Source organism: Peromyscus leucopus, chromosome 7 (genome assembly GCF_004664715.2).
Source record: "Peromyscus leucopus breed LL Stock chromosome 7, UCI_PerLeu_2.1, whole genome shotgun sequence".
In the NCBI taxonomy this organism is placed as follows: Eukaryota; Metazoa; Chordata; class Mammalia; order Rodentia; family Cricetidae; genus Peromyscus; species Peromyscus leucopus.
The window spans coordinates 66,313,555-66,381,504 of record NC_051069.1 but is presented as its reverse complement, the minus strand read 5'-3'; the positions used below and the strand labels follow the sequence as shown (position 1 = coordinate 66,381,504).

Below are 67,950 nucleotides of genomic sequence, written 5' to 3'. Positions count from 1 at the left end.
GGAGAAGATGGAGGAGCAAGGAACAGAAGAAAACTTCAGGGGCCAGCCACCCAACTACACAGCAATCCAGGGAGTAAGAAGTAAAGAAAGGTATATAGAATAGAGAAAGATAAAAACCCAAAGACAAAAGGTAGAGGGATAATTTAAGAAAACATGGCAAAAACAAGCCAACCTAAGGCAAGGCATTCATAAGAAATAATTAAGTCTCCATGTATGGTTATTTAGGAGCTGAGTGGCAGACCCCCCAAAGAGCAAAAAGGAAAAGAGTAGAAAAAAGCTGCACCCTTTCTCACATTTTTATTAACATTTCGTTTTTTAAAATTTATTTATTTATTTTTTTTTATAATAGCCATTCTGACTGGAGTGAAGCGGAATCTCTAAGTTGGCTGAATTTGCATTTCTGTGATAGGTAATGATGTTGAATACCTTTAAAATGTTAATTAGCCATTTGTATTTTTTCTTTCACAAACTTCTGTTCAGTTTCATAGCTTATTTGTTGATGGGATTGTTTATTTTCCTTATGCTTACCTGTTTAACTTCTTTGTATATTTTCTACATTGGCCCACTATTGACTATATAACAAACAGAGATTTTCTTCCATGATGTATGCTGCCTCTTCACTAAATTGGCACATATTTTGTTATATAGAATTATTTATTTGAATTTTACAAAGTGACATTTGTCAGTTACAAACCTAGTTTCTTAGTGACTGGAGTTTAATTTAGAAAATTCTTACTGATGCCAAATCTTGAATTGCACTTCTTATTTTTTCCTCTATAGTTTCAGGTTTTATGTTTAAGTCTTTGAGTTTTGTATCAGGATCCAGTAGCTATGGCTGTGTGAGCTTGTGCCCATTGATCTATGTTTGTGTGTTTGTGCTATCACCATGCTGATTTTGTTAATATGATCTGTAGAATAACACAAAATCAGGGTGATACATCCTAAAGCGTTCCCTTTGCTCAGCTTTGCTTTAGAAGTTTTTAATCTGTTGTGTGCTTCCATGTAAATTTTAAGATTTTTTTCTTGTTCTGTTTGTGGCAAATTGAGTTAGTATTATTATTGGGGTTGGATTGAATTTGCAGATTGCTTTTTGATAGGATGCTGTCTTCAATATACCTACATTATTCTTTGTATATAGTAATTAAATTGTATTATGACAAAGGAAGGTTTTTTGGTCTTTTTGTTTGCTGTCCTATATGCCTCCTCTATTTGGATTACCACCATCCCCTTCTCCTCCTCCTCCTCCTTCTCCCTCTCCTCTCCCTCCTCCTTCTCCTCCTCCTCCTCCTTCTTTTTTCTTCTTGTAGCTGAAGGTTTTCCTGTGTTCCACCTGGCTCTGCAGCCACTCAGACCCAAGTAAACACACAGAGGCTTATATTAATTATTACTGCTCGGCCATTAGCTCAGGCTTATTACTGACTAGTTTTTTACACTTAAATTAACCCATAATTCATATCTATGTTTAGCCATGTGGTTTGGTACCTTTTCTCAGTTCTGCCTTGTCATCTTGCTTCCTTTGTATCTGGCTGGTGACTCCTGACTCTGCCCTTCTTCTTCCCAGCATTCTCATCTGCTCACCCCACCTATACTATACTTCCTGCCTGGCTACTGGCCAATAAGCATTTTATTAAAACCAGTGTACAAGAGCATTATCCCACATCACCTTCTCCTCCTTATCCTCTCCTCCCTCCTCCTCCTCCTTTTCCCTCTTTTCTGCTTTCTACCTTTGAAAAAAAATTGCTGCCATTTTAATCATAATTTCTATGCATTTAGAACAAGATTATTCCCCCATTTATCTGTATATAACTCATTTGGGTACTGCATATATACATATATATATATATACATATATATATGATACACACACACACACACACACCACATATATATATATATATATATATATATATATATATATATATATATATATCTTGCTATTTCTACTAGTATCTTCTTAAAATTTTACCCTTGTATCAATTTCTCCACCTTGGCTTCAAGCTCAGCAATCTTGTCTTCTTCTTGCTGAAATATCGTGCTGTGTTTTCTTTACTCTGTTTTTCATTTCAAACACATCAGTTTATTTTCTCCAAAAGGTCTAGCATGAGTCAGCTTCTCTATCTAAGTCAGTTGTTTGATAATAGCTATAGTGGTTGTTTTGAATTATCAAAGATATCTTCTGATTCTCACTAAATACCATTAATAGAGGGGTGAATAACTTTAGGAAAACTTATGCTGTCTTGGTCTTTCATGTCTCTTATGTTACTGCATTGAGATTTATGCATCTGGTGTTATTTAGTTTCTTGGTTTATTTTTTTATCAACTAAATTGTTTTAGTTTAAATATTGACAGTGTTCAAGGGAAAATTGATTGTGGTAGAGTTGAGTGTGTAATTCAGAAAGTACTCTCTCAGTCTAGGAGCTCAGGGTGCCTTGTGTAAACTCCACATTATACCCTGAGTAGGATATGAACTGCAAGAGCATCCATAGCTGCTTTATATTTCCACTGAGCAAATGTCATTCTAGCCCATTAACAACAGTGGTCTCTTTAGCTTCAATAACCATTGGAGGATAAACAACCAAAGATAGTACAGCATATACTCTAATTTTGGTAATTAAGATTTTGAGTGAGAAAGAAGTAGAATGGATAAAGACAGCCTGCATATAGTGGAGTATGGAAGGAAATTAGTCTTTCTTGATAACACATTAGGAATCTAAAAATGGACCAATTAAATAAGAGGATAATCAATGTTTATGGGATGTATGTAACATCAATTATGAATATTGTTTGTTTAATTATCCTTATTTTAGTATTAAATAGATTGGTCAATTTAAGTGCCAAGATAAAAGCTTTAGAAAAAACTGTTAAAATAACTTATAGAGAAATTCAGACCCAGTCAGAAGAATTTAAATGTAAAGTTATTTCAAGATTTAATTATGTGGTTACAGAGAGACAGCCTGTTTTCAAACAACCAAACTTAATCTATCTGGTAACCTTATAGGAACTACCTGTTCAAAGGCATTTACAAGCTAATTGCACTCCAGTGGAAATATTATGTTTAAGGACATTTAAGGAAGCTATAGTGTCACATGGCAGTTGGTTCATGAAAAAATAAAGAAAGAAATTAAAGACTTCCTAAAATTCAGTGGAAGTGAATGTACTACATACCCAAACATTTGGGACACTATGAAGGCAGTGCTAAGAGGAAAATTCATAGCACTAAATGCCCACATAAAGAAGTTGGAGAAATCTCACACTAGTGACTTAACAGCACATTTGAAATCTCTAGAACAAGAAGAAGCAAAGTCACCCAGGAGGAATAGATGCCAGGAAATAATCAAATTGAGAGCTGAAATCAATAAAATAGAAGCGAAGAGAACAATACAAAGAATCAACGAAACAAAGAGTTGGTTCTTTGAGAAAACAAAAAGATAGACAAGCCCTTATCCAAACTAACCAAAAGGCAGAGAGAGAGCATCCAAATTAGCAAAAAAAAAAATGAAAAGGGAGACATAACAACTGACAATGAGGAAATCCAGAGAATCATCAGATCATACTTCAAAAACCTGTATTCCACAAAACTGGAAAATCTCAAAGAATGGACAATTTCTGGATATGTACCCCATACCAAAGTTAAATCAAGACCAGATAAACTATTTAAATAGACAAACAACACCTAAGGAAATAGAAACAGTCATTAAAATTCTCCCAACTTAAAAAAAAAAAAAAAAAACAAAGCCCAGGACCAGATGGTTTTCAAACGCAAAATTCTACCAGATCTTCAAAGAAGAGATAATACAATACTCTTTAAATTGAACACAATAGAAACAGAAGGAACGTTACCAAACTCCTTCTATGAGGCTACAATTACCCTGATTCCTAAACCAAACAAAGATGCAACAAAGAAAGAGAACTAAGACAAATCTCCCACATGAACATTGATGCAAAAATACCCAATAAAATATTGGCAAACAGACTCAAGAACACATCAAAACAATTATCCACCATGATCAAGTAGGCTTCATACCAGAGATGCAAGGGTGATTCAACATATGAAAGACTGTCAATGTAATACATCTTATAAACAAAGTGAAAGAAAAAAACCAAATGATCATCTCACTAGATGCTGAAAAGGCCTTTGAACAAATCCAACACCCCTTCATGATAAAGGTCTTGGAGAGATCAGGAATACAGGGAACATACCTAAATATAATAAAGGCAATTTACAGCAAGCCAACAGCCAATAATAAAGTAAATGGAGAGAAACTCAGAGCGATTCCACAAAAATCAGGAACAAGACAAGGGTATCAACTCTCGCCCATACTTATCCAAAATAGTACTTGAAGTTCTAGCCATAGCAATAAGACAACATGAGGAAATCAAGGGGGATACAAATTGGAAAGCAAGAAGTCAAGCTTTCGTTATTTGCAGATGACATGATAGTATATATAAGTGACCCCAAAAATTCAACCAAGGAACTCATACAGCTTATAAACACCTTCAGTAATGTGGCAGGATACAAAATTAACTCAAAAAATCAGTATCCTCCTATATATAAATGACAAATGGGCTGAGAAAGAAGTCTCAGAATCATCAACCCTTTACAATAGCCAGAAATGATATAAAATACCATGGGGTAACTCTGACCAAGCAAGAAGAAAGAAATTGAAGAAGATATCAGAAAATGGAAAGATCTCCCATGCTCATGGATAGGTAGGCATAACATAGTAAAAATGGCAATCTTACCAAAAGCAATCTACAGATTCAATGCACTCCCCATCAAAATCCCAACACAATTCTTCACAGACCTAGAAAGAACAATACTCAACTCCATATGTGAAAACAAAAAACCCAGGATAGCCAAAAGAATACTGTACAATAAAACAACCTCTAGAGGCATCATGATTCCTGACTTCAAGCTCTACTATAGAGCTATAGTAATAAAAACAGCTGGGAGGCTAGGTAATAGTGGTGCACACCTTTGAGCTCAGCACTCAGGAAGCAGAGGCAGGAGGAATTCTGTGAGTTGGAGGCCAGCCTGGTCTAAACAAAGAAACCCTATCTCAGAAAAAAAAAAAAAAAAAAAAAAAACAGCTTCGTACTGGCATAATATCCAACATGTGGACCAATGGAACTGAATTGAAGACCCTGATATTAATCTACACATCATGAACATATGATTTTTGACAAAGAGACCAAAACTGTACAATGTAAAAGAAAGCATCTTCAACACATAATACTGACATAACTGGATGTCAACATGTAGAAGACTGCAAATATAACCATATCTGTCACCTTGCACAAAAAAAGTCCAAGCAGATCAAAGACCTCAACATAAATCCAGTTACTCTGAACCTGATAGAAGAGAAAGTGGGAAGTAGTCTTGAATGCATTGGCCATAGAGATAACTTCCTAAATATAACATCAGTAGTTCAGACACTGAGAGCAACAATTAATAAATGGGACCTCTTGAAACTGAGAAGTTTTGTAGGGCAAAGGACATGGTCAATAAGACAAAAATGATAGCCTACAGAATGGGAAAAGATCTTCACCAACCCCACATCTGACAGAGGGTTGATATCCAGAATATATAAAGAACTCAAGAAATTAGACATCAAATACCCAACAGTCCAATTAAAAAATTGGCTATAGAGCTAAACAGAGAATTCTCAACAAAAGAAGCTTAAATGGCTGAAAGACATTTAAGGGATTTTTCAACATCCATAATCATCATGGAAATGCAAATCAAAATGACTCTGAGATACCATCTTACACCTGTCAGAATGGCTAAGATCAAAAACACTGAAGCAGCTTATGCTGGAGAGGATGTGGAGCTAGGGGAACTCTCCTCCACTGCTGATGGGAATGCAAACTTGTGCAGCCACTTTGGAAATCAATATGGTGCTTTCTTAGAAAATTGGGAATCAATCTCCCTCAAGACCAGCTATACCACTCTTGGGCATATACCCAAGGAATGCTCAGTCAAACCACAAGAACACATGCTCAAGTATGTTATCAGCATTATTCATAAGAGCAAGAACCTGGAAACAACCTAGATGCCCCTTACATGAAGAATGGATAAATAAAATGTGGTACATACACATAATGGAGTACTTACTCAGCAGAGAAAAACAATGACATCATGAGGTTTGCAGGCAAATGGATGGAACTAGAAAATATCATCCTGAGTGAGGTAACCTAGGCTCAGAAAGACAAACATAAGTAGATACTAGATGTAAAGCAAAGGAAAACCAGACTGCAACTGAAAACTCCAGGGAGGCTACCTAGTAAAGAGGTCCCTAAGAAAGACACAGGAATTGCCCAGTGACAGAGAAATGGATGAGATCTACATGACCAAATTGGGGGTAGGGGGTAATGGAGGGCAAGGGTTGGGGGAAAGAGAGCTTAGGGGAATGGGAGATCCCAGCTGGATCAGGAACAGAGTGGGAGAACAAATAAAGAGATTCCATGATAAATGAAGACTCCATGGGAATAGGAAGAAGCAGAGTGCTAGAGAGGTCCTCAGAAACACACAAAGGTGACTCCACTATAGACTACTGGCAATGGTTGAGAGAAAGCCCCAGCTGACCTACTCTAGTGATCAGATGGCTGAACACTCTAACTGTCATGATAGAACTCTCATCCAGTGACTGATGGAAGCAGATGCAGAGATCCACAACCAGGCTCCAGGTGAAGCTCCAGGAGCCCAATTGATGAGAGGAGGGATTATATGAGCAACAGATGTGAAGACCATTGTTGGAAAAAGCACAGGGACAAATTGTCAAACTATCAGAAACATAAACTGTGAACCAATAGCTGAGGAGCCCCATGGATCTGGACTAGGCTCTCTGGATAAGTGAGACAGTTGATTAGCTTGAACTGTTTAGGGCACCCCCAGGCAGTGGGACTGGGACCTGTCCTTAGTGCATGAGCTGGCTTTTTGGAACCTAGGGCCCATGCTGAGATACTTTGCCCAGCCTTGGTGCAGGGAGGAGGGGATTGGACCTGCCTCAACTGAATGTACCAGGCTCTGCTGACTCTCCAGGGAAGACTTTGACTTGGAGGAGGTGGGAATGGGGGATGGATTGGGGGGGGGAAGGCTGGAGGGAGGAGAGAGGAAGGGGGAATCCGTGGCTGATATGTAAAATGACTAGAAAATCTCATATAAAAAAGTAAAAAAAAAAAAAAAACCACATCAATAGTAAAGTTTTTTAAAAAAGGATTTTCCATTACCTGACAAGGTGCCAAGGAAATTGTAAGGAAATGTTCTACTTGTTCTTTTTTACAATCAGACTCTGCTACCAGCAGGATGTAACCAAAAGGGTACTCAGAGGAATGAAATCTGGCATATGGATGTGTTTCACTTTGCAGAATTTGGAAAACTGAAATATGCACACCACACCGTTGATACTTACTCATGATTTCAATGGGCAAGTGCTCTGAGCTCTGAACAGGCTGATTCTGTAATCATGCATTTGCTTTAACTTATAGCCATCATGGGTATGCCTGCACAAATTAAAACTGACAATGCTCCAGCATATGTCTCTGGTAAAATGAAACTTTTATTTGCTTATTACAATATAAAGCATATTACAGGTATAACACATAATCCTACAGGCCAAGAAGTCATAGAAAGATCAAATAGAACTTTAAAGGATATGCCAAATAATCAGAAAGCTGTAACAAAACCCACAGAAATAGATTACATAATGCTCTACTACATTTAAATTTTCTTAATGCTAATGAGAAAGGAACAACAGCTGTAGAGAGACTTTGGATAATAGAAAAAAACTGCAGAATTAAATCAGCCTATATACTTTAACGATGTGCTGACCTCAGAATAGAGACCAGGACATGTGTTACATTGGGGATGAGGTTTTGCTTTTGTTTCTACAGGAGAAGATAAACTGTGGATATAATAAAAATTGATAAAGGTTCAATTTGAACAAGAGAGACCACTTAATTAGCAGCATGACCATCTAATTTAAACTAATTTATACCATTAACAAATGCTTTTCATTTAATCAGATATAACTTGCCAAAAGGGAACCTCCACAAAGTTAAGTTTGGGGAAGGGTTTTTGTTTTTGTCTTTCAGGAGAATAAAGACTAAGGAATCCGAAGAACACCGGACAAATGCGACATCTGAAGAAAAAAAGGACAAATCATCTAGAAAAAAAATGTCCCCCCCAAAAAGAGTAAATTGGCGTATTGGTTTATCACATACAAAATTTCATAAGTCTTCCCAAATGTTTCTGCTCTTCTCTACAGTTAACACTATTGGTCTTCTTGTAGTCCCAGTTCAATTAAAAATTAAAGCTGGCTTTGGGGTTGGAGAATGGCTCTCCCCTTTTCTAAACCCAAGCATGCTTGTTAAAAGGAAAATGCAAAATCTCTGTATCATGTGAGAAGAAAGAGCCATCTTCTGATATGGGACAGAAGAAAACAAAAAATTTTTGCCACTAATTTCAATTCTTTGGTTCTATTTTGATTCTTTAAACCTTTCTTAAGGTATGAATTTTATATCAAAATTTTTGTAAGATTAATATATACATATATATTTTAAACTTTTGTTATGATATTAGTGGTAATGTAAAGTACTAATTAATTCTAGAAAAAAGGCATCATTTAGCCCCCTATACATGTTTTTATGTTCAAGTCTCTATCAGTTTTCTGCAGAGAATCATGTCTAGGCCTGACAGCGAATTTGAAGTCTCCAGAAAGATGATGGGGCTCCACAATAATTCTATGTGGAAAATAATAATTCCACTAAGCTGATGAACATCACCCAAAGATCAGCTTTGGACTACAAAACTGCTCAGAACAGTTTTGAGATGGCTAGCTGAGATGATCCAGCCTCACAGACTATTCAAACAAGGACTTGAGATAAGCCCTGCACTTTGGCATTCTGCAGAGACTGGACAACAGATGATATAGCTAACTCTCCTGGAATTTGACAATTAACCCCAAAAATTTTCTTTTCAGGACCCCTAAGATGCCTTCACCCACAAACAGCAGGAAGCAATTTTATGAACACAACATTCACATTCCCAAGAGGTGGAGTGAGTTGGTTGGTGTTTGGTCTTTCAATGGGTTTCAGATTGGGGATAGTTGTCATATCTAGGAGGGTTCATTACAAGTTGTTGTTAATGGTCAGGAAAAGGGCTGAACAAAGGAGATTAGATTTATGGTTCTTGTTTGAAAAAAAAGAAAAGAAAAAAGTGGATATAAATAAGAGGTAGATTATTAAATCTACTCTGAAAAAAGATATAAAAATGATAGAATAAAGGGTAGATTATTAAATATAATCTGAAAATCTACTTTTAAAAGAAAACTACTAGTTTTAAATATTTTACATTGGATCGGATTTTCATATATTGCATTCAAATTATATATATTGATATTGATATTGTTAGAAAATGCTGCATGTATATTTGTAATCTTGTTCAGGATATTGTACTTATACAGTTCATTTAACAATGTAATGCAATTTGCTAATCCTTGAATGTTATTATTATCAACAATTAGGATATAAAGAAATGAAAGTTAGTAGTTACACATTACAATACAACTTGTAGTCATATTAGATATGTTTTCAAGGTCAAACACAGATATATTTTAGATAGACATGTCATCTTCAAACCCTTCAGAGATCTATAGAATATTGCTGTGGGATGGTCTGTATGTCAAATTGCTCTGATTGGTCAATAAATAAAACACTGATTGGCCAGTGGCCAGCCAGGAAGTAGGTGGGACAAGGAGAGAGGAGAATTCTGGGAAGCAGAAGGCTGAGGCAGAGAGACACTGCCAGCCGCTGCCATGATAAGCAGCATGTGAAGATGCCAGTAAGCCATGAGCCACATGGCAAGGTATAGATTTATAGAAATGGATTAATTTAAGATATAAGAATAGTTAGCAAGAAGCCTGCCACGACCATACAGTTTGTAAGCAATATAAGTCTCTGTGTTTACTTGGTTGGGTGTGAGCAGCTGTGGGACTGGTGGGTAACAGAGATTTGTCCTGACTGTGGGCTAAGCAGAATAACTCTAGCTACAGAATATGACTTTTAAAATGTTTAAATAACTTTGATTTTTTTTCTGTTTTTATGAATATGAGACATGTTGGCTCCTGGCAGCACCAATCTAATTCAGAGAAGATATGGACATTGAAGTTAACTTTCACTGGGGCAAAAGTTAGCCACTGGGCAACAAAGTGCCCTCACATTGACTGCTATACAAAATGGATAAACAGGACACAAAACAAAGGACTACTGATCCTTGCCAAGAAAAGTGTGGTTGCAGCTTTGGCAACAAGTGTCCTCTGAGTCCAGGACAATATGGCATCATTACCAAAGTGGCTTTGCAATCTGGAAAAGGTACAGTGCTGCTTTCTTTGAAGGCAGCTGAACAGGCAATGGACTGATGGCTTCTGGTGTGTAGTGGAACAGTAGATGGAACAGTTATTCTTAAAAGAATAACTAGACTGACAGAGTCTAACCTCTCAATGGTAGACTGGTATTTAATAAAGGAGATGAAGCCACCCACAAGCCAAGAAGAATGGGATGTGGAGAATGGGATGCTGAGATGAAGCCATCCACGAGCCAAGAAGAATGGGAAGCTGAATTCCAAAAAACACCAGCAATTTCCAGAATTGAAAACCCTGAATCATGACAGAACACTGGTGGAATTCAGGTTTATCTGGTACATGGAATACTCTCACCAAATATGAGGTCAAGCTGTAGTCCTTGTGTACATGCTACTTCACAAATGTATCTGTCAGATATGCTAAGCCTGTAGGCCGAAGATGTTGCCCTAACATGCAGAGGAAACTTGGGTGACTGTCCAAGCAGCTGGCTGTTTCTGTCAACTCACATTTTTTGGAAGTCACTTGTTTGCACTTCCTGTTTTACTAGGTAAGATTATTTCATTCTTGGGTCTCTGAGGGAGCTGAATCTTAGATAGTGGTAGTATCAATTTTCCTTGTTAAGAAATTTCAGAAAAGAAATTCACTAAGAGGTGTAAAGTGTATAAATTTGAAAATCATTATAAGATAGTTTTCTGTTAGCAATATAAGTAAGGATAGAAACTGAATCAGGTACATTTGGACTTACCAAAATAGGATAGATAATGGAATATTTTCTCTGAATTTGTCAAATTCAAATGGACTAGACATTGTTGATGTATTTGTTGCTTACATATATTATATATAGTTATTGTACTTATTGTATATAGTTTTTTATATTAGTTATAACTGTTTTTATTTTTTATTTTTATTAGACAAAAAGAAGAAATGTGGTGATATTTTATTTGTGCTGAAATGTGGTGATATTTTATTTGTATGTTAATGAATAAAGTTTGCCTGGAGACCAGAGGAAATGGCAAGCCATTTTAAGTAAACACAAAAGTCAGGCAGTGGTAGCACATGCTCTTAATCCAATCATTTGGCAGGCAGGGTCTCTGTGTGTACTAGGGAACAGAGCCAAGCGTGGTGACACATGCCTTTAATCTCAGTACCAACCTTAGAGACCTGGAGGTCTGTACAGACAGGTAGTGACAAGGAAGTGAGGTAGCTGGGCTAACAGCCAGTGAGAGGGCAGAACAGCAAGGCAATAAATGCCTGGGTAAACAGGAATGCTGTGAGATGGTCTGTATGTCAAATCTGTTGCTCTGATTGATCAATAAATAAAACACTGATGGCCAGGCAGGAAGTATAGGCAGGACTAACAGAGAGGAGAATTAAGGGAACAGGAAGGGAAAGGAGTCAGTGCCAGCCGCCACCATGACAAACAGTATGTGAAGATCCGAGTAAGCCACAAGCCATGTGGCAAGGTATAGATTTATAGAAATGGATTAAATTAAGATATAAAAACAGTTAGCAAGAAGCCTGCCACGGCCATACAGTTTGTAAGCAATATAAGTCTCTTTGTTTACTTGGTTGGGTGTGAGCGGCTGTGGGACTGGCAGGTGACAAAGATTTGTCCTGACTGTGAGCAAGGCAGGAAAACTCTAGCAACACAGGAAGTCATGGCATTTTGGAAAATGCAGAGCTGGTGAGGTAAGGTTTGTTGGTGGCTCTCACTATTTTCCTGATCTCTAAGGCTTTCACCCCTATATTTGGCTCAATGCTTTATATTTAATAAGACCGCTTAGAAGTTTGACTACATCTGAGTCTTCATCCAAAAGTGTCCCCACTGAACTGCTGCTAAGAAGCTTCTAGTTCCTGTGTGTCATGCCTTATATACCTCTCTGCTTCTTGCCATCACTTCCTGGGATTAAAGGCGTGTGTCCTTCCCAAGCAGACATGAATTCTCAAGTGCTGGGATTAAAGGTATGTGCTACTATGCCTGGCTCTGTTCCCAGTGTGGCCTTGAACTCACAGAGATCCAGATGAATCTCTGCCTCCCAAGTGATAGGATTAAAGGCATGTGTGCCACCACTGTCCGGCCTCTGTGGCTAATCTAGTGGCTGTTCTGTTTTCTGATCCCCAGGGAAGCTTTATTAGGTTGCACAATATATAAACCACACAAATTTACCCATGCTGCCTAGTTGCCTCTGCTTATGCTCTAGTTTCTTCACTGTTACACAGTTCAGGCTCCAGCCAATGAAATGATTCTGCTCATTTTAGGATGAGTCTCTGTATCTTAATTGACAGTCTATAAAATTCTGCTCAGACATACTCAAGGTCAATCTGATCTAAATAATTCCTCATTGATGGTTCATCTTCCCAGGAGAATCAGTTTGTGTCAATCTGATAATGAAACCAACAAGAACATTTTCCCAGCATCATTGTCAGATTTTGAACATATTTGTGCCTTTCGTCTACAGACTTGGTACTCAAACTGTGGTTCATCACACTTTTGGGGGGGCACACATCAGATAGTCTTCATTATACTGACTTCAAGAGAAGGTAAGAGACATTCTTATAGTTTCCTTGGCTTGTTGCCAAAAATCTTTTTTCAAACCCTTGCTATTAACATTGTGTTTCTTATGAAATTCTGAGGCTTCTAGCACATTTCCCACCAATAGCTGACTAATTTCATCATTAAGTTGTGCTAGAGGGCCTTGTAGATGCATATGGAATCTAATAGGTGTTATATACAAGGGATGATTTCTATTTCTGATTATTTCTTGTAATTGAATAATTAACAACGTAAATTCTGAATTATTGAATAATTCTTGACTAAGGTTCAACAGTTTCAATATGTAAAACAATTCTTTCTGCATATTCAGAGTCAGTAACTGTGTTAAGAAGTTCTGAAAAACCTAATAATACCATGAGAATAGCATATAATTCTGACTTTTGAATGGATTCATAAGGACATTGAGCCACTTTACTTAAATTTCCTGACTTATATCCTGCCTTTCCTGATTTGTTTACATCAGTATAGAATATAGGGCCTCTAGAAATTGGTGTTTCCCATAGAATGTGAGGAAGGGTACAATTAGTTCTCTTTATAAACTGAAGTCTCTTGCTTATGGGATATTTGTTGCTAATCTCTCCAAAAAAATTACTGAAAGAACTGCCAATGTTCTTTTTCTATCCATACTTAGGAAATTTCAGCAATTAGTAAAAAGTACCACAATTTCTACTGGGTCTATTCCTGCTAATTGGTGAAGTCTTAATTTTGTTTTCAGAACCAATTCAGAAACCTTTTCTACTTAGGTCTTTAATTTTTTTAGTCTATTTGTGTGGTAAAAATATCCATTATAAAATATTATCTTCTCTCTGCATTAGAATTCCTGTAGGAGAATGTGTACAAGGTAAAATAACAAGAAAAAAAATCAAGCTCTGGATCCAAATGGTCCACATGTGCCTTCTGTAATCTCTTTTCTTATCAAATACAATTCTCTCTGATCCTCAGCTGATAATTTTCTTGGACTATTTAAGTCCTTATGAACTTGCAAGGTTGTAAATAAATTATTTGGTTCTTGAGCTGTCATTCCCAATTGTGAGCCATAGCTAGTTAATATCTCTCAGGCATTTTTGAAAGTCATTAAGGGTTAGTATTTGATCCCTCCTGATTTGTACTTTCTGTAGTTGAATTTTTTGTAAACCTATCATATATCCTAGGCAATTAATAGAATCTCCTCTTTGTATTTTTTCTGGAGTAATTTGTAGTCCCCAACAAGGCAAATTTTCTTCATTTCTTCAAACATTTTCTTTATGGTATCTACATCTCAATCAGCTAGTAAGATATAATCCATATAATGGTAAATTATAGATTGAGGAAGCTGATTATGAATTATTTCCAATGGTTGTTGTACAAAATATTAACATTCCTTGTGGGAGAATTTTCCACTGATATCTTTATCAGGCTGGGAAATATTATAAGTAGGCACTGTGAAGGCATTTTTTTTTCTCTATCATGTTCTTGCAAAGGTAAAGTAAAAAAGCTGTCTTTTAAGTCATTCACTGTAGTAGACCATCCTTTAGGTAGTAGAAAAGGCAAGGAAATTCCTGACTGTAAAGAGTCCATTGCCTGAATCACTTTACTAATAGTTCGTAGATCTGTTACTGTTCTCCATTTTCCAGACTTCTTTTCAATGACAAATATAGGAGAATTTCGAAGACTGGTCAATTCTTCAATATGCTCCTGTACTAACTGTTCTAATTCCTGTAGTTTTTCTGAGTTCAAGGGCCATTGTTCCACACAGACAGGTTTGTCAGTTAATCATTTTGAAGACAGGGCTGTCAGTTAATCATTTTAAAGATAGGGCCTTCTGGTACCTTTGAAAGATTCGCAGTTGTTGTGCCGTGTTTATATACAACCTGAATGGCGGTTGACCATTCTTTATAACACCTTTTAATATTTTTTTAGAAACATATATCAGTTTATGATTTGTTTCTGAGAACAGAGGAATGTTAACCTGGGTATTCCATTGCTGTAACCAATCATGTACCCATAAATTCATTGCTATGTTAGCCACATATGGCTTTAATTTTCCCCTCTGTCCTTCCAACCCTATACATTTGACCCGTTTTGCACTTTGTTTTACCTGAGACAAATTTCCAATCCTTAAAAGCTTAACATTTACCTCCTGGAGAGGCCAATTTGGATGTCAAGAGTTTTGTACAATTATGTGTCTCCCAAACCCTCATAGAGAGAACTAACTCTCTCCATCATAATATTGTTTCCATTTTTAACATGGGGAAAAAAACTTCTTTTTTAAAAACTATTTTCTCTCAAGAATTCTCAGTTGTATCACCTGATCTGCTGATGATGACAGGGAACTGTGAGGCTGACTGTTGCTAGGTAACATGGCTGGGCAGAGAACACAGGTGGTGTACAGCCTGGCTTAGGGCAGCTCCAGATGCTCACCCAAAGTTGTGAGCTGAGAATGTGTGGTGGTCACAGCAAGAATAGAAGCCTAAATGGGTGTTGATGTGGCTGACTAGTGTGGCAGCAGCCTGAAGAGGGGGCCCTGGGGAAGCCCTTAACCCATAGGGAGAAGAGCCAGCCATCTAAAAAACTGAATACAGGGGAATGTGTAGAAGAAGCACATGTGGAAGTGAGAGCATGGATCTGCCTGCAGGCAGAGCTAACCAGTTGTGAATGGCTAACTCCATTGTTTGGAGTCGAGGCACCTGTGGAATTTGGGGATCTTCAGAGTTTGGGCAGCAGCTGAAGGCTATTGTAGAGAGGCTGCAAAAGGAAAATCCCAGACTTGCTCAGAGGCTTTGGGGCAAGGAAGGAAAATCTAGCTGTTGACTGTGGCTCCTGTGGCTCCAGTGGCAAGTGGCTGCAAAGCCAGAGGTGAGTAGCTATCTTGTGATTTCATGCCCTGAGTTGGATGCCAGATGATGCGTATATCTAATTATTTTTTATCAATAAAAAAATCAGGAGTCAGATATTGGGATAAGAAGTTGTGGAGAAGCCACCAGTAACGTCCTATCTCTTCCGTTCCTCCATTCAAATGGTCTGAGATCCTCTCTAAGCCCTGCCTTACTACTCCCTGTCTATCTATCTGTCCTCAGTCCTCCAAATCCTCTATGGTTAACTTTGGTCAGCTAGTGGCTAACTGCACCCTCTGATTCAAAGCACCTTTTTTTTTTTTGTCAGAATGTGATCAAAACATCACACAACAGTGCCCATCTTCTGTCATGGAGATGTACTAAGGCCAAGCCATTTGCAGCAAGACAGTGAGGCTTTAATTAAATCCGAGTCTGGGAAGGAAAAGAGAAAAGGTCATGAAACAGAACTCCAAGGTGTATGTGGTAGGATGGATTTCTATAAGCTTCAAAGGGGAACAGAAATATAATGCAGTAGCCCAGACTGGCTTAGAGAAGCTGCAAGATTGCAGGCAGCTCCTAGGGGGCAATGAGAGGAAGCTCTAGGAAAGAGCTGAGAGCAAAGGGAAATATTTTGGTGACACGAATTTCAATCCTGTATACTCAAGTGGACTAAAAGACGTGCCCCAAATTACAGGGGAAAGGTGTCCCTTTCCACATGACTGTGGGCCCAGTAGGGATAGGGGAGCTTGCTGAAACAGCAGTGTGGGTTTTGTAGTAATAGTAGACAAAGCAGGTAGCTCCAGCAGGTTACTTAGCCAGTAGAGGAGGAGAGGAGAAAGAGAGAGATGCCCACATAGGCATAGATGCACAGAAGGATGTCATAACTCCAGGAGTCAGGGAGATACTTACCAAGTAGTCAAGGAGAGTCAGATAGTTAGAGCAGGTGGAGGAAAGCAGCTGAAGAATTGGACTCTAGAATCTGGAGCCAAATATGGTGGGAGGTAGAAGCCAGCAGGAACAAATGATCCAAACATACTTTAGGAGAGTCAAATCAGCTGCTAGGTTTGGTGAGGCCAGGTCCCTCAGAATGTAACTTGTTTATGCTGCCCCTATGGTTTCCGCACCATATGAATGAAAATAAAATGGAGATATGACTGCTTCAAGATATGGTTTGCAGAGGATGCTTATTGTATATCTGAGGAAGAGAACAGCCAGAGGCATCTGGGACAGTTTAGACTGAACATGGCCAGCAGACTGCCAGACCATTTTTGGAAGTGTAGGGCAGGGGATGAGAAAGTAGAGAGGGGAGCAAGTGGACCAAGAGAGATCCAAGAGCAGAGCCAGCTTGGAGCCAAGAGGCTAAGAGATGGGGTGTCCAAAATGGTTGTGCTATATAGGGATTAGAAGCTGAGGGAATGGGAAGCAGAAGCCCAGTACTTGGGAAGAAGAGGTTTAGGGTAGTGGGTGAGAGTGAGCAGTGCTAGTGAGGAGCAATAGGTACTGAGTGATGTTGGAAGAGCTGGCCAATGTCTGCTTTGATATGTTAGTAGGCACCTCACCATTTGTCTTGGGCTTCTTTGAGACCTACCAGTGTAGAGTTGAGAAAAAAGAAAGAAAGAAAGAAAAAACAAATTAGAACATTACTGTTGCTTTTTTTTTTTTGCTATGAGTCAACCTCATAATAGGGATGTAACTTTTTCCCATTTGATTAATTTTTCTGCCATTTAAACTTTACCTTGAAATATCTTTCCTAAGTAGATCCAATTTCTTCTTTTCTAGAGTTCTACTATTTTTGTTTTTTTAGATTATAATTATGTACTTTACCCACTCTATTTCCTCCCTCCAAACTTCCTCTTATACCCCTCCTCCTTGCTCTCTTTCAAACTCATGACGTTTTTTATTAATTGTACACACACACACACACACACACACACACACACATAACATACATAAACACAAATTACTCAGTTTGTATAACGTTACTTATATTTAAGTGTTTTCAGGGCTGACTATTCATTATTGGATAACAATGTGTGCCCTTTCCTGGAGAAGACTTTCTCTTGCTTTCAGAATTCCTTATTTGCTTGGGGTTTTTTGTTTGTTTGTTTGTTTGGTTGGTTGGTTGGTTTTTTCTTTTTGTTTTGTTTTGTTTTGTTTTTGTAGAGTTGAGGCCTCCTGAATTTTCTGCATGACCACAGAAGCATGTCTGTTTTGTTTTTGTTCAGCTAATATTTATTTATTAATTTTTTGGAGGCAGGGTTTCTATGTGTATTTTTGGTGCCTGTCCTGGCTCTTGCTCTGTAGACCAGGCTGGCCTCGAATTTACATACAGCCTCCCGAGTGCTGGGATTAAAGGCGTATGCCACCACCATCCAGCTCAGCTCAAATTTAGACCGTCATTCTAGTGAGACTTTATGGGTGTGGCTTCTGACACTTAGATACAATCCCTAGTAAGCTCCCCATTGCTCTGCCTCCATTTTCTTTGCAGAGTTCTGAGCCTTAGTTGCAGGAACTGTGTTGTAGATGGCAGTTGACACAGGACTTCACAGCTCTGCATTTTGATTGGTTGTGGTTTTCTGTAATGGTCTCCATCTTTTCCAAGTTAAGTTTATCTGTGGGTATAAGGTCAAATCCTTAGCATGTAGTTACGTAGAGTGCTGGTTTAGTAACGTGGCAGTTGTAATGCTCCTCCAATCATTACTTTTCACCACATAAAGCAGCCGAATTTTCTGTTCCACATAGCAGTTTACAGGCACTTCGCTGCCGGGAAAGTGTAAACAAAGATTTTGGGCGGGAGAGGGGATTGTGGGAGCGCTGTGGTAGCCCCGTGGACTCATGGGAAATGTAGTGCGATTGTCTGCAACATGGCGGCTCCCAGGTACGGCGGTTTTAGAATGCTTGCATAACTCTAGGCTGCAGCGGGGCTGGCTGACAATAGAGAAAGCATCTGGGAGGTGAAAACCTCTGATGAGGAGAGACAGACGTGTATGGCGCCTGTTTTTAGCGGTGACGGAGGGTCGCAAACCATAGCTTACTCCTTGCAGCTCCTTGTCTGCTGTCCTGGCCAGCGTGGTCCGACCCAGGCCGCGCAGGGTGCAATCTATGGGCCGAGGGATGTCGAGGTGTTGGGAACCCTGATAGGGTCTAGTGTTCATTTGTGTGGTGTGGTATGGGTTTCCGGGGGGCGGGGGAGGGTTCTGTGTCAGCTCCTATTGTGGTTGGAGATCTGCACTTGATTCTAGTTTCTTTCCAGCCAGCATCAATTCTGTGAAACAAAAGCATGCTAGCGGCTGTTTGTCCACGCGTCTGCGTCTTATACTCTTCCTTGATCAGTCCTTCCTCTGGGGTGGAGGTGGTGTCAGCCTGTGGTTTTGGTCGATTTCATTGAACATTTGTTGCAAGTTGTATGCCAGGTATCCAAGACTGTGTAGGTAATAGTCTTGGTCCAACACATTCAGGTAATTTGGGATACACATCCGGTGTTGTGGAAATCGTTGAAGATGGCTGCCAAAATCAGAATTCTGGAGTAGTTTAGGAACTAAAATGGAAAATTCTACTTAGGCTTGCTTATTTATTTATTTATTTATTTATTTATTTATTTATTTATTTAAATTTAATCAGTTGCTACTGGGTATCACATCCTGTTTAAGTGCTAAGTGCTGAGTGCTACCCAGTGAATAATACTAAATCTCTGCTTTAGCGGTTTTCAATGCACTTTTTGGAAAAGAGAATAAATGTCTAGTGGAAGGAAAAACAACAGAAGAATGTGTAATTCAGAAAGTTAGAAAGGGTGTGATAAATAACGGGGTGATTTTTTTTTCCTAATCAAATGTTTCTGTGTTCTTTTTAATTAGATAATGCAATTTGAATAGCTTATAAATTCACAAGCCAGAGAAAACTATCCTTCTTTACTTATCTACCTATTTCGCTTTCCTGGATCCAACTCATATTACTGATTTCTCATATTTAAAAAACATGTATGTGAAACCTTGTTTGATAGGAATTTATATTTGTTCTTTCTAGTGTTTGCTAATAAGTATGTTATGCACAATCAGAAGATTCACTTTATCTGTGTTGCTTGATAACCTTTTTTTAAAGATTATTTTTATTTTATGTATATGTGTATTGCCTACATGTATATCTGTGCACCACTTGCATGCCTGGTGCCCCAAGGAGGCCGCAAGAGAGTCAGATCTCCTGGAACTTGAATTATGAATGGTTGTGAGCCACCATGTGGGTGCTAGGACTTGAATCCAGGTTCCCTGGAAGAGCTGTCAATGTTTATAACCACTCAGCCATCTCTCTAGCCATGGCTCTCTGTTTTTTAACTCAGGCATGGACATAGTAAAGTTGCTACTTAGGGTAGTATCCAACAAGATATACTGAGAGTTAGCTAGTAACAGAGCCTTTATGTCTCCATACTCTCCTTACTAACAGAGAACATGCTCAGGCTGGAGGTAACTGAACTAGTGTCATAGCTAATATGCTAGTGACCTTACTCCTGTCACATGTAAGGTGCATCCAAGCAACTGTGCAGTGATCTTGATTCCTCTCTTCTTCACATCTGAGTAATCACCAACACCTGTTGATCATGTGGAATGATTCTTTCCTCCCTACCTTCTCCCTGTTTCCTTTCCTTCTATGCCTCCAATGTAAGCAGGTCAGCATTTCTGCTTGGCACAGGTGAAATATTGCAGGTCTTCTCATTACTATCCTACTGTGCTGTCCAACCGACCTGCCTTATTCACTTTACCTCCTAACATGTGCCCTGTGTGCTAGGAAAATGAACTAATGCCATTTTTCTTCTGTCCTTAAATTAAGTCTAGTAATTGGAGTTTTGAATGTACCCGTTATTTTGAAATGTAATTTTATTTCATTTGTTAACTTTGAAGTTTGTAGCATTGAATTAGAGGTTCAGTAAACATTTGCTGCTCTAAAAACATTATGCCAGCTGGTCATGATGCTACACATTTATAATCTGTGAGTCTGAAGTCAGCTAGGGCTGCATAGTGAGGAACTGTCTTAATAAGCATAAACTGAGCTTGTGGGGTGCACACCTGCTATGCCAGGTGTGTCAGAAGTTCAAGATCATCCTCAGCCTTGTAGCAAGTTGGAGGCCAAACTGGGATATGTGAGATCCTGTTTCAAAACAACAACAACAAAAAAAAAAAAAAAAAAAAAAAAAAGAAAAAAAAACCCTCTCAAATTATACTTATATTTCACTATTGTTGGTGGACATTTCTGTTTACCCTTTGCCTTTTATTACCTCACTGAATACCTTTTAAACAATATCTTTGCTGTTCTGATCCTTCTAGTTTGAAATCTTCCAAATTCCTTTCAATTAACATTGATTTTTTTGTTTGTTTGTTTTGGTCTGTAGTTATGCCACAAGCAACAGCAATTCTATTAGCAGTTAATTATATGAAGATATGTCATATATTTTTTTTTTCATTTTTTTGTTATGTTTTTGTTTTGCTGAACTAACTTAGAAGTTCATATAAAGCCATGCAGTTGTATGGTCAGGGGACTAAGGCCATAATAGGCATACATGCTTACTCACTTAATATTCATTTATTCTTTCCACATATTTCCTGGGGATGTACTGTATGCTGGCATTTTTGTTCTCCTAGAGTTTATATTTGCGGTGGAGTACATAAGCTAACAGATGAATTGTCATGAATTTGTGTTATGTTCTGAAATATTTCTATTCTTTTTATTTGTTTCACTTTTCTAGGTTGTTGAAACTAAAGTTTTTTACAAAACACAAATTTTTATAAACTATTGAATATATGAATAACATAATTGATCCTTCAGGACTTTTAAGGTTATACTTTTTATACTTTTTTTCTTTATAGTATTACTATGAACATCAATCATAAAGGTGGCTTAAAACTCAATAAAATCGAGAAGAAGTTCTTAAGGAAACAGAGTAAAGCCAGGCATGTGTTGCTGAAACATGAAGGCATCCAGGCAGTGTCTTATCCCACCCAGGTGACCTTAAAGTGTTATTGTCACTTTCATGTAGCTGTGTCAATATTGTAATGTATTATGTTACTATTGTAAAATATAGCTCAAAGCTGTAATTATTCAATGATATGTTGTGCCCATATTAAATACACATGGAATAGGATGTGCTAGTTTTCCATTTGTATGGTAGCCTAGTCTGTAGTTTGAATTCATGTCGTTAGTGTGGGTTGAAATATAGTGGTTCTCAAACTATAGGTCACAACCATAGGAAAAAAGATGTTTCCAATGGTCTTAGGAACCCCCAACCATAAATTTATTTTCATTGCCACTTTTTAACTGTGATTTTGCCACTAAGTGATGTCTGAGTTCCTAAGACCATCAAAGTATGGGTTTTTCAATAGTCATGACCGACTGATTGAGAACCACTGAACTAGAGCATGTTGCAATTATATATTAATAACATTGTATAAATCTTTTTATTTGATATAGAAAATTTAACATTCATTATTGTGTTTAATTCTCTAAAAGTCTATATGAGCTGCATAAGAAAACTGTCATCTTGAGAGGTTAATTTCCCTTAATATAAACTAGTAAATGGTTGAATAGAAATTTGAAGGCAGATCTTCTATAGCCTAATATAATCTTTTTTCTTTTCTTACCTTTCCTGTGTTACAAAGTATTTTGGTTATATAATATAAACTCTTTTTATTAGTCCTAATTTACAAAACCTTTTCATGTCTGTTGGAAATAAGTAAGATGATAATGAACTACTGGGAGGTTTCCCTGGCTTTAAATTATAACTCATTGTAACTCACTTCTCTCCTTATTTAGATATGAGCATTACTTTTGACCTTGACTTTAATTTCTAAGCTGGGCGTAGTATAGCATACCTAAACTCATGCTAAAAACTCTCAGGAATAAATCTAGTTGTCTTTTATTTGCTAGTGAAGTGACTAATGGCTTCTGAATGACCTCTGACTACTGGAAACACCAAGGTATGATTAGAGAGTTGGACCTTAGCCATGCTTTCCCTGGGGAAGGGAAGTGTAGTTGATTACTATGTTAGTTCCTTTTATTATCACTGCAACAGAATATCTGACAAAATAAGGAGGAAAGAAAAAAATTTATCACAATTTAGAAACTATAGTCCATTATTAGCAGAAAAGGCATTATTGCAGTACTGGCTCGTATGGCCTTAGGCATGTGACGTGGCTGGTCATCTTGGAATGACAGACACGTGGCTAGAGAAGAAACTAGGTGGGTCTACAACCTACAAGCCCTACCAGTACAGTATCAGCCAGCTAGGCTACATGTAATCATAACCTCCCCAAACAGTGCATTGAATGAGGATCAGGTATCCAAACACTTGATTACTGTAGGGGACGTCTCACATACAAACCATAACAACCAGTGGCCCATAATGTATTCATTCAGTCATGCCTGTGTGGAAGGTGCCATAAAACCCTAAAAAGACAGAATTGAGAGCTTCTGATTATTGGAGCGTGTGGAATCTGCTGGAGGGTGGTGTCCTCAGGGTGGGCAGTGAATTTTGGACTGATAACCTGTATAATAAATGAGTGGTTTGGATATTGGAGCATGTGGAATCTGCTGGAGGGTGGTGTCCTCAGGGGGGGCAGTGAATTTCTGACTTTTGATTACCTGTATAATAAATGAGTGGTCTGGATATTGGAGCATGTGGAATCTGCTGAAGGTTCGTGTCCTCAGGGCGGGCAGTGAATTTCTGGCTTTTGATTACCTGTATAATGAATGAGTGGCTGTAAGCAGTGTTTCCCTGAGTTCTGTGAGCTGCTCAAGTAATTTAATAGCACCTGAGGCGGGAGTCTCAGGAACTGAGTTATGGCTATGTCAGAAGTGTGTTTCCTGCTGATGGGGGCAGACTTGCAGAACTGAGCCTGTGCGATCTGATGTTCTCACTAGGTAACTAGTGTTAGACTGAATTAATTTGACTAGAGGACACTTAGCTGAGCCTGCTGCAGAATCTTCCAAGAATTAATTGGTTGCTGGTATTCTTAATCATGTTGTCTTAAGTGCATGAGAATAGGAAAAGGTACTTTGTCTTCTTTGTGTCTCTGACTAAGATTTAGGGAAATGGGAGTATTTTTGTAATGGTGGCCACATATAACTAAATTGTTATGATATTTTAATGAAAAAACCTTATTGAATGAAGTCCATGATAAAGCATATGAGAGTAAGTTTTATGTGCTGCTTAATGTATTACTTAGTATTGTAGTAATGAGTTTATTATGTGTATCCTTATACTTGTGTTTAGCTACCCTCTGGGGAAGAGATTTTTATCTTTCTTGTTATCCAGTTTAATGATAAATGTATTACACCATTTTCAAGGATTGTTATAGATATCCTAATAATGTGTAATAAAACAAACATTAATATACTGATCTTGAGTTTAGTACAACTCATGGAGTCAGTAAACTATTGTATTCAGAACAAATGTGTCTTGTGAGACAATGGCTTTCACATTTTAATAGCATGTTAAATAAACCAAATTGAGGCTATGCTTATATGACCTGTATATCTTTGAAATATTCTTTTTAGAACATTTCCAATACCTGATATAAATGATGAAATTGATGAGTAAACCCAGTCCTGGCTTTTTTTTTTTTTAATGTTTTTAGATATAATAGGTTATGCCAGTGAGATGTCTCAGGAGTTAAAGGGCTTGCTATACAAACCTAACAACACGAGTTCTGTCCTTGGACCCAACATGGTAGAAGGAGAGAATTAACTCCAGAAAGTTGTCCTTTAACTTTTTCATGGTTGCTGTGGCATATGCACACCTGCACACTGACACAGACACACAGACACCCACCCACACCCTCCCCACACAGACACACAGACACCTACCCGCCCCCCCACAGACACACAGACACCCACCCGCCCCCACACACAGTCACACAGACACCCACCCGCTCCCATACACACACCAACACAGACACTCACGCACCCATACACACAGACACACCGACATCCACCTGCCCCCCCCACAGACACACAGACACCCACCCGCCTCCATACACACAGACATACAAACACCTACCCACCCATACACAGACACCCACCCACCCATACACACACAGACACACTGACACCCACCTGTCCTCATACACACAGACACACAGACACCCACCCACCCCCATACACACAGACACACACACTAAAATAAGATTTAAAAATAATAGGTGATAAATTGTTTTAACACCATGTAGGGTGGTTTTTAAATATAGTAACTGTAAGAGTACTAGACTATAAACCTCAAAATAAGGAAAGGAGCATTCCCTCACTCCCCCACATCCTGTGACTAGAGCCTAGCAGTCTACAGAGTGACAGGAAGTAAACTTGAAATTTTTAAAGGAAAAAAGTTTACTTGCAATCTGACTAAATTACATTGACTGAATTAATTTTCTTGAGCAGAAAACTTTTCATGGTTTATGAATCTGCAATTAAGTTTTCCTTGATCCAGTTCCTTGACTTTTTACTTTTTGGTAAACATAGTGTAATGGTTATATTCAATGTATGGGTTCCAGAAGACTAACAACAGTAATGCTACTTCACTCACTTAACCCAGTTTTGTGCTCAATAGTTTCTTCTATAAAGTGGGGCTCATATTACCCAAATAAGTTTACTTTGTTTTAAAGATTATGCTAATTAGAATTAAATAGGTAAAAGAATATAGAACATTTATTCTTTGGCAAAATGTATCATGTGACTGCTGATTGCATGTTTCTTTCCATTCTTCGTTCCTTCTTTTTCATTATGTTAATTTGTATTTCTGAACATAATAGGATGTTAGATTTTAACTTACATTTCTGGTTATGAAGAAATGAATATATCACTATTACAAACTATTTAAAAATAAATGTTTATAGCATAGCAACATTTCCTCCAAAATATTTAGTAAATTAGTTTATATACTTTGTATGAAGCTAGCAAACCAAATAACCAAAGAAAATGAAACTTTTAAATTACATTTATCTGTAATAATGTCATTTCATTTTATTTTCAAATAAATAGGTCATATCAACTGCTTTTTACTTACCTCCTCTCTTCCCCTTTTTTAAAGAGCCTGGTTGTTGCCAATGGTGGTCTTGGTAATGGTGTGAGTAGGAAGCAACTGCTTTTGGCTTTAGAGAAATGTGGACCCATGGAAGCTCTCCTGATGCCACCTAATAAGCCTTATGCATTTGCAATATACAAAACTATTGAAGAATCCAAGAAAGCCTATGCTATCCTCAATGGAAAAGAAATCATTGATGATTTGGGGCAGAAGATCATTCTGTACTTGAATTTTGTGGAAAAAGGTACCTTGAAGTTACTTACTTTTTGTGTGAGTTTTCTTCTTATGGAGTCTCTATCAATTAATTATTCTTTGCGTGTATGTGTACACATATATGTGCTGGTGTGTATATGTTTGTGTGTGTGTGTGTGTGTGTGTGTGTGTGTGTGTGTGTGTGTGTGTGTATGTGGTGTGCTTGCTTATGCTGTGCTTGTTGAAGTCAAAGGCTGATGTGGGAAGAGAGGAGCCCTTACTCACTGCTGGTAAGAATGTGGACAACAACTTGAAATGGAATTTCCATATGATCCAACTCTCCTGCTCCTGGTTATATACCCAAAATAATTTTAATGTTTTCTTTTCTATTGGCTAAGGATGTTGAACATCTTTTCAGAGAATTTTAATTAGTTTTTATTTCTTCTTTTGAGAACTGGCTTTTCTATTCATTTGCCTGTGCAAGAAAAATTTTCCCTCTGGTTTTTTTTCTCTACTACTTGAGAAAAGCTCACAATTTTTGCATGTTGATTTTGTATTCTGTTATTTTGTTGAAAGTGTTTACCAAGTCTAAGAGTTACCTGGTGGAATGTTTATGAACATAAATGTGAATACTTAGGCTTCTTTCTCTACGTGAACCCCTTCTATTTCCTTCTCTTATTGATCTAGCTAATTCAATATTAGACTTCAAGCCCAATAATGAATCCTAGTGGAGAGAGGACACCTTTGTCTCTTTGCTGTCCTGATATTAGAGGAAATACATTCAATTTTTCCCTGTTTAACATCATTGTCTATAGGTTTGTTGTATATATAGCCTTTATTGGGGTATGGTACTTCCTAGTTCTTTAGAACTTGTATCATGAAGAGATGTTGAACTTTGTTAAAGCCTTTTCTGCATCGAGTGAATTGACCTTGTGGTTTCCCTTCCCATTTTGTACTGTTGACATTTTTCAAAATTACAGTTTATACAATAAGTATACAAAAAGCCTTGTCTTCAAATGAGGTGTAGAAAGTGACTCAATCATATGCCAACAGAAGACTTGAGTGTCATTCTTTGCTGAAGAGAACTGTAGAGAGTAAAGTACAGTACAGTTATGATTCTCATCTTTGTTTTTGCATTTTGTGTCATTTCTGAAAATGACAATTAATAGCCTTGCAAACTGGTGCTCTGGGGAAAAAATTATTTTATACAGGTTTTGTATATGACCTTTAATTTGTTTTCCTGTAGCACAATGGAAAAGAATGAGGCTTCAAGCCTTACCTCCAGGCCTCTTGGTGGTAGAAGAAATTATTTCTTCTGAGGATGAGAAAATGCTTCTGGAAAGTGTTAATTGGACAGGAAACACAGGTGATCAGAATTGTAAGTAAAACTTCAAGGTCTATAAATTACATTTTTGGAAAATGCCCTGTTTCTGTACTTGCTTTCATTGTACACCATAGGTATAGTGACATTATGCTGTTTCCTTAAGATCATTGGAAGTAGCTTGGACGTGGTGGTAGGCAAGTCACACTTACAGTTCTTAGGAACAGTTTTATATATAACCTTTGTATAGCAACCAGTTCTAAACTTCAGTCTGAGGAATGTTAACATAAATTATCAGACCTTCCCCTGTTTAAAATCTTGTTTGCTTCTTGAATTGGTTAACAGGTTGTTCAGTGACAAGTTCCTGAGGGAGTTGACCAGAGAATCAGATATAATAAAGACAGGAAAGTTCAGATCAGGAGGTCCTGCACAAGTTATGTGTTAGGGCAAGCAAGAGATTAAGAAGTATAGCATTTTATGTACAATTTCAAGGGGGGAAATGGAACAGAGTTACCAGAAAGTTAAACAAGTATTGTTGCACGAAGGAACACAGGATATTCCAAATGTCACAGGCTGAGCGCTTAGTGGCCCTGGGACTGATAACTATAGTCTCTTCAAGGGGGAAAAGTCAGGTTCCCAGAATCTGAAACCTTGACTCCTTCAAGGCCCTGGCCTCAGCCCCAGACTTGACCTTGCCAGGTCTGCCGCTAGGCAAGGATACAGAGCTAGTGTTCCTTTAGTCCTTTCATCAGGGCCTCTGAGAAAGCTGTAGATTGGTCTGGCTCCCAACATTTTCTCTCTGCCCCGAAGATTTCTCCAAGCACTCAGACATCTCATGAGGACAAAGCAGCAATGAGAGCTGCTTCACCTCTTTCCAATTACAGGCATTCCTGTGAGTGGTAGGATAGACACATAGTTCTCTTACATTAATAGATGAAACTCTTTAAGTGTTTTAAGCACAAAACAAATAAAATGGCTCATGCTTTTAAAACAGTAATTTAGCAATTAGGAGAAGTTGTCACTACTTAACGACTCCTTATAATGTTGAGTGGAATATGAAGTGTTGCTGTCCTTTTCTTTCAAGCAATTTATTTTCTTCATACAGTTCAGAAGTCCTTAAAACACAGAAGAGTTAAACATTTTGGTTATGAATTCCACTATGAGAACAATACTGTAGATAAAGATAAGCCCTTACCTGGGGGTAAGTACATGTTAATACACAGTAAGTACTGGCATGGGAAGAATGATGTAATACATTAGAAGTTTATAGTAGTTGAGATGCATGTCATCTGTAAGTAAGCTTTTGAGATTACTGGTTAAATTTAGAGAATTTTAATTCTGTAAGTGGCCTAGTTTTGTTATAAAAGTTCAGATATACAGATGAAGTCAAAGCTCTTGTCTATTTATATACAGATGAAGTAAAAACTCTTGTCTATTTCTATTCACTCATTCATTCGTTTGTTTGTTTGTTTTGTATCCTAACTGAGGTTTCCCCTCCCTCCTCTCCTCCCAGCCCCTTCCCCAACTTCCCTTCTGCTCCTCCCACTCTATCTACTCCTCCTCCATTTCTATTCAGAAAAGGGCAGGCTTCCCATGGATATCAGCAAAACATGGCATATCAAGTTACAGTAAGACTAAGCACCTCTCCTTGTATTAAGACTGGGCAAGAGAGCCCAGTATGAAGAATAGGGTCCCAAAAGCCAGCAGAAGAGTCAGAAACAGACCCTGCTTATACTGTTAGGAGTACCACAAGAGGACCAAGCTACACAACTGTCACATATATGCAGAATGCCTACGTCAGGCTCCCTGGTTGTTGGTTCAGTGTCTGTGAATACCTATGAGCCCAGGTTAGTTGATTCTGTGGGTTTTCTTGTGATGTCCTTTGCCCCTCTGGCTCCTACAATCCTTCCTCCCTCTCATCAGTAGGATTCCCAAGCTCAGTCTAATGTTTGAATGCGTGTTTCTGCATCTGTTTCTACCAGTGGATGGATGAACCCTCTCTAATGACTACTAGGTTAGACACCTATCTGTGAGTATAGTAGAATATCATTAGTCATCATTACATTGGCATCTTTTTCTCCAGTCCTATTTGGTTCTCTGGAGCTACTCAGCCTCTTGGTCCTGGCGCTTCAAATAGTGTCAGGGGTGATCTCACTCTTGTGGCATGAGTCTCATACTGGACCAGTCATTGCTTAGCCACTCTCACAATTTCTTCACTACCTTAACCCCAGCATATCTTGTAGGCAAGACAGATTGTAGGTCAAAGGTTATATGGCTGGGTTGGTGTACCAGTTCCTCCGCTAGGAGTCTTGCCTGATTACAGGAGATGGCCGGTTCAGACTATGTATTCCCTATTCCTAGGAGTATTAGCTGGGGTTATCCTTGTAGATTCTTGGGAGCTTCCCTTGAACTAGGTTTCTACCTCACCCAAAATGCCTCCCTTCTCTCGTCATCTCTTTCAGTACTTTACTTCTCCATACCCCTGCCCCCATCACTTCTGTTCCCATCCCCTAGTCTGTCCACCCATGAAATTTATTCTAATTCCCCTTCCCAGGGAGATCCAAGTGTTCCACCCTGAACCCTCCTTGTTACTTAGCCTCTCTGGGTCTGTGGATTGTAGCATGGTTATCCTTTACTTTACAGTTAATATCCACTTATACATGAGTACAAACCATGCTCATCTTTCTGGGTCTGGTTACCTTATTCGGGATTATTTTTTTCTAGGTCCATCTGTAATTTCATGATGTCATCATTTTTAACAGCTAAATAATATTCCATTGTGTAAATCTATCACATTTTCTTCATCCATTTTTTTGTTGAGGGGCATCTGGGTTGTTTCCAGGTTCTGACTACTAGGAATAAAGCTACTATGAACATAGTTGAGTATCCTTTGGCTATATGCCCAAATGGTATAGCTGGGTCTTGAAGTAGATTGATTTCCAATTTTTTATGAGAAACCACCATATTAATTTCTAAAGTAGTGGTACGAGTTTGCATTCCCACCAACAATGGAGACAGCATGTGTTTTTGTTCTTAGCATTCTGACAGATGTGAGATGACATCTCAGAGTCTTTGATTTGCATTTCCCTGATAACTAAGGATATTGAACATTTTTTTAAGTTTTTCTTGACCGTTTGATATTCTTCTTTTGGGAATTCTCATTTTAGATCTGTACCCCATTTTTAAATTGGCTTATTTGGTTTTTTGATGTCTAGTTTCTTGAGTTCTTTATATGTTTTGGAAATTAGCCCTCTGTTGGATGTTGAGTTGATGAAGAGCTTTTCCCATTCTGTAGGCTGCCGTTTTGTCCTATTGATGGTGTCTTTGCTTTTCAGTTTTATGAGGTCCTATTTATTAATTGTCCATCTTAGTGTCCATGCTACTGGTGTCATATTCAGGAAGCAGTCTCCTGTACCAATGCATTCAAGGCTACTTCCCATTTTGTCTTCTATCAGGTTCAGTGTATCTGGATTTATGTTGAGGTCTGTGATCCACTTGGACTTGAGCTTTGTGCAGGTTGATAGCGACAGATCAAATTGCATTCTTCTACATTCCGACATCCAGTTAGACCAGCACCATTTGTTGAAGATGATTTCTTTTCTCCATTGTATGATTTTGGCTACTTTGTCAAAAATCAGGTGTCCATAGATATGTGGACTCATGCCTGGGTCTCTGATTCAGTTCTATTGATTAATGTCAGCATTAATGTTTTTATGCCAGCACCCTGTGGTTTTTATTACTGTAGCTCTGTAGTTGAGCTTGAAGTCAGGGATTGTGATAACTCTGGAAATTCATTTATTGTATAGATTGTTTTAGCTATCCTGGGTTTTTGGTTTTCCATATGAAGTTGAGTATTGTTCTTTCAAGGTCTGCAAAGAATTGTGTTTTGATTTTAATGGAAATTTCATTGAATCTGTAGATTTTTTTTTTATAAGAAGGCCACTTTTACTATGTAAATAGTACTGATCCATGAGCACCAGAGGAGATTTTTCCAACTTTTTTTTTTTTTGTTTTTTTGTTTTTTGTTTTTCAAGACAGGGTTTCTCTGTGTAGCTTTGCGCCTTTCCTGGAACTCACTTGGTAGCCCAGGCTGGCCTTGAACTCACAGAGATCTGCCTGGCTCTGCCTCCTGAGTGCTGGAATTAAAGGTGTGCTCCACCACCGCCCGGCTCAAGTTCTTTCTTTAAACACTTGAAGTTCTCATCATAAAGGTCTTTCACTTGCTTGGTTAGAGTTACACCTAGATATCATTTGTGGCTATTGTGAAGGGTGTCATTTCCCTGATATCTCTGCTTGTTTATCATTTGTATATAGGAGAGCTACATACCATTTTGAGTTAATCTTGTATCCAGCCACTTTGCTGAAGGTTTTTTTTTTTTTGGTTTTTTCGAGACAGGGTTTCTCTGTGTAGCTTTGCGCCTTTCCTGGAGCTCACTTGGTAGCCCAGGCTGGCCTCGAACTCACAAAGATCCGCCTGCCTCTGCCTCCCAAGTGCTGGGATTAAAGGCGTGCGCCACCACGCCCGGCGAAGGTTTTTTTTAAATGCATTAATTATTTTATTTTATTTTTTTTCCTTTTATTTTACAATATCATTCAGTTCTACATATCAGCCATGGATTCCCTTGTTCTCTCCCTTCCTACCCCCCTCCCCTTCCCCCAGCCCACCCTCCATTCCCACCTCCTCCAGGGCAAAGCCTCCCCTGAGGACTGAGATCAAACTGGTAGACTCAGTCCAGGCAGGTCCAGTCCCCTCCTCCCAGACCGAGCCAAGCGTCCCTGCATAAGCCCCAGGTTTCAAACAGCCAACTCATGCAATGACCACAGAACCCGGTACCACTGCCTAGATGCCTCCCAAACTGTCACACCTATTCTGAGGGCCTGATCCAGTTGGTGCCCCTCAGCCATTGGTTCATACTTCATGTGTTTCCATTCATTTGGCTGTTTGTCTCTGTGCTTTATCCAACCTTGGTCTCAACAATTCTTGCTCAAATAAACCCTCCTCTTTCTCGCTAATTAGACTCCCGGCGCTCCACCCGGGGCCTAGCCGAGGATCTCTGAATCCAGATCCCTCAGTCGTTGGATAGGGTTTCCAGCACGACTATTAGGGTGTTTGGCCATCCCATCACCAGAGTAGTTCAATTTCGGCTGTCTCTCAACCATTGCCAGCAGTCTATTGTGGGGGTATCTTTGTGGATTTCTGTGGGCCTTTCTAGTACTTTGTTTCTTCCTTTTCTCATGTGGTCTTCATTTACCATGGTCTCCTATTCCTTGTTCTCTCTCTCTGTTCTTGATCCAGCTGGGATCTCCCGCTCCCACAGGCTCTCTTTCCCTCCACCCTGGCCCTTCATTACTCCCACTCATGTCCAGACTGTTCATGTAGATCTCAGCCATTTCTCCATCATTGGGCGATCCCCATGTCTTTCTTGGGTTCCTGTTTTCCAGGTAGCCTCCTTGGTGATGTGAGTAGCAGTCCAGTCATCCTTGTTCCACATCTAGTATCCTCCTATGAGTGAGTACATACCATATTTGTCTTTCTGAGTCTGGGTTACCTCACTCAGGATGATTTTTTTCTAGATCCATCCATTTGCCTGCAAACCTCATGATGTCATTGTTTTTCTCTGCTGAGTAGTATTCCATTGTGTATATGTGCCACATTTTATTTATCCATTCTTCAGTTGAAGGGCATCTAGGTTGTTTCCAGGTTCTGGCTATTACAAACAATGCTTATATGAACATGGCTGAGCAAGTGCTCTTGTGATATGATTGAGCATTCCTTGGGTATATGCCCAAGAGTGGTATAGCTGGATCTTGAGGGAGATTGATTCCCAATTTTCTAAGAAAGCACCATATTGATTTCCAAAGTGGATGTACAAGCTTGCATTCCCACCAGCAGTGGAGGAGAGTTCCCCTAGCTCCACATCCTCTCCAGCATAAGGTGTCTTCAGTGTTTTTGATCTTAGCCATTCTGACAGGTGGTATCTCAGAGTTGCTTTGATTTGCATTTCCCTGATTAGGGATGTTGAACAATTTTTTAAATGTCTTTCAGCCATTTGAGTTTCCTCTGTTGAGAATTTTCTGTTTAGTTCTATAGCCCATTTCTTAATTGGACTGTTGGTCGTTTTGATGTCTAATTTCTTGAGTTCCTTATATATTCTGGATATCAGTCCTCTGTCAGATGTGGGGTTGATGAAGACCTTTTCCCATTCTGTAGGCTGTTGCTTTGCCTTGTTGACCATATCCTTTGCTCTACAAAAGCTTCTCAGTTTCAAGAGGTCCCACTGATTGATTGTTTCTCTCAGTGTCTGTGCTACTGGTGTTATATTTAGGAAGTGATCTCCCTGACATTAATCCGCACACCTATGAACATATAATTTTTGACAAAGAAGCCAAAAGTGTACAATGTAAAAAAGAAAGCATCTTCAACAAATGGTGCTGGCATAACTGGATATCAACATGTAGAAGGCTGCAAATAGATCCATATCTGTCACTGTGCACAAAACTTAAGTCCAAGTGGATCAAGGACCTCAACATAAATCCAGCTACTCTAAACCTGCTAGAAGAGAAAGTAGGAAGTAGTGCTGAAGGTTTTTATCAGCTGTAGGAGTTCCCTGGTAAAATTTATGGGGACACTTGTATATACTATCTCATCATCTGCAAATAGTGATACTTCTCCAATTTGTATCCCCTTGATCTCCTTTAGTTGTCTTATTGCTCTAGCTAGAACTTCAGTTACTGTATTGAATAGAATGGACTGCCTTGTCTTGTTCCTGATTTTAGTGGGATTCCTCTGAGTTTCTCTCCATTTAATTTTATGTTGGCCATTGACTTGCTATATATTGCATTTATTATCTTGAGATATATCCCTTATATCTTTGATATCTTCAAGACTTATAATGAAGAGATGTTGGATTTTTGTCAAAGCTTTTTTCAGCATCTAATGAGATGATTTTTTTTTCTTTCAGTTTGTGTATATGGTAGATTACATTGACATTTTCATATGTTAAACTATTCCTGAATCTCTAGGATGAAGTCTACTTGGTCATGGTGGATGTTCTTTTTGATGTGTTCTTGGATTTGGTTTGCAATTTTATTGAGTATTTTTGCTTCAGTGTTCATGATAGATATTGGTCTGTAATTCTCTTTCTTTGTTGAGTTTCAGTGTGGTTTGAGTATCAGGATGACTGCCCTTATAAGATGAATTTGGCCACGTTCCTTCTTTTTCTATTTTCTGGAATAATTTGAGGCATATTGGTATTGCCTCATCTTTGAACATCTGGTAGACTTCTGTGCTAAAACCATCTGGCACTGGGCCTTTTTGGTTTGGAGACTTTTAATGACTGCTTCTGTTTCTGTTTCACTAGAGGTTATAGATCTATTTATATTGTTTTTCTGGTCTTGCTTTAACTATATGGTAAGTGGAATCTGTTAAGAAATTTGCCCCCCCCACACACCTTTTTTTTTTAGCTTTTCCAATTGTGTGGAGTACAGGTTTTTAATGATTTTGTGGATTTCCTTGGGATCTGTTGTTATGTCCCCCTTTTTCTTTCTGATTTTGTTAATTTGGGTATTCTCTGTGTTTTTTAGTTATTTTTGGATAAGAAATTTGTCTTATTGATTGTTTTTCAAAGAGCCAACTCTTTGTTTCATTGATTCTCTGTATTATTGTCTTTGTTTATAGCTTTCAGGTGTGTGCTTTACTTGTTAGTATGATATCTCCACATTCTTGATGAAGGCACTTAGTGCTGTAAACTTTCCTCTTAGCACTGCCTTCATTGTGTCCCATAAGTTTAGATATGTTCTACATTTGTTTTCATTGAATTTCTAGGTAGACTTTAATTTCTTTATTTCTTCCTTGATACAGCAGTCATTCAGTAGAGAGTTGTTGAGTTTCCAGGAGTTTGTAGGCTTTCTGTTGTTAAAACTCAGCTTTAATCCATGGTGGTCTGATAGGATGCAGGGAGTTATTTCAATTTTCTTGTATCTATTGAGATTTCTTTGTGATCATGTATATGGTCAATTTTGGAGAATGTTCCATGCATTGCTGAGAAGAACGTATATTCTTTTGTTTTGGGTAAAGTATTCTGTAGATATCTGTTAGATCCATTTGTTTCATAAGATCTGTTAGCTCCAGTGTTTCTGTTTAGATTTTGTCTGAATGTTTTGTCCATTGGGGAAAGTGGGGAATTGAAGTCTCCCAATATTAATATGAAGGTCAATGTGCGATTTAAACTTTAATAGTATTTCCTTTACAAATGTGGGTGTCCTTGTGTTTGGGAAAGGATGTTGAGAATCGAGATGTCATCTTGGTGGATTTTTCCTCTGATGAGTATGAAATATCCTTACCCATCTCTTTTGATTAATTTTTGTTTTGATGTCTATTTTGTTAGATATTAGGATAGCTGGACAGCTTCCTTCTTGGGGCCATTTGCTTGGAAAATCTTTTTCCAACCCTTAGGTAATGTCTGTCTTTGATGTTGGGGTGTTTCTTGTATGCAGCAGAAGGATAGATCTTGTTTTTGCATCCATTTTGTTAGCTTGTGTCTTTTTTATTAGGGAACTGAGTCCTTAGATATTGAGAGATATCAGTGAACAATGATTTTTAATTCTTGCTATTTTATTATATATGTTGTTGGTAGTGTGTATGTATGAGTATGCGTGTATATGGTTTTCCTTCCTTGGGTTATGCTGGTGTGAGATTATTTATTGTTGTGTATTTTGGGGTTTAGTTAACCGCATTGTGTAGGAGTTTTCCTTCCAGTTCTTTCTGTATGGCTGGATTTGTGGATAGATATTATTTAAATTTGACTTTATCATAGAATATCTTGTTTTCTCCATACCTAATGATTGACAATTTTGCTGGGTATAGTAGTCTGGGCTGGCATCTGTGCTTTTAGAATCTCCTTGAGAAGGTGGGTGTAATTCTGATATGTCTGCCTTTATATGTTATTTGGCCTTTTCCTCTTGCAGTTTTTAACATTCTTTCCTTGTTCTGTGTGTTTTTGATTATTCTGTGGTGAGGGTTCTTTCTTTTGTGATCTAATCTATTTAGTGGATGTTCTATAAGCTTCTAGTACTTTATAGGCATGTCCTTTTTTAGGTTAAGAAAATTTTCTTCTATGATTTTGTTTACAATTTTCTGGGCTGTATTTGTGCTGGGAATCTTCTCCTTCTTCTATTCCTATTATTCTTAGGTTTGGTCTTTCCATAGTGTAATCCCAGATTTCTTGGATGTTTTGTGTCAGGAATTTTTTAGATTTAACATTTTCTTTGACCCATGTATCTATTTCTTCTATAGTTTCTTCAACACCTGAGATTCTGTCTTCCATCTCTTATATTCTGTTGGTGATGCTTGTATCTGTAGTTCCTGTTCGATTACCTATATTTTTCTTTTGTAGAATTCCCTCAGTTTGTGTTTTCATGTTTACTTTCTATTTGCATCTTTCCTCCTTCCCTACTCCTTCCCTTTAGAAATATGTGCTCTTATCAATTTAGTACACATTCTTCTTACTTTTTTTTAATGAAATGAGTTCATATCTAAGTTCATATATCTATTCAAGTACATAGGTAAACATGAATAGCTCATATTGTAAAAGTAGTCTTCCATTGTCTAGTCACAGCATGTTTCTCATCTATATACTCCTTGTGCCCTGTAGATCTTGTCATTTTTTATTTTACTGAGTGTCAGGGTAGTTACCTATCCTAAACATTAAGGTTACTTCTAGTTGTTAGTACTCAGAAATAGCACTTTAGTGAGTATTTTTGTGCATGCCTCTTTATATTCTGTGCAAGAGTTTCTTAAGAAGACTGCAAAGAAGTAGAATTGTTGCTTCAAAGGTTAGGTTTATCGAAGAGACAAAAATAGCTCCAAATAGCTGAGCCAGTATATTTTTACACACTCTCTGTCCTTACCAACATGCTGTACAGCTTTTCAGTTTACAGTTTCCTGGTTAGTAATGAGGTTGGCCAATTGTATTTCCTTTTCTAATTTTTTTTTTCATCTCCTGCTGTTTTTTTTAATGGGTTATATAAACTGATTATCTAAATTATACTGGCAATAACCTCTGTTGAATTAAATTTTATTTATTTATTTATTTATTTATTTTTATTTATTTATTTGTGTGTGTGTGTGTGTGTGTGTGTGCACGTGCGTTCGTGTGTTCATGTGTGTATAGGTATCTGTGAGAAGCAGAGGACAAGACAACCTTGAGTATTGTTCCTCAGGAGCTTTCCATCTTATTTTGAGACAGGTTCTCACTGGCCTTGAACTAACCAAACAAACCAGTCTGATTAACCAGGGAACCTCATTGACCTGCCTATCTCTGTCTCCACAGATTTTAAAAGTGTGTGTTACCATGCCCAGCTTTTTTCTTGTGCTGTCTAGTGGGTACTTTGTTGATTGAAGCATTTCTCCTATTCTAAATTTATTTTTTTATGACCTTGATCACATTTAAGGCTTTCATTCCTGATGAAATCACATTTATAACATGATAAAAGTTTCACTTTGAAAGGTATGATTTTTAAAATAGTAATAATTTAAAATGTTTGCAGTAAGTGGAATACCTTCAAAGACTGACAAAATATTCAATTTAATTTTTGACATAAAATCTATAAGTTGAGCCTCCCTAATCTGAAAATCCAAAATTCAAATTTCTTTAAAATCTGAAGGTGTTTGAGAGCAGATGTGATGCTACCAGGGAAAGTGTCCATATCTTAGCTCATGTGAATGGGTCATAGTCAAAACACAAACACATCAAAAGTAAGTTGTAAAATTACCCTCAACCTGTGATGTAAGGTATATATGAATCATTTTTAGTTCATTTGGACAAGGGCAACTCATTGTATATGTTTACTATCATTTTATAAAATGTCAAAGTTGTTATTAGTAAAATTATTATCTTGTGCTTTTTATTTGATAAGGGTGTAATAACTTTAAAAGATTCTTACAGGTCTATTCTTAATTTGTCTATGGATTTGTCATCTTTTTTGACACCAAAAGCTCTGATCGCAAAAGCTCTTTGATAGCATAATGTTACTTTTCAGTTAAACATGCGGCTATTTCATCATGTTTTGCTTTTCTGGTTACAACTTTAGTCTTCCTGATATTTGCAATAGCATTTTAGAGAAATGGTTGAAAGAAGGTTACATTAACATAAACCGGATCAGTTGACCATAAATCATATGAGCCTGGACATGTAGGTGCTTCTTTTCTAAACACATTTTTTTTCTTTTAGATTATCTTTTATGTGTGTGAGTGTTTTGCCTACATGCCTGTCTGTGAATCACATGTTTCTCTACTGCCATAGCAGTCAGAAGAAAATATCGGTCCCATGAACTGAGTTATGGATGATTGTGAGCTCCTTTGGGGTCCCGGGAACTGAACCTGGTCTTCTGGAAGAGCATCTAGTGCTCTTAACCACTGAGCCATGTCTCCACCCCAATTGTTTATTCTTTAAAATCCCAATTTGTATTTGAGAATTAAGAAGTTTACGAAACATTTTAAGGTAGAAAGTTAAAATTCAGTGTTTTTTTTTTTTAAATTTTGTTTAGCTAAATTAATTTTTAGGCTGCTTTGCTTATATACAATATATCTGTATTGCTTATTACTTGCAGTCTGTACCTCCACCCCTTGAGATACACTATAAAACATAATTAAATGAATATACGTTGCTGTTTGTGGTTTAGCTTGTTTTTGTTCCTCTCTCAAAATGTTGGAGAGGGAGTTGATAGCTTGGAAAACAAGAAATGTTAATAGAAGAAGCGATTATTCACAGAAAGAAGAACCAACTGGTTAGATGATTCTTCTTCTCTTGTGTTTTAGAATGTGTAGATTATTCTAGGAATATGTGCAGTGAAAATCTTAAGTATGGTAGGTTATTAGTAGCATTTTCACACAATATTTGTAGTTAATTGATTTCTCCCCCAAGGGTTTTTTCCCTTGCTTTTATCATGCTATGCTTTATTTTATTTTTTATTGTTTTATTATGATGCTGAGATTAAACTTAGGGCCTAGTATCTGCTAGGCAGGAACCCTGTCATTGTGCTACATTCCTAGCCCCAAGACTGATTCAAACTTGAGCTGCTCCTGTCCAGCTCCCCCAGGGCTAGGACTGCACATGTGTGCTGCTGTGCCCACATTGTATTTGAACTGTGTATTTTCCTATCTGGCCTTCCACTGGTCTATATATCCTTGAGTTGGCTGTATCTTTCTTCTTTATATCTTTTCTCTGAGTTAGAGTTTCTTTATTTACCAGACTGATGAATGGAAGAAGCTGTGTCTTAATTATTAATGTATTGGCCTCTGTTCTCCAAGTCCTTGAGAGTCCCAGTATTTATGGAAAGAATGACTTGTATTTGTCTTCCACATTGATCTGTAGCAGGAATCTTAAAAGTTCTTATTAATAAAATCAAACCCAAGCCAGTTATTGGGGTCCATGCTGGTAGATCAGAGAGACAGAAGAAGCCACAGCTATCTCACCTTGCCAATTCCTCAGCTGGTCTTGTTTCCTCAGACTGAAGCTTCTGTGTCTCATCCCAATGGCTCTCAGCTGAACTGCTGCTGGAAAGCCTGAAGCTTAACCAGCACATGCTTAACCAGCCAAATCTTCTGTTTCTGGTCCTCATGCCTTATATATCTTTCTGCTTTCTACACCACTCCCTGGGATTAAAGGCTGGCTTTCTGGGATTAAAGTGTGTGTCACATGCTTGGCTTTTTCCAATGTGGCCTTGAACTCACAGAGATCCAGAGGATTTCTATCTCTGGAATGCTAGGATTAAAGGTGTGAGTGCCACCATTTTCTAGCCTTTGTATCTAGTGGCTGTCTGTTCTCTGACCTAGATAAATTTATTAGAGTACACAATATTTTAGGGAACACAATACCACACATTGACCTCTTAGGCTGTGAGTGGAAAATTTGTCTTATTTAAGTAGTGACTCCTGAGCCTTTATTTAAAGTCAATTCTCCATGTTGTTTCATTTTGAAATTGAGATACCCTGTTTTAGATTTAATTTTGTCAGTCATATTCATTATTTCCTATTAACTATGATTATAGCACCTTCTTAAAAACCAAAAAACCTTTTCACCATAATTACGTGAGGCTATGTGTATACATAGTCTAAATCTACAATGGATGATGAAGTGATATTGTCATGTTCTATCTCAGGAATTCCTGCCCATATTGACACACATTCTGCATTTGAGGATGAGATCATTTCTCTCAGTTGGGGCAGAGGTAAGTGCTGAAGCATTTCTTTCTCCTCTTTTTTTTTTTTAAATCAGCTTTTAGCATATTTGCCTTGCACAGTACCTTGTTCCCCTATGGGACTATCCACACTCTAATTAAAATGAATTAAAATTTTAAAATAAAAAGGGCTTTGTTAGCACATTAGTTCCTACCAGAGGGGTAGTTTCACTAACACCCCCTACCTCCCCACCCCCACCATGCACTTTTTTTCAGATGTCCAAAGTTTTATCTTGTAGCTCATTAGATGCCAGGATAAATCTATATGGTTATTCATACATTTCATATTAGCAGTCATGTGAATACAAGTTTTCTCTGGTGTAGTTTGGCCCATTTTTGACCTACCTTGCTGCATACCACATGGTGGTAAAAGATATCACCACATGAAACTGGATCATGAGATAATGACAGAACTGAAAATCACATGCCTGAGAGTTCATTTAGGTTTTTTTTTTTTTGATGTTGTTTTTTAGACGTAATTTTTTTTTTTTTTGTCTTTGAGCTGGCCTGGAACTCACAGAGATACACCTGAGTCTGCCTCCTGAGTGCTAGGATTAAAAGTGTGTGCCATCACACCTGGCTACAGGTTAGACCTTTTTACTTAGGTAACTTGAGTCAAACCTTTCAGAAACTTGAGCAGAGGATTATTTTTGTCCTGTATTAGCTGTAAACATGCTGAACCATGATTCAATGTGGTGAATGTAAGTCCCTCAACAAATGAATGACCAGGCCCTATCTCCAGATTATTCCAACAGCCAGGCCTAGCCCCTTGAGGCATGTGGCCAGGTCCTGTCTCCCAGACTACTCTAATGGTTTTAATGGCCATTTCTAGCCCTGGAGATACAGGTGACCAAGCTCTATCCTACAGGAAAAAAAAAAAAAAAAAAGCCTAAGATTAGGTCACAAAATCTCACTAATCCTGAGTTTGCCCCAATATCAGGCCAGAAAATCCCAGCAATCCCTGAGCTTGCCCCAAGATCAGGCCACCCTGGAAAGGTCTTCCTCCCAAGAAACCTTATATAAAGCCTGCCTCCTGTTCAGTTCTTTGGTGCTTTTCTCCCAAGCAGAGGCAACCACCCTCTTGTGTCTTTCCCAATAAATTTCTTGTGTGAGGTTTGTTGGGCAGTGTGACTTTGTATTCTTTGACTTCCAACTGCTAGATATCTTTCCTCTCAGCCTGTAACATTTACAGTGTATGCAAGTTACACTTACTTTCAACAGAATAGAAAATATTCGAATCACAAATAATCTTGAAACATTGAGATCATCCATCTAATAGTGTTGCTTCAAAATCTAATGTCTCCTGGAGGCAAGTACTATTTGCCTCTCCTTCTCCTTCTATCTCTCCTCCTCCCCTCTTCCTTTTGTCTCTTTCCACTATATCTGTATAGTTCATCTCTGTAGCTTAAGCACTTGACTTCAACCTCTGCTGTACTCCTGTATCTTGATGCTTGTTAAAGAACCAATAATGTTTGTTTGATATAGTAAACATCTTATCATTTACAATGTGATTTTTAGTATAGAAGTTTTAGAATAATGAACATGGGAAAAAACAAAGTTCTTTTTCCATGTGCTAATCCTTACTTGTAATTTAGAGGGCAGTGAGTACATCTTGAGTTTTCTTCTAAAGTTGAGAAATTAAAAAACAAAAGGAAGGAAATCAGCATGTCTTCAGCTTTCTTTTTTTTTTTTTTTGGTTTTCGAGACAGGGTTTCTCTTTGTAGCTTTGCGCTTTCCTGGAAACTCACTTGGTAGCCAGGCTGGCCTCGAACTCACAGAGATCCGCTGCCTCTGCCTCCCGAGTGCTGGAATTAAGCGTGCGCACCATCGCCCGGCTGTCTTCAGCTTCTAATAGAAAATGATGGCAGACTTCACTGTAGGTCTGTGGCCAAGGAGACATTTCAACTTCACCTCTGATTACAGAAATACACTGTCTTTGTCCAGCACTGACTGTCTGCTTAGGAAACGCTAGCCCTGTAACATTGGACCAGAAGGAAACATGTTAGATCCTACACACTGGCTGGTTCTGAAAAAACTAAGTAAAGCAGACCAGTAGCCTGGCTGCAAATAATGTCAGCTAGCTTTGCTGCTGTCATGGAACTGTAAGCAAGAGGTAGGTAAAAGATGTTAGAGGAATTTTAGCTCTACTTAGCTATTAACTAGAATAATATTCAGTATAAATAACCATCCTTAATCCTGAATGTATGACACTAGATTCAGCATTAACCTTCTTGTGATAACTTTTCAACTTTTGTCTTTGCTCCAAGATTGTTATGGATTTTAAACACCAGGTGTCACAGTACATTATGTTGCCTCGTCGGTTTCTGGTATGACAGAGAATTAGATACCTTGACTCATGGTATGTATTGTGATGACCTTAGTTATGATGGAAACTTTGCTTTGCGAGATTTCTCATTCTTTCTGTCTGGATGCTGAAGCCATGTCCTGTGCCTGCATCAAATCATTTGTGTACAAGCCTCCAAGATATATGCAGTTTTTTGTTTTGTTTTTTAATACACTACATTTTATTCTGAAAAATTTCAAATTTAAAGAAAAATTTGTGTAATAGAGTAAACTCCCTCCACTTTTCACCTGTAGTTTCAGTTATGAATACTTTGCTACATCTTTTACTTTTCTCACCTGTTATCATCATTGTTTTGCATAATCATTTGAGAGTAACTTACAGCATATAATTTTTCTTCATTTTTGGTGAATGAATCTTTAGTTGTTTGAAGACAGAAATTATACTGCTAGAATTTTTGTGTAAATATATATGTATGTGTGTGTTATGTGTATACAAATAATTAAAATAATGCTTAATTTTATATGAATTCCATCTGCTTATAAATTTTAGCTGACACATTCAAATATTCAGAAATATCATATTATTGTATTGTAACCTGTTCTAAGTTTTAATTAAATAATTATTGAGAATAGATTCTTCTCATATAGTACATCCTGACACAGTTTCCACCCCTCCACTCCTCCCAGCTCCTTCCACCTCCCTTTCCCCAGATCCACACTCCAGTCTTTTTCCTTTTCAGAAAGAGCAACCTCCAAGAGATGACAGTCAACAGGACAAACAAGATATAATAAGACAAGGCAGCAGCCTCTTATCGAGTCGGATAAGCAACCTAATAGGATAAAGAGTCTCAAGAGCAGGCAAAAATTCAGTGATACACCTTTCCACTGTTAGGAGTCCCACAAAAACACCAAGCTAACAGCAGTAACATATATGCAGAGGACCTGGTACGACTCATGCAGGCTCTGTGCTGCTGCTTCAGTCTCTGTGAGCCAATGTGTCTTAGTTAAATTTCTATTGCTGTGAAGAGACACAAGACCATGGAAACTTTACTAAGGAAAACATGTAATTGGGCTGGTTACAGTTCACAGGTTTAGTCCATTAATGACATGGTGGGAAGCATGGTGGCATTAGGCAGACATGATGTTGGAGAAGGAGCTTGAGAGTTCTACATCTTGATCTGCAGTAGCGAGATGAGCTAACTTGAGCTTCTGAGACCTCAAACAGACCCCTAGTGACCACTTATTCAACAAAGCCACATTTACTCCAACAAGGACATACCTCCTAATAATACCACTCCTATAGACTAAGTATTCAAACACATGGGTCAATGGGCTATTCCTTTTCAGACCATCACACCATGTGAGCCCTGCTTAGTTGATTCAGTTCACCTGGTGCCATTCATTCCCTCTTATTCCTACTTTTCCTCTTCTGCGGGGTTTCTAGATCTTTGAGGGAGGACTGATAAGACCTCCAGTTTAGCTTCTTCCCTCACATAAAGTCTGACTGTGGTCTCTGCACCCACTCCCATTGCTGCTGGAGGAAGCTCTCTGATGAGTGGACAAGGCACCCATCTGTGAATATGGCAAAATATCATTAGTGATCAGTTTGTTCAATTTTTTTTCCAGTCATGTTTTGTTCCTGGCATCAGGCAGTGTGGCATAGTCTCCTTGTAGTATGGGCCTCAAGTTAAACCAAATATTGTTTGCCATTCCACAGGTTCTGTGGTACCATTGCTGTTGCATATCTTGCAAGCAGGACAGATTGTAGTTGAAAGTTTTGTGGCTGGTTGGGCCTGGTTTTTCATTCCACAGCCTACATAATATTCTGAGCCAATTTGACTATAATGTAGTGGTGAAGGCTACATGTAGGAGCCTTTCCTCTCTGTAGGTATAGATGTAGATGTAAAATGTAGAGAGGAGCTCAACTTCTCTGCATTCAATGAGCTTCATAGATGTTTTACTCAGAATTAGAGCCCCACTTTCAGTTCAAAGAATGATTTCTGTCTAGTATCAGCCTGGGTTTTTAAGAATCTCCTAAGCACCCCCTCAGCCAACAACACAAACAAATACAACCCAGTCCACACTGGAAGCCTTGTCTGCCTACAAAAGATGGCCAGTTCAGATCCATATCTCTATTACTAGGAGTCTCATAGATTCAGGAATTTGCATTTCACTCAACCCTGATCCCCCCACCCATTCTAGCTGTCCTTCCTGTACTCTCTCCCTCCATCCCTTCCCACCACCCCACATGATCCCTCTTGCCCTGTCCTCACCCACCCCAGTCCCCCATACCTTGCAAAATTACTTCCCCTTCCAGAGAGGTCTGTGCTTCCCGACTAGAGCCCTACTTTTTACTAACTCTCTGGGTCTGTGGATTTTAGTTTGATTATCATTTACTTAACAGCTAATATCCACTTATATGTAAATATCATATTTGTCTTTTGGTCTGGGTTGCTGTAGCAGGAATCTTAAATGGTCTTATTAATAAAATCAAACCTGGAGCAGTATTGGGGTAAATGCTGAAGATCAGAGAAGCAGAACAAGCACAGCTACCTCACCTCTCCAGTTCCTCAACTGATCCTGTTTCTCAGACTGGAAGCCTCTAAGTCCTCATCCGAATGGGTCTCAGCTGAACTGCTGCTCAAAAGCCTGAAAGCTTAACCAGCTAAAGCTTTAGTTCCTGGTCTTCACGCCTTATATATCTTTCTGCTTTCTGCCATCATCCTGGGATTAAGGCTCACTTCTTGGATTAAAGGCGTGTGTCACCATGCCTGGCTGTTTCAATGTGGCTTTGAACTCACAGAGATCAGAGGAATTTCTACTCTGGAATGCTAGGATTAAAGGTGTGAGTGCACCATTTTCTAGCCTCTGTATCTAGTGGCTGTTCTGTTCTTTGACCCAGATTAAATTTATTAGGGTGTACAATATTTTGGGAACACAATGCCACTACAGGTTGCCTTCAGGATAGTCTTTTTCTAGTTATATCCATTTGCTTGAAAATTTCATGATGTCATTTTTTTAAAAAAAAAAAAAACAAACTGAGTAATTTCCATTGTGTAAATGTACCACATTTTCTTTATCTGTTTTTTTTTTTTTTGTTGAGGAACATTTAGGTTGTTTCAGTTCTGGTTATTATGAATAAAGCTTCAGTGAACATAGTTGAGCAGGAATCCTTCTGGTATGTGGTTCTTTGGTATGTGCCAAGATGTTGATATAGCTGGGTCTTGAGGTAGATCGAGCCCCAATTTTCTAAGGAACCACCATGTTCTAAGGAACCTCCATTGTTGCTGTATATATTTGCAGGCTCACTACAATGGAGTAGTATTCCTTGCTCCATATCTTGCCAGTATAAGTTGTCATTTGTGTTATTGTCATAGCCATGCTGACAGTGTCATTCAGACATCCAGTTTTGACTAGCATCTTTGTTGAAGACGCTTTCTTTTTCTCCATTGTGAATTTTTGGCTTCTTATCAAAGTCAGGTATCCATAGGTGTATGAATTTATGTCTGGGTCTTCCTTTGATTCTGTTGATCAACTTGTCTGTTTTTATGTCAATGCCATGAAGTTTTATTACTAAAGCGTGATACTTCCAGCAGTTGTTTTATTGTTCGGGATTGTTTTAGCTATCCTGGGTTTTTTTGTTTCTCCATATTAGGTTGAGAATTGTCCTTTCAAGGGCTGTAAGGAATTGTGTTGCAATTGTGATGGGATTATGTTGAATCTCTAGATTGCTTTTGTTAGGATGCATTTTTACTATGTTAATTCTTCCAATCCATGAATGTGAGAGATCTTTCAATCTTCTGATATCCTTCTCAGTTTCTTTCTTTAAAGACTTGAAGTTTTTTTTTACATACATGTCTTTCACTTGCATGAGTAGAGATTCCCAACATATTTTATATTGTTTGTGTCTATTGTGAAAGGTGTTGCTTCCTGATTTCTTTCTCAGTCTGTCATTTGTATATGGAGAGCTAATGATTTTTTTTTTTTTTTAGTTAATCTTGTATCACTACTGTGCTGAAAGTGTTTATCAGCTTTAGGAGATCCTCATGGAATTTTTAAGGTCATTTATACATAGTGTTATAAATTTGCAAATAATGACACTTTGACATATTCCTTCTGATTTGTATTCCTTTGATTCCTTTAGTTGTCCTATTGCTCCAGCTAAAACTTCAAGTACTATATTGAATAGATATGGAGAGAACCCTGTCTTGTTCGTGGAATTGCTTTGAGTTTCTCTCCATTTAATTGATATTGGCTATAGCTTGCTATAAACTGCCTTTATTATGTTCAGGTAGTCCTCGTGTCCATAATCTCTCCAGGATTTTTATCATGAAGGGTGTTATGTTGGAGCCACTAGGAACCTAGTACCCAGCAGAACGGCTAAGAGGTTGATTGGACCATGGCCTGGTACCAAGTGACTGTAAATAGCAAGGTGAAGATCTTTTGCTCACCCATTAGCATTGTTATAAATAGATCTTGAAATAAGTTCTGGCCCGTTTGGATAAGGATCCAGGCCATTAGAGTCTATCCTGTGTTTTCTCTCTTTCTTATTCTAACTAAGTCTCTTATCTCATTCCTCAGAGTCTGGGGTAAATAATGTGGGGTGGTCCTAAAGTGTTGGATTTTGTTGAGGCTTTTTTGACATCTAATGAGGTGATATGAGGGTTTTTACTTCACTTTATTTACATGGTGAGTTACATTAGCATATTTTCATATGTTGAACCATCCCGCATCTTTGGCATGAAGCTACCTGATCATAGTAGATATCTTTTCTGATGTGTTCTTGGATTAGGTTTGCAAGTATTATATTGAGTATTTTTATATCTGTGTTCATAAGAAAAATAAGTCTGTAATTCTTTTATTTGTTTAGCCTTTATGTGGTTTGGGTATCAGGTAACTGTGGCCTCATAAAATGAATTGGACATTGATCCTTCTATATGTGTGATTTAAGCTGTCCTGGTGTTTCTTTTACAAATGGGATGGGGAGCTTATGTTTGGGACATAGATAAAAAAAAAATTGGGAAGTTGTCTTGGCAGATTTTTCCTTTGATGAATATGTGGTGTCCTTCCCTATCTCTTGATTAATTTTAGTTTGAAGTATATTTGTTAGATATTAACATGGCTACACTAGCCTGCTTCTTAGGTCCATTTACCTGGAATATCATTTTCCAACCCTTTACCCTGAGGTAATACTGTCTTTGATGTTGAGGTGTGTTTCTTGTATATAGCAGAAGAATGGATCCTGTTTTCGAATCCATTCTGTTATTCTTTGTCTTATTAGAGAATTGAGACCATTGATATTGAAAGATATCTATCAATGACAATGACTGTTATTCTGTTAGTTTATTGTTGTTGTTGTTGGTGGTGGTGGTGGTGGTGGTGTGTGTATGTGTATGTCTGTGTGTGGTTTTTTTTTTGTGTGTGTGTATGTGTTTGTGTGTGCTTCCCTTCTCTTGGTTTTGCTAGTGTGAGACTGTTTATTTCTTGTGTTTTTTATGGGTGTAGTTAATATCCTTGCTTTGGATTTTTCTTCTAGCACCTTCTGTAAGGCTGGATTTGTGGATAGATATCATTTAAATTTGACTTTATTATGGAATAACTTATTTTTTCCATTTATGGTGATTGAAAATATTGCTGGGTATAATAATTTGAATAATCTGAACTGGCATCTATGGTCTCTTATAGTCTGCAGCAAATCTGTTCAAGCCCCTTTTTGCGTTTAGAGTCTCTATTGAGAAATCAGGTGTAATTTTGTTAAGTCTGCCTTCATATGATACTTGGTCCTTTTCTTCGCAACTTTTAATATTTTTCTTTGTTCTGTATGTTTGGTGTTTTGATTATTATGTGGTGATGGGACTTTCTTTTTTGGTCCAATCTATTTGTATTCTTTATGTTTCTTGTGCCTTTATGGGTATTTCGTTGTTTAGAAAATTTTTCTTCTATGATTTTGTTGAAAATATTTTCTGTGCCTTTGAGCTGGGAATCTTCTCCTTCCTCTATCCTATTATCCTCAGGTTAGTCTCTTCATAGTTTCCCAGATTTCCTGAATGTTTTGAGTCAGAAATATTTTAGATTTAACATTTAACATTTTCTTTGACTGGTGTATCCATTTTCTATCATATCTCTTCCATCTCTTGTATTCTGTAGGTGAAGTTTGCCTCTATAGTTCCTGTTTGTATTTCTAAATTTTTCATTTCCAGAATTGTCTGTTTGTGATTTCTTTATTTTTTTTCTATTTCCATTTTCAGTCTTGAACAGTATTAATTTGTTTCCTTTAACTGTTTGTTTGGTTTTTCTTGGCTTTCTTTAAGGTATTTATTCATTTCCTCCAATTGTTTTGGTTTTCCTGGCTTTCTTTGGTCATGGCAAGGCGAGGCTGCAGGCTTAGGCTGTTGCAGAGCTGTGGCTGACCTGAGGATTGGGTCTTGGGGAACAGGGAGATAGACAATGTTGGCAGCTTTCCTGGTCTTCTGGTGGTGTGGCTGTGATTGAGCATGTATTGTTCACTTGTGTTGGGGCTGCGTGGTTGAGTAGGGCTTGTCTGCCCAAATTGAAGGCTGGGCATGGTGAGGAGATGGGAGGGGAGGCCAGGATGGGATGGTTTGCGGGATTCAACAAGAGGGGGAACAGGCTGCAGCTGGTGTTCTGTTGCAGCCCTAAGGCTACCCTGAGAATTAGGTTGGGAAACAAGAAAATAGAGAAAGTCCTGGGCAACATCTTTTTCAGGTGTGGCCTGTGGTTGAGGTGGGGTGTTTGCAGAGTTGGAGGTTGGGACACCACAAGAGGCAAAGGCCAGGGTGAGGTGGTGGGATTCACAGAGGTATAGACAGCCAGTGTGAGGGGAAGCTGCAGCTGATGTTCTGTTGCAGCACTAAGGGCAACCCTGAGTATTGTCCTAAATTTGAGTCATTAAAAATAAATGGCCTGGTTCGAGGCTAGCCTGGTCTCCAAAGCGAGTTGTAGGAAAGGCGCAAAGCTACACAGAGAAACCCTGTCTCGGAAAAAAACAAAAAACAAACAAACAAAAAAAGAAATGGCCTGATTTTGATTTTTTTTTCATGGCATTAAAATATTTGCTCTTAAATGCAGTCTAATCCATTTTCTCAAATATTCATAGAATTTTGAAAATAAGCATGTTTTCTTTTTGGGATTAGGCTTTTTATATTGTTGCTCATTCTTAAAGTTTTAAGAATAATGGCATTATAGTAAGTACAAAATAAGAAATTACTTTGCATATATATGTTGTGAAAACATTTAATCTGATCTTGGATATGGTAAAGCTTCTTTGTAGTTGGACTTTTTGGTGGAACTGTCAGCTCACCAGTAATGACACAGAGACTATTATTGATTATAAAAGCTCGGCCGATAGCTTAGGCTTTTTTCCAACTAGCTCTTGTAACTCAAATTAACTCATATGTTTTAATCATGTTCTTTTACATGGCTTGATTGCCTTTAATCTGTATTGCCATGCTGCTTCCTCCGAGTTCCTGGCATCCCCTCTTCTTCTTCCCAGCATCCTCTCTGCTAGAAATCCTGTCTAGCTATGAGCATTCAGCTTTTTATTAAACCAATCAGTGACACATCTTCACAGTGTACAAAAAGATTATTCCATAATACTTCTCAGATAAGCGTTTTGTCTTCTTCCCAACATCCTCTCTGCCTGAACTTGACCTTGATATCCTCCCTATGCTAATTCCTGCTGGGTTCCACCCTCCTGAATGCTGAAGGAAGTTCCTTGTCTGTGTATCATGCATATCGAGCGTTAACAGCTTAGATGCAAGATTTTAAAGCATCAGTTGAGGACTTCTGTTCTCCCATTGTGCTGTAAGCCTGTATTTAAGACCTCCTCCTCCTTTAATAAAAGGCATTAAAAAAAATAATAAAATAAAATAAAAAGAATTGCTTGCCAAATCCCCTCCCGCCCAAAGAAAGTATCTTATGTCCTTAAATGTTAACAGTAGTTATTTCTGAAAGTTTGGATTGTAAGTCATACTGTTGTTTAAAGCTGGTGTATGAATTGTACATTCTTTGTTATATTTTTAGGAGAAAGAAAAATAAATCTCAACATTATTGTTTAAGGTTGCTATTAACATTTATTACATTCAGAGTGACGGACTGTGTGTGTCTGCATTTGCATGCTGTGGAAAGAGATGGAGGAAAAGGTGGAGGTAGTCAGAGAAGGGGAAGAAAGTGATAGAGAAAACAAACAGTATCCCAACTATTGAGATGCTTGTTAAGATCTTTGGTGAAAGGGAGAATAAATTGAAATAAGCATGCGGCATAGGAAATCAACTTGATAATAACCTTTTGATGATTTTTCTGGAAAAAAAAATCCCAAAATGCTATATGTACATTCTTTCCCAAGTGCATTGTAATTTGTAGAGTGTCATAGATATGAATAGGTATGTTAATTCCAACATTTGTAGTGCTCCCTAAATATTGTCACTATATGCAAGTAAGTTATTTTATTTGTTGTCTTCAGAATTACACCCAGAAAATTTGATACTGTCCAAGCATCTGAGCAGTTCAAAGGTGGAATAATCACCAGTGACATTGGAGACTTGACTTTAAGCAAGCGGGAATTCGAACATCATTTACGTTCAGGAAAGTAAGGCGTATGCCCTGCAATTGTAGTAAGTCTCTAATTTCATCTGTGCTACAATAGAATAAATGTGGTATGGAAACCCTTTAAGGCCATCAGTGTTTATATTCTTTGAAGGCAGAGGCTATGTTTTATTATTTATTTACCTGATATTTGGTCCTTTAGCATTGCTGATGCCAAGAAAATGCTTTAGTTTTTGAAGTAATAGCTAAGACTGTTGGGATTGTAAGGCATTAATTGTGCAGAAATGGCTTTTGTTGGAAAGGCTTGTCAGGCTCTTGATTTTTCTTTTTTATTCCCAACAGAGAAGTTGGAGATGACAGATTGCTTGTGTGGGTGAGGGTGACTCTAGGGGAGTAAGTAGAGGTTTATATTCTAGTCAGTTTGAAAACCTGGATCTAAAAAGAACTGCACACATAGGATGTTGTTCTGATTTGTTTATATGAGTGTGTTCTTCCCTAGATTAATTTCATGGACTCAACATAAAATTCTTTTACTTTATAAATGATAATTTGTAATGAGAGGAATCAGAGAATGCTTTTCATATCACAGGTGTTTCAATTTGGGATAGCCTGTAACAATAACCATTATATTTAGCTGCAATCTTAAATAAATAAAAAAATCTTTTCTCTCAGGGCTGGAGACGTGGTTCAGTTGTAGCTCTTTTGGGGGACCTGAGTTTGCTTCTTCCCAGTGCTCATGTTGTCGGCTGTTACTCCAACTCCAAAGGATCTGATACCTTCTGGGCTCCACAGGCACCCCCCTCCTCCATGGCATACACACAGAGAGACATATACACATGAATAAAAATACAAATAAATATTAAAGTGCAAAGCCTCTTAGATCTGAAGATGATAATCCTGTTAAAAAACTTGAAATCATTGTATTTGTGAGGATGAAAATTTGCTTATTTTGCTAACACTGTTAATAAGTTTATAAAGTGTGATACTTTAAAGATGTTTGGTATTTGATGAGTCTCACACTGCTGGCAGCCTTTTAAGGTACAGAAACTAAAGCAAAGCTCTAGTTTTTGAGTTACTTAAAATTTGGTTGGAAAGAGAAGCTAAGTTTCTTATGCAAATGTTTCTTTGTTGTAGAAAGTTATTAATTGTAAGTGAAACACTAAAAGCATTTCACTTAGTCTTTTTATTCAGTTTACAGATTTTTTTTCTCCTTTTTTTCCTCTTCCTCTTTCTTCTTTGACAGTTTGATGCATATACAGTAAATTTTGGTCATTTTCACTCACCATTACTCTTCTCCACTGACTCTCTTTTTCCCAACAGCCCGCGGCGGGGCGCCCCCCCCCCCCCCCCCCCCCCCCCCCCCCCCCCCCCCCCCCCCCCCCCCCCCCCCCCCCCCCGCCAACTTCTTGTTTTGTTTTCTGACCAGTTATGTTTACTTAGAATTACTTGCTTGAGTGTGGTGTAGAATTATTTTCTGAAGCATGGACAACTTACCAGTAGCTACATAACTGAAGAAAATGACACCTCTTCCCCTAGCAACCATTAACTATCCCTAGATCCTGTCCATATATGGATTTTACTTGATACCCTAGTCTTTTGCATAAAAATAAAGTTAACATTGCTTTACTTATTATTTAATAAATTTAGTTTTGATTTATTATTTATTATTGATTGATTAATTGAGATGAATCTCACTCTGTAAGCCTAGGCAGCGTGGAACTCACTGTGTAGTACAGAGTGCCTTCAAATTCTTGGTGGTCCTGCTGCTCAGACTCTCAAGTGGTGGCATGTGCAACCACACCTGGATGCAGAGCTTTTTCTTCTCATTTAGGTTACTCCTCGGTCTGTGACAGACAGAGGAAGGCCACACCTCCCTCCCTTCCAGAGAGTAGTAAAGAAGCATGGCAGCTGGAGCGAGAGCATGTTCATCATGTATATGATTTGATTGCAAGACACTTCAGCAGCACAAGGCACAGCCCATGGCCACGCATCGTGGAATTCCTGAAAGCTTTGCCAAGTGGTTCTATAGTGGCAGATATTGGATGTGGAAATGGAAAGTACCTTGGCGTCAACAAGGAGTTATATATGGCAAGTAACTCCTGCTCCTGTTTTTTTAATTTGAAAAAAATGGGGGGCGGTTCATACATGCATACTGTATTTAACATCATTTTCATTCCTTCCTCTCCCAATTTCAGTTCCTCCTATGTTTCCTTCCCTCTTTAGTTTATGACCTCTTATTTAACTGTTATTGTCACTGTATTTATATGTATATATAAATACAGCCTGCTGAGTCAATTTATTGCATGTGTGTGTTTGTGTTTGTGTGTATATATGTGTATGTGTGTATGTTTAGGGATGACAGTTTGGGATTACATAACCTATGAGGGCACTCCTCCTTGAAGAAGACTGATTCTCCCTCTGTCAATAGTCACTAATTGTCCATAGCTCTTCATGCAGGAGTGGGGCCTTGTGAAATTTCTCCCATCCACATTAACATGTCAGGTATGTTGTCACTGTTCAGGTCTAGCCATATTTAGGCAGCCATATTGTTGAGATCCATGGGTGCAGCTTCACTGTCATATATAGAAGATGCTGTATTATAGCAGATGTCCTGTTCCTCTGGCTCTTAAAATCTTTCTGCCTTCTTCCATAATTTTTCTGCTTTGTGCATCTGCTTTACCTTTCCCCTGTTAGGATGCTTCACTATAGAAAACCTCTCCAAAAATTCCTTTCTAATCTATAGTTTATAATCATGAAATGTTTATGATGATCATATTACAAAGCTTGGAACTGAACTCACATCCTCTGTAAGAGCAGTATGTGCTCTTAACCTCTGAATCATCTCTCCAGCTATAATGTTTTCTTCATAGTTTTAAAAATTGTGTGCTTATGTATGTACATATATATATTCGTTTTAAAAAGTATTTACTTTACTTCATGTATGTTTGTGTTTTGCCCGTTGTGTATGTACATGCACCATGTGCAAACCTGTTGTTATCAAATGCCAGTAATGAGAATTGGATCCCCAGGAATTGGAGTTATATGACAGATAATTAGCTACCGTGTATTTGTGCTGGGGATCAAACCCATGTCCTCTGCAAGAGTATCAAGTGCTCTGTAGCCCAAATATTGTGTCTTTTTAAGAAAAACAAAGCCCCGATTCAGAATATTGCTGAAAGATATTTACCTATCTGTATTCTATTACCCTAGTAAACTAGCTTATATTCTTCCTTCCTTCCTTCCTTCCTCCCTCCCTCCCTCCCTCCCTCCCTCCCTCCCTCCCTCCCTCCCTCCCTTCCTTCCTTCCTTCCTTCCTTCCTTCCTTCCTTCCCTTTCTCACCTGCTAAGGTAAGTATTACTTGCTTGCTCTAAAAGTTATGTTTGATAGTTTAATAGTAGAAAAGGAACTTTATTTTAATGATTTCTTTCATGTTTTAATTATATTTCCACAGTCACATATTTAGGGTTTTGGCTTGTTTTATTTTTCTTTGAAAATTTTAAAAATAAAGAAGTTGCACTGGGGAGAAGGCTCTGTGGGTAAGTTGCTTGTCATACAAGCAAGTTGACCTGAGTTGAAATCCTCAGAATAAACAAAATCCAGATGTGGTAGAAGGTGAATGTAGCTTACTCTCTCCTCTAGTGAGATAGGAGATGGAGACAGGAGAATTCTTAGAAGGTTTTAGGTCAGCTAGCTGGTGTACATTGCAGTAAAACAAGAGACTCTAAATTACGCAAGGACTAACACACATGCATGTGACCATACTCACACATGAACATGAACATGAACACATGCATACACATAATATGTACACAAGTAGGGAAGAGTAAAGAAAATATTTTTAAGCCTAATATAAATTTTTATGTCCTTGATCTCTATTTAACACAATGAAATATGGAGCTTTGCAAGAGTTCTTGAGTTCATGTTTTTTGCTTATAATTAGGCCATCTTTCTGCTATATTGTGGAGAATTGTATAGAATTATTATGAATTATCTTCGGTATTTATAGCAGGAAGAGAAAAAAACATGATTTAAACTACGTTTTGTGGAAGACTCCAGCAAAACAAACGTAAGATGAAAGTCTTGAGCCAGGCATGGGCCACTTCTCCATCAGTGGGATTTGTATGACACATTGCCTGTGCTTTCTTGTTATTGAAAAGGTATGCTATATCTAAACTGTCAAAAGCATCTGGCAAACGGAGAGAGACCTTTCCTCTTATTTTACATGGCTACTGTTCCAGTTTTCTTTGTTGTTATTAGCAACTTTCTTCTGAATAAACTATTGAGCCCTACTTTTAAAGCTTTGTTTTATAGTCAGACTGGATATCTTTCTGTTGACTCTTAGTAAGATGCAGTTGTCGGTTATGACTGGGCATACTTATGGCTTATGATTATTTCTGAACTGAATTTAAGTGTAAGGAAATGTGACCAACATAAAACTGTGTATATTATTTGAATGGTGTTTCCAGTCTGAGTTTGTGCTTACTGGCTGAGTTGTATAGCATATGGATGAAAATAAAGAAATGTAATCAGCCAGGCATGGATCTTAAACAAAGGGAAGAGTTAGGAATGGTGCCAATGCTGTTATTAATAGTCCCTTAGGACATTCCCATATTGAATTTTACCTAGTAAAGTTCTGGCTTTCATGGAACTCAATTTGTAGACCAGGCTCACCTCGAACCCACAGAGATCCACCTGCTTCTGCCTCCTGAGTGCTGGATTAAAGGTATGTACCACCACTGCCTGGCTAGTTACAAGTTTTTACAGAGTAAAAAGCATTACTCATTACTGGATTGGGTTATAAAGAAATGTCTGTGAATAATTATTAAATGATTGGTTAGTGTTTTTTGAGTCACTTCTATGACTTCCATAGCTTACATGTGCACTTCACAGTTATATCTATATAGATATGCACGTTTCTACACATGGGTATACATAGCACCATAAAGAGCTCGATGTTTGTATATATGTTACTAAACAGGACAGTTATTTTGAAGATGGGAAGCCCTCAGACACTTTCACAGAATCAGAGGTGGTCATGGGACTTACTGGGCTTTACCTGCTAGGGGAGGTAGAAATACTTGCTCTGCTTGCTGCCTTCAGTAGCCCTATTCCCTTAGGATGGTTTTCTGATACAGAAAAATTTAAACAAGCATAATTTTACAAACTGTGAATTCAGCATTTTGTTCTTTGTAAAGCTAGGGGTTTAACAGAAAAAAAAAAACTTAATAGCTTTAAAAATGAAATAATATTTAACAGTGATTTAAAAAAAGCAAAAAACAACAAAAACAAACAGGATTTCACTATGTAATACTGGCTGGCCTTGAAATTGTAGAGATTTGCCTGCCTCTGCCTCCATCATGCTGTAATTAATAGTATGTGCTACCATATAGGGCCTAAATCCTCTTTTCTTGTTTGGTAATGACTGATTTTCCTGACTGTAGTCATGACTTGGTACTGACTCTTATGACTTGTAATGTGGTTGTTTGCTTATGTATTTGAAGCATGTGTGAGTAGTCTAAGGTATGAAATAAACCTCTTGTGATATGTAAACTAAATGTTACAAATTTCTTTCCCTATAACAGATTGGTTGTGATCGTAGCCAGAACCTTGTGGACATTTGTAGAGAGAGGCAGTTTCAGGCCTTAGTCTGTGATGCACTGTCAGTTCCATTCCGAAGTGAGTCTTTCGATGCTTGCATCTCCATTGCTGTCATTCACCATTTTTCAACTGCTGTGAGTATTGCTTCTCCTTCTGTAAACGCTTGTAACTAAAGTGGCAGGAAAAGTTTGTGTGTATGTGACTCAGTATAAGCCTTTCCTTAAATTTTTTTCTTTTATTTTTCTAGTTTTTGTCATGGTTTCAACATGAAGTATCATCCAAAAGTAAATAAAAAAGGCTCATGTGTTGAAGGCTTGGCCCCAAGCTGGTGGCTCTGTTGGAAGGTGATTGGGTCATGAGGGTGCTAACTCCATCAATGTGTTAACTCATTGATTACTTTTATGCTGCATAGACTATGAGGAAGTGGGGCCTGATTTGAAGTAAGGAGCTCACCAGTAGAGTGACTTTGAATGGCATTCTCTTCCTGGTCCCCTTCTATCTGCTGCCTGTCTGCCATCAGGTGAGCAGCTCTGCCAGGATGCCTTCTTCTCTGATGAGTCATTATAGCCTAGGAACAAGAAGCCAAGTGGCCATGGAGTGAAACCTGGAAGTCTGTGAGCTAAAATGTATCTCCATCTCCATTTTACATTGCTTTCCTCAGGCATTTCACCACAGTGACAAAAACTGATAACAGTTCTCTTTGATTACTTACCTCATAGCCATACTCTAGTTTTTCCTCTTCCCTTAGCTTTCTGGTTATTTTTAGTGGTTACCATGGTGCCCAATATCTGCCCATGACCTTAGTCTACCTTGAGTTGTTATGCTTAGCCCTCCTAGCAATGTAAGACATCAGAACACCACTTAGCTCCTCTGACTTCCACTGTGGTATTGTTTTTTATTAGTTTTGTTGTTTTAAGCTCTTGATATTTATTTGTACTTTTCAATATTTACTCTTTCTAGTCTTCCTTCTTTGAAGCATTTTTAAAGGTTTCTGAAAGACTAGCTTTCTTTTGCTTAAAGAATTCTCTTTGCTATATTTATTTAAGTATTTATTTATCACTAAGTATTTAAATATTGGTAGCACATCCTCTTTTTGTGTCATTAAACTCTATTTAAAACAATATTATTTTGACTATACTTTGAATTCTAAATTGATAATATGTTCTACATTTTGCTACCCTTTTTAAGATTTTCTGCTTCATTCTTGGTGATTTATGCTGGCTTGAATTCTAGCTCAATTCTCTGTGGAGATATATGTAATTTACTGTGAAATTAATGTGTTAATACTATCCTAGAATTTATTTTATATCTTCATTGAAATTTTTTCCTAGTTTTATGGACGTATTAGCTTAGTTTAAAGTCCTTTAGGTTTTATTCATTCGTTTTTTAAAAGGAAAAAAAGTCTTTTCTTGTTTTATTCTTAACTGGACACAGGATAATAGTTGTTTTAACATGTTAATTTATAATCTAAGTCATTTCAAAGTAATTGAAATGGTGATATATCAAATTTTTAATTTTATTTGTATTTACTTATTTTAGAGTAAATGTGTGTATGTGGGTATTGATGTGAGTGTCCACTTGCCATAGGGTACTTGTGTAGGTCAGAGAATAGTTTTGAGAGTGAATTCTGTCCTTCCAACGTAAGGATTCTGGGAATTGAATTCAGGTCATCTGAAGTGTAAATCTAATTAATCTTATCAATGAAAACCAGGAGTCAGATATCAGAGTAAAAACTTCAAAGATCAAAGAAGCAGGAGAGCAGCCACAGTTGTTTCCTTCTTCTTCTGAGCATCCAGTCCAAAAAGCCTGAGACCTGTCTCCACCCCACCTTATCACTTCCTGTCTCCTCTCTGTATAGACCTCCAGACATCTGTGGTTATCTAGTGGCTAGCTCTACCCTTTGACTCCAAGCAAGCTTTATTTGTCAAAATACAAGCAAAAATCACACAACATTCCCCCTTTTTGTCTAAATAAAAAGTGAAAGTTTTAACTAACATAAAAAAAACTATATACAATAAGTACATAATTATATACAAATATATACAGGCAATAATTACATTAACAATGACTAATCCTTTTGCATTTGACAAATTCAGAGAAAATACTCCAGTATCCATCCTATTTTGGTGAGTCCAAAGTGTTCTACCTAATTGACTTTCTATCCTAACTTGTATTACCCACCCAAACTATCTTTTTATGTTTCACAACCTTATACACTTTACACCTCTTCAGTGAGTTTCTTTTCTGAGTTTGGTAACAAGGAAAACTATAACAATCTAGTCATCAACGCCATCAGAAACGTGAGAAGGATTTAATATTACCTGAGTAAACAGGAAGTGCAAAGCAAACAACTTCTAAAACTAAGAAATAACAGAAACAGCTGGCTGCCTGGACAGTCACTCAAGGTTCCTCTGTAACATTGGGGCATTCATCTACAGCGTATAGGCCTAGAATATCTGACAGACTTTTCTGTGAAGCAGGGTTTTTGAAGGAGTGTTCCACTTTGTCATGGTGAAGTTCAACAGTCACTTTGTTTTCTGTCCTGCTTGTTGAATTTTAAAAGCATACTGTCAGCAGTTGAGGCAAGGGCAGTTTCTTGCCCAGTTGCTAACTTTTGCCACAAAGAAGTAAACTCCATAAGGAGTTTCTTCAATGCCCATCATCTTCTCTGAAGTAGATTGATGCTGCCAGGAGCAGACATGTCTCATTGTCTTTAAAAAAATAAATAAAAAATAAAAAACTTATGTTATTAAATCATCTGAAATGCCATATTCTGTAGATCTCTAAAGTGTTTGAAGACCACTTATTTCTGCTTGACCTTGAAAGCATACCTAAACTGACTACAAGTTTGATTGTAATAGATGACTACTAATCTGTATTTCTTTATTATCCTAAATAGTTTGTAATAATAACATTCAAGAACTAGAAATTTACATGACATTGTTAAATGAGTTGTATAGGCATAATACCTTGAACAAGAGTAGAAATATGTGTACAGTATATTCTAGCAAAAATAACCTTAAGTTTGTATCAATATATAAAAATATCTTAAGAGTAGAAACATATATACAGTATAACAAAAATAACCTCAAATTTGTATCAATGTACAAAAATCCCTATCAATGTAAAATATTTAAAACTAGTAGGGTTCTTTTTTTTTTTTTTGGTTTAAAAGTAGATTCAATAATCTACCTTTTTATCTTATCATTTATATAACACACACACACACACACACACACACACACACACACATATATATAGTATAACAAAAATAACCTCAAATTTGTATCAATATACAAAAATCCAAGCCAATGTAAAATATTTAAAACTAGAAGTTGCTTTTTTTGGTTTAAAAGTAGATTCAATAATCTACCTTTTTATCCTATCATTTCTGTATTCCCCCTTTTTCTTTTCAGAACAAGATCTCTGAATCTAATCTTTTTTGTTCTGCTTTTTTTTTTTAACCATTACTAATAACAACTTGTATCCTACCCCCCTAAACCACGTCAAATGTCCATTACCTACTGAGTAACCAAAAAACTAACTAGCCCTGCTAGTCCCAGAGCCCACTTATAAAATAAATACACCAACTCTTACATTATTTAAACTGCCCAGCCATTAGCTCAGACCTACCATTGTCTAGCTCTTACTCTTATACTAAGCCCAATTTTGTTAATCTATATGTCGCCACGTGTTCTGTGACTTTACCTGTTGCCTTTACATGATGTTGCCTGGACTGGTGTCTCTCCCCCCTGCCTTCCTGTCCTTTTCTTTTCTCCTCTCTGCTAGTTCCCGCGTATACTTCCTGCCAGGCTACTCGCCAATCATTGTTTTATTTATCAAACAACCATCCACAGCAATATGCAGCAGATCTCAAAAAGGTTAAATAAAGGACCATAATTTGTTATGTACATCCATAGTACAAAAACGTAATTCCTAATTACCTGATTGAGACTCAAACTCAAAATCATGTATAGGAAGCTAGATGAAGCGTTTTTCTAGTATTAGTACCCTATATGACCATTAATATCATGACAAAAAGGTGTATGCATATATATATATGATATATATATCTTATAAATTTTGAGGTATATTTATACATTAAAAAAAGCTTTAAAGAGTCAAAATAAAACCAAAGGAATATGAGATTAATGGCAATAGATTAGTTTGGTTTGGGTTTTTTTTAATTTGTTTGTTTGTTTTTGTCCCATATCAGGTGGCTCTTCTGACATAAGATAGATTTTGGATTTTCCTTTAATAAGCATGCTTGGGTTTAGAGAAGGAGAGATGTTTAATTGAACTAGGAGTACAAAAAGACCATTTGCATTATGTGTCTGTAGAGAACAGCAGAAACAAACATTTGGGAAGATTTATGAAATTTTATTCTGTTGGAATTGTGCTATATCAATTGACCAATTTAGTCTTTTCCTTGGGACATTTTCTCTGGATGATTTGTCCTTTCTCCTCAGATCCAGTGGTCTTCAAATTCCTTACCTGGATACATTCATTCTCCTGGAAAGACAAAACCAAAACCCTTCCCTCACCCTAACTTTGGGGAGTTTCCCTTTTGGCAAGTTTTAGCTGATTAAAAAAAAAAGCATTTGTTAGTCTTATAAGTTAGTTTAGATTGCGTGGTCATGCTGTTTGATGAACCATCACCTCTTCTAATCAAGAGGTCTCTCATTCAAATCTAATTTTTATAATATTTGTTATATGGTTTTTCTTGATATTTTGGTCTTATTTACTCAAGCTGACCTATCATCCAAAGCAGTATGGTTTTTTACAATAGGCATTGGGCCTTTATTTGTTCTGGGGAGGAGTTTCCCCCATGGTGACAGGGAATGGGGGAAATGAACCAAATTTGACATGGGAGCCTACAAGAGATCCCTTACGTGTCCCTTGTTGATCTGCATTCATTTGTCCAATGTCAGCTTTTGCCACACTTCTGCATACTCCAGAAGGCAGGGGCCTTCTGTTTGCATTATTCCTACAAAATAAATAAATAAATAAATAAATAAATAAAAAAAAAAAAAAAAAAAAAAAAAAAACACATTGTTTCTAGGAATGCTGTGCCTACAATCCCCTTTTAGGTGACCTTGTTTGCCACAATTAAAACACCTGATATTTTGATTTTTCCTGAAGCCTCTGGTAATCATCTCTCCTATCCAACCATCATCATATTTATGAGATTCAGTTATTGACTGTATCTCGGATTCATTCCTCTATGGGTGCTGATCTTTCCTTTAAAGGCCTAGTTACCCTTTTGCACTGTGAATTAACATTTTCAAAAGCCAAAGATTCAATTATTACTTGTCTACTTTCTGAATTTGGTATCATTCTATTTTCAGCTCAAGTCAGTCTTTGTAAAAAATCAGTGAAGGTTTCTTTTGGGGCTTGTATAACTTTGATAAATGACTCAATTCTCTTTATGACTTCTTCAATTCTGTCCCAAGCATTCAAAGCTGATGAACCAGGGTGTGGTCATCATATAAAGACTATCTTTGTACATCAGCATAATCATACTTTTCAAGAAGTTATTCGTGGGAAATTTTAATACCTTTAGCCCTACTTCATTGTTCAATGGTCCTAGCCTCATCTTTCCACCAGGTCCTCCACTCTGACTGAGGACCAGGTTTTAATACTGCTGCAACAAAGTCTTTCCATTCTTGTGGGACAATTCTGTTACTAGTTGACCACAAATATATCATCTGCTCCACAAAAGGTGAATGCATGCCATATGAGACTATTAATTCCTTAAGTTACCTCAAATCTAACATTTCCACAGGAACCCAGTCAGTTCTTTCTTAGCCTTGGGGATGCCTGTCATTTGCAGTTGTTCCTGTTAAGGAGATTGGGTAAATTAAGGTTGATTTTTTGATAATCTTGGGCTGTTCCTCTCTAATTTAAGAATGTAGTGGTGAGTTTTGGTTCTCCTTTAAATTCCTCTGTCTGTGTCTCAATATCTCTATTATTTATTTTAACAGGTTTTTCTAGTGCTTGTAAGTTATCAGTCAATTTTTTTTTTTTTTTTTTTTTTTTTTAGTAATTAGTTGTAAGGCTTGCATATTATCGGTAGTAACCATTTCTAAGGCCTGTATCATGGCACTCATATCAACCAACTTAGAATTATCAAACCGATGTTTATAATTGACATTATGTAAATCCCATCCATGTTATTTATCCCTCATTTAATTGTTCCATTTTATTTTATTTTTTATTTTTATTTTTTGGTTTTTTGAGACAGGCTTTCTCTGTGTAGTTTTTGTGCCTGTCCTGGATCTCGCTCTGTAGACCAGGCTCACCTCGAACTCACAGAGATCCACCTGGCTCTGCCTCCCAAGTGCTGGGATTAAAGGTATGCACCACCACCACCCAGCTAATTGTTCCATTTTTAAATCATCTGTTATGTAATCATACAGAGACCTAACTCCCTCCATTGTGATAGTATTTCCCATTTTTTAATGTGGGAAAAAACTCTTTCTCTTTTTTATAAACTACTTCCCCTCTTTAAGAATTCCCAATTGTCTCACCAAATCTGTTGATGACGATGGGAAAGTGGGAGGCTGGTTGCTACTGTGTAGCATGTCTAAGTGGAGAACAGCCTAGCTGAGAACAGTGTCAGCAGTGTGAGGAGAGGGTCCAGGGAAAGCCACAACCCATGGGAGGGGAAGCCAAAGAGCCACCCTTCTGCAAGGGGTAATTGTGAAAACAGCACTTGTGATCAGCACAAAGTGAGAGCACAGAGCTACCTGAAGGCAGAGCTGGCTGGTGGTGAGGGGCTAACTCCAGCAGTGTTTGGAGCCCAAGCACCTGTGGAGTTTGCATAGAGAGGCTGCAACAGAAAATCTCAGACTTGATTAGAGGCTTGGGGAAGAAAGGGAAATCAAGCTGATGGTGTGGTGACTCCACTGGATACAGTTCCTACATGCAACCCTGGTATGTGCCAGTAGGTGAAAAGCACTGGCAAGCAGCTTTTTTGTGAATTTGTGTCCCAAAAGTTGGGTGCCAGAGAAGCATAAATCTAATTGATCTTTTCAGTAAAATCCAGGAGTCAGATATCAGAGTAAAACCTGAAAGATCAGGGAAGCAGAAGAACAGCCACAGTCGCTTCCTTCCTCTTCCATTATTCCATCCAAAAAGGCTGAGATCCTATCTCCACCCCACCTTACTACTTCCTGTTTCGTCTCTGCACAGACCTCTAGACCTCTATGATTAACTAGTGGCTATCTCTGCCCTCTGACTCCAAGCAAGATTTATTTTTCAGAATATAAACAATATCACACAATAATCATCAGGTAGTGCCAAGAGCTTTTACCTACAGTGCCATCTCCCTAGTCCAAGACATACAATGTTTAATTCTTAATTACACTGAATACAGAATAACTGCTTTATAATATACATAGCTATTATATTGAATTTTGATTAACTAAACTTTGTCTCATGTACAGAAAATAGAGGACAATAACTACAAAACATTAAGATGAAAATAATTGTGTAAACCAGTCTCATTTCCAAGTAGTACATCACTTGGTTTTTATCTGGGTTAATAGAAACTATAGCAAGTAGCAAGTCGACTGGAAGAAATGTGAGAAACTTACAAAACAATTTATGAGACCAATAATAACACTTGTTAAATGTTATATTAGTTTTTTTTTTCCGAGACATGGTTTCTCTGTGTAGCTTCACGCTTTCCTGGATGTCACTGTAGACCAGGCCAGCCTCGAACTCCCAAAGATCCGCCTGCCTCTGTCTCCCAGTGGTGGGGATTAAAGGCGTGCTCTACACCGCCTGGCGTTATATTAGTTTTAATCCATATAAAAACTAAAACATCTGAGAGGTAGAATGACCATTGGAGCCTACTTACTGAACTTGAATTCATTTCTCAAATATTCAAACAGTTGCTTGTTGAAGCACTGTATGGATTTAGAAAGTCGAGTTATATAATTTTACATCTTTTATAAAAGGATAGATAATAGTTGGCAGAGTATTTCTGCACCGACAGAGGCCATACCTCGTGGTTAATTGGTGGTAGGAACATTTCCTAAGTCTAATGAAAATAAGAACAGTTATCTCCTTTTCTGTCTGTAAAAACTGAGGGTAAAGTTTCTGAGAATACATAAGAAATTGAAAACACCTTGACAGGCAGCTTTCTGAAAGGAAAGCTATTTGCTACTTCTTTTCTTGTATTCCTGGAAAGTGATGGTTACAAAGAATCCAGATAAACTGTGAAAAACATACTCCAGAGTTAAATAAGTGAAAGTACTCTTCATTTTCCTAGTTAAAAAAAAAAGGAAGAATTTCATTAACAAAATATTCTGTCTCTTTGTATCTGTCTCTCTCTATCACTGTTTCTCTCTCTTTCCCTCAGCAATAGTTATATACCTTTCTTTTATATCTACAAAAATGTTCTTGGGGCTAGAGAGGTGACTCCAGTAGTTCAGAGCATTTTATGTGAAAGTTGAAGACCAGAGTTTAGAACCTAGCACCCACATAAAAGCTGGGCGTGGTACACACACACACCACACACACACACACAACACACACACACACACACACACACACACACACTTGTAACTCCCATGCTGAGGTGACAAGGATAGAAAGATTTCTGTGGTTACTGGCTGGTAGTCTAGCAGGCAGTCTAGCTCTAGCTAGTGCTAGGTTCAAGGGACCCTTTGTCTAAAGGGACCAAGATGGAAAGTAATAAAGGTGGACACCTGTTGCCTTCTTCTGGCTTGCAGTTTTATTTTCCTAGTCTGTCTTTGCTCTGGTTTTTGGGCTTTGGTCATGATTGCTTTCAATATATCTCATTTTTATCATCATTATTATTGTTGTTATTGTTATTATTATTGGATTCTGGACCTACAACTACATGTAAGCTGATCAATATAATTCTTTAAGGATTGGCTTTCTGTTCTATTGTAGCCAGTTTATAGTACTTATTTCTAACCCTCCCTATGGTTTCAGGTTAGGCTTGTTTATATCTGTGCCATTGTACCTTGAAGACCCTAAGGTCATCTTCTGTCTCCAGCATTGTTTGATTGCTGAAACCTCTGCTTTGCTTTCTAACTTCCCAGCTGCTTCTCTGCTGAATTTCTTGGAGTTTCACCAAGGAATTGCTTCTGTAGCATAGGAACTGGACGATGCCTTTAGAAGACTTTGCATGTAGCCTTTGTAGGCATTTCCCTGCACTTCCTCCTTTTTCTGTAATTCTGTCCCCTGCATTCCAGCTGCATTGACTTCCCTGTACTCAGAGCCTGGTGTCCTCAGGCCAGGGAATCTTTTGTTTCCTGTGTGTAATCTATTTCTCACACTATAAATTAAATTCATTCAGGTCTAGTCTGCCTTTGTCAGGTGTTTTTAAATACAATAATCCTACATTTAATTATATGTTTCTACTTCCTCTCTCTGTCTCCTGTAGGTTAATAAATGACAATCATTTCATTTTAAATTTTCTTTTAGAACGTAGAGTGGCAGCTCTCCAAGAACTTGCCCGTCTCTTGAGACCTGGTGGGCAGGCCCTTATATATGTCTGGGCAATGGAACAAGAGTATAAAAACCAGAAGTCCAAGTACCTTAAAAGGAAGCAAAACTAGCCAAGAAGATAAAGAGGAGATAAACAGTGCCACAACCACTGCAGGACTACTCGTAAATCAGACGCCTGACGGAGGCAGTGAAGACCAAGCATCATCTGTCCCACCACTAATAACATCCAAGAGGGAGAATGTACGCCAAGAAAAGTTCCTAGTTCTGAGCTTCCTGTTCATACAAACAGGACTTCCTTTCACTCCCAAGATGTGCTGGTTCCTTGGCACTTCAAGGGAAACCCTAGTAAAGACAAAGATGTTGAGCATTTGGGTTAGCAGGATCCCCTGACCCAAGTCCGTGTTTCATCGTTATTACCATGTTTTCTGTGATGGAGAATTGGAGGCTTCCTGCCAGGCTGTGGGTGATGTTAGCATTCTGCAGAGCTACTATGATCAGGGGAATTGGTGTGTTGTTCTTCAAAAGGTCTGATCATTTATCTGAACATATCAGGTGTAAAAGGAAAAAACTGCCTATCTGTTTTTGAGAAGGAGGGTAAATTATCCCTTTAATTAGTGAGGCAACTTGGGGGACATTACCAAAGGAGAGCTAAGAGCAGAGATTACTTAGGTAACATTCTGTCTGCTACTATTGACTGACTTCATTAACGTAGGTTCCTCTTACATGCCTTCTAAGTATGGTGTTTAAAAGTGATTGGCTTTAACTTGTGAAAGGCCTGTGATCTTTGTATAAGTGTGCAGCATTTTGAAGATAAGCTTTGTTATAAAGTGTTTATATATAAAGATCTATACTATGTAGATCGTAGTGAAACAATGATGTGACCTTTTAATTAAGTGAATACTCCTGGACAGTAGGAAATAATGTGAAGTTTTATCTGAAAAACTCGTAGTAACTTTCTCACTGGATCTTTCTAGCACATTGTGGATGCCCAGTAAAACTTTAGCCAGGTGATTCTCTGAATTCATAGAAACTTCATTCAACAGATATTCTTTAAATTCATGCTATTTACTGTTTAAGTACTAGGAATGAAGTTATGAGCAAGTAAAGTAGGTGGTGTTTAGCTCTGAAAGAACATGTGTTTCTAATTGAAGCTCTGGATTTATTATCTGTTACCACAAACATACACACCAGTAGAAAACAAGAGCAAAGCCCTTATCCTAGGAAGCTTACCTTCTAGAAAGGGAGGCTGATAAACGCAAACAGGTAAGTAAATATTGTGTTCATTGTAATCATAAATGCCATGTAAAAAAGTAAATTGGAGGCTGAAAGGGATATTAACTTGTGAGCAAAAGATTACTTTTTAATGGCTGAAGTAATTAGCAATCCTGACTGATTTTATTACAGGAATCACTATTCCTCATCAATTGGTTTAAGCTTTAAGACAACTCAAATAGTT

General features: G+C 37.8%; 1 protein-coding gene across 1 annotated transcript; it reads left to right on the top strand.

The window, feature by feature from the left end:
• Positions 1-18,533: 18,533 nt before the first annotated feature.
• Alkbh8 (alkB homolog 8, tRNA methyltransferase) lies at positions 18,534-67,334 on the top strand. The gene is given in 21 exon segments (XM_028893014.2): positions 18,534-18,606; positions 21,584-21,719; positions 25,795-26,032; positions 27,227-27,358; positions 28,407-28,506; positions 38,393-38,445; positions 38,448-38,474; positions 38,477-38,497; positions 40,463-40,531; positions 42,064-42,065; positions 42,808-42,860; positions 43,998-44,030; positions 44,154-44,168; positions 51,327-51,418; positions 51,421-51,477; positions 53,241-53,497; positions 56,993-57,146; positions 66,471-66,592; positions 66,594-66,702; positions 66,705-66,867; positions 66,869-67,334. Coding segments are annotated over 21 exon segments (2,004 nt in total). The 5' UTR covers positions 18,534-18,592; the 3' UTR covers positions 67,026-67,334.
• The last annotated feature ends 616 nt before the right edge of the window (positions 67,335-67,950 follow it).